The sequence below is a fragment of the Clavelina lepadiformis genome, chromosome 2 (assembly GCF_947623445.1).
Source record: "Clavelina lepadiformis chromosome 2, kaClaLepa1.1, whole genome shotgun sequence".
Lineage (NCBI taxonomy): Eukaryota > Metazoa > Chordata > Ascidiacea > Aplousobranchia > Clavelinidae > Clavelina > Clavelina lepadiformis.
In genome coordinates this window covers 15,162,346-15,224,600 of record NC_135241.1, presented here as the reverse complement: position 1 = coordinate 15,224,600, position 62,255 = coordinate 15,162,346, and the positions used below count along the sequence as shown (strand labels likewise).

General features: G+C 35.9%; 8 protein-coding genes across 13 annotated transcripts in view; 6 read left to right on the top strand and 2 right to left on the bottom strand.

Annotated features, from left to right (window-relative positions):
* Window positions 1-9,789: 9,789 nt before the first annotated feature.
* LOC143446408 (uncharacterized) lies at window positions 9,790-13,752 on the bottom strand. Its single transcript, XM_076946027.1, has 10 exons — window positions 13,394-13,752; window positions 13,086-13,244; window positions 12,847-12,962; window positions 12,496-12,710; window positions 12,203-12,342; window positions 11,822-11,958; window positions 11,594-11,683; window positions 11,380-11,512; window positions 11,142-11,248; window positions 9,790-10,739 (listed from the first exon to the last, which is right to left on the bottom strand). Exons 1-10 carry the CDS (start codon window positions 13,596-13,598, stop codon window positions 10,419-10,421), a joined length of 1,623 nt encoding a protein of 540 aa, XP_076802142.1. The 5' UTR covers window positions 13,599-13,752; the 3' UTR covers window positions 9,790-10,418.
* An 8,163-nt stretch (window positions 13,753-21,915) lies between these two features.
* Window positions 21,916-23,842, top strand: LOC143445915 (serine/threonine-protein kinase RIO1-like). Its single transcript, XM_076945313.1, has one exon. It carries the CDS (start codon window positions 22,020-22,022, stop codon window positions 23,538-23,540), a length of 1,521 nt encoding a protein of 506 aa, XP_076801428.1. The 5' UTR covers window positions 21,916-22,019; the 3' UTR covers window positions 23,541-23,842.
* LOC143445916 (transcriptional adapter 3-A-like) lies at window positions 23,839-27,760 on the top strand. Of its 3 annotated transcripts, none has more exons than XM_076945314.1 (9): window positions 23,839-23,978; window positions 24,351-24,514; window positions 24,591-24,737; window positions 24,832-25,020; window positions 25,101-25,249; window positions 25,365-25,480; window positions 25,612-25,743; window positions 26,975-27,165; window positions 27,292-27,760. In XM_076945314.1, exons 1-9 carry the CDS (start codon window positions 23,897-23,899, stop codon window positions 27,427-27,429), a joined length of 1,308 nt encoding a protein of 435 aa, XP_076801429.1. In that variant the 5' UTR covers window positions 23,839-23,896; the 3' UTR covers window positions 27,430-27,760. The 3 variants fall into 3 exon arrangements, with proteins under 3 accessions (XP_076801429.1, XP_076801430.1, XP_076801431.1); XM_076945315.1 differs by having other exon boundaries at window positions 26,975-27,173; XM_076945316.1 differs by lacking the exon at window positions 23,839-23,978 and adding an exon at window positions 23,981-24,119.
* A 52-nt stretch (window positions 27,761-27,812) lies between these two features.
* Window positions 27,813-29,526, top strand: LOC143445918 (small ribosomal subunit protein uS2m-like). The gene is made up of 4 exons (XM_076945317.1): window positions 27,813-28,147; window positions 28,256-28,502; window positions 28,768-28,982; window positions 29,085-29,526. The coding sequence occupies exons 1-4, from the start codon at window positions 27,813-27,815 to the stop codon at window positions 29,176-29,178; spliced, it is 891 nt and encodes a 296-aa protein (XP_076801432.1). The 3' UTR covers window positions 29,179-29,526.
* Window positions 29,527-35,514: 5,988 nt separating this feature from the next.
* Window positions 35,515-40,482, top strand: LOC143446697 (calcium-independent phospholipase A2-gamma-like). Its single transcript, XM_076946453.1, has 10 exons — window positions 35,515-36,650; window positions 36,831-36,995; window positions 37,113-37,267; window positions 37,366-37,527; window positions 37,631-37,746; window positions 37,954-38,065; window positions 38,128-38,257; window positions 38,358-38,556; window positions 38,877-38,945; window positions 39,498-40,482. The coding sequence occupies exons 1-10, from the start codon at window positions 35,619-35,621 to the stop codon at window positions 39,653-39,655; spliced, it is 2,298 nt and encodes a 765-aa protein (XP_076802568.1). The 5' UTR covers window positions 35,515-35,618; the 3' UTR covers window positions 39,656-40,482.
* A 4,091-nt stretch (window positions 40,483-44,573) lies between these two features.
* On the top strand, window positions 44,574-47,489 carry LOC143446690 (uncharacterized). Its single transcript, XM_076946444.1, has 4 exons — window positions 44,574-44,717; window positions 45,021-45,313; window positions 45,395-46,004; window positions 47,370-47,489. Exons 1-4 carry the CDS (start codon window positions 44,574-44,576, stop codon window positions 47,409-47,411), a joined length of 1,089 nt encoding a protein of 362 aa, XP_076802559.1. The 3' UTR covers window positions 47,412-47,489.
* Window positions 47,227-62,255, bottom strand: part of LOC143446686 (NACHT domain- and WD repeat-containing protein 1-like) — a 21,317-nt gene continuing 6,288 nt past the window's right edge. Inside the window, exons 7-25 of one of the 2 annotated variants that reach the window (XM_076946439.1) lie at window positions 62,187-62,255; window positions 61,260-61,514; window positions 60,929-61,122; window positions 60,487-60,695; window positions 60,102-60,363; window positions 59,827-59,990; window positions 58,694-58,897; window positions 58,419-58,593; window positions 58,145-58,298; window positions 57,966-58,070; window positions 57,722-57,886; window positions 57,446-57,634; window positions 57,117-57,283; window positions 56,848-57,001; window positions 56,476-56,744; window positions 56,097-56,324; window positions 55,207-55,989; window positions 54,930-55,074; window positions 47,227-47,971 (exon numbers count right to left, since the gene is read on the bottom strand). The exon at window positions 62,187-62,255 is cut by the window's right edge and continues 28 nt beyond it. In XM_076946439.1, coding sequence (XP_076802554.1) covers window positions 47,724-47,971; window positions 54,930-55,074; window positions 55,207-55,989; window positions 56,097-56,324; window positions 56,476-56,744; window positions 56,848-57,001; window positions 57,117-57,283; window positions 57,446-57,634; window positions 57,722-57,886; window positions 57,966-58,070; window positions 58,145-58,298; window positions 58,419-58,593; window positions 58,694-58,897; window positions 59,827-59,990; window positions 60,102-60,363; window positions 60,487-60,695; window positions 60,929-61,122; window positions 61,260-61,514; window positions 62,187-62,255 — 4,139 coding nt within the window. In that variant the 3' untranslated portion in view covers window positions 47,227-47,723. The remainder of the gene's footprint in view (window positions 47,972-54,929; window positions 55,075-55,206; window positions 55,990-56,096; window positions 56,325-56,475; window positions 56,745-56,847; window positions 57,002-57,116; window positions 57,284-57,445; window positions 57,635-57,721; window positions 57,887-57,965; window positions 58,071-58,144; window positions 58,299-58,418; window positions 58,594-58,693; window positions 58,898-59,826; window positions 59,991-60,101; window positions 60,364-60,486; window positions 60,696-60,928; window positions 61,123-61,259; window positions 61,515-62,186) is intronic. The other variant, XM_076946440.1, reaches the window with a different exon arrangement.
* On the top strand, window positions 49,076-54,935 carry LOC143446687 (uncharacterized). Of its 3 annotated transcripts, XM_076946443.1 has the most exons (12): window positions 49,076-49,294; window positions 51,824-51,978; window positions 52,272-52,483; window positions 52,572-52,705; window positions 52,873-52,933; window positions 53,103-53,209; window positions 53,274-53,543; window positions 53,649-53,702; window positions 53,814-53,867; window positions 53,964-54,026; window positions 54,272-54,320; window positions 54,449-54,572. In XM_076946443.1, exons 1-12 carry the CDS (start codon window positions 49,166-49,168, stop codon window positions 54,454-54,456), a joined length of 1,296 nt encoding a protein of 431 aa, XP_076802558.1. In that variant the 5' UTR covers window positions 49,076-49,165; the 3' UTR covers window positions 54,457-54,572. The 3 variants fall into 3 exon arrangements, with proteins under 3 accessions (XP_076802558.1, XP_076802557.1, XP_076802556.1); XM_076946442.1 differs by having other exon boundaries at window positions 49,086-49,294; window positions 53,124-53,209; window positions 54,272-54,935; XM_076946441.1 differs by having other exon boundaries at window positions 49,087-49,294; window positions 54,272-54,935.

Below are 62,255 nucleotides of genomic sequence, written 5' to 3'. Positions count from 1 at the left end.
ACGTGTGGTAGGGCGGCTAAACTGTTTGGGTGGAAAAAAACTTCACAAGAAGGTTGATATTAATTATGATATTCATGGTGGCAATTAAGAAATCTCAACGTAAAAACTACTACTATGTGCATCACACGTGTTTGGATGAAGTATGAAGGGAATGCTTTGTGTAAGCGACAAGAAATACGCAGACCTATTTTTAAAACATTGTCATTTCGTATCCATGCATTTAGTAATTTCGCATTCACACCAAATATTCATAAAGAATGTTTGGTGTGAATGTTCTTAGCATTCGATCTCATTCTTCGCATTGAACTATAAAGTAAACAACAACAGTGACTGTCAAATGTCAAAAAACAGACCAAACATTTTTGTTTTTTTAAAGAATAGGTTTACAAAATACAATGGTATATATATATGCTAGATTTAAAATTTTTTCAAAATTATTTTATGTATTATTGGCAGAGTTACTGTGTGCATGATAAACACTACACATGTCATTAACTCATTATCCTTTAAGCAGCAAAATTAAGTAAATTCATACATAAACTAATTGTTAACGTCAGTTTGACATGTTGAATGCAGCAGAGCCTATCATTAGTAGCCTACCATATAGGCCTATTATGATGGGAAAGGAGGGCAGTTTTCGACAAAAACATCATGTATGCACTGACACAAAGTTTGGTGTAAAGATGTACACTGAAACCAACCCAGAATATCTTCTTATTGCAATATATTGCATTTTGTTTCACTAACATGACCACTCCGGTACATCCAGACTATGATTGCAATATAACTACCACAAAACAAAGGAACCATGCCTAACGAATAGTATCATAACACAATAAGGCTTACATAGCAATTGTTAAATCATAACAAATTAATTGCAAACGTGCTGTGAGCATGTAGGACCATATTCCAGCAATTGAGTGTGTGCGCGCACGTGCATAGATTAGCGCATGGCATATAGCATAATGTAAATGAAACTACTGTACCAAGTTCTTATTTTTAACACTTCTAGTTGTGGTCCCAAAAGGACAATAATAGAGTCACATAAAACAAAGTTAAAAGAACTTTCAATCAAGGAAAGAATTGTGGTTATTAGACACAGTGAAATGTTAACTTTTGCATTAAAACAAGCACTAATCAAAACCTTGTTTAACCTATGTAGTATGGTAGTAAGTAATTAATCGCATTTTTTCAAGTTGGGAAATAACTTCGGTGATTATTACATATAGTAGGAGTCGGAGTCATGGCACCAAAACAAGAGGAGTCAGAATCAAAGGTTTTTGGAATTAACTCACATCCCTGCTCCCTTCTTTGAATTCAGTAAACTAGCAGTTACCTGGTCGGTATTTCGTGGATGCTGCACACCCGAGATAAATTTCAAACGCACTTTTTGCACAGTTGACCTTTTATAAGCCTTAATTTCAAAGCAAAATAATTAGCCGCTTAATGGTTTAAATTTATCCTCTCAAAGAGATTTTTTCGATTTAATATACACTAATACAGTGGGACCTCGTTAATCCGGACCCCGAACAACCGGAATCCTCGTTATCCGACACAAAACTGCCGGGAACGGATTTCTTCCTATGCATTTTACCCCTTTAATCCGGAAACCCCGCTGTCCGACTCCGACACAAAAGTTTTGGAACAAATGTGCTAAATCAATAGCAATAAAATTCGATAAACCGGATTATTAACAGTTAAGCGAAAATGATTCACGATTGTCCTAATATACTATGTACACTGGGTAGTTAGTTGACGAAACAATAGCCGATTACCTACGCATAATAACGTTGCGGTCTTTATTGATTCAAAAGTACAGTACTGTACAGCATTGCGCTTTGTAAAAAAATTTAGCCGCACATCTTTTTAGTCATAGCATACTATGAAATACTGTAGAGTATTTTAGAAACGAAAAATTAAATTGTTCATCAACCGTAACAAAGAACTCTTCCGCGGTCGCAAAAAAATACGTACATTACATCGGTTGAGTGCGGCAATCTATTGAAGACATACTACTGCAACTCAATCGTGCTATCAGCTTTTGATGTCGCATTGCGCAAAGATTGGAAACAGGTCAAAGAAAGTGCAAGACTGCTGGTCCCGCCGGAATGCTTCGCCATGCAAGAGCGGTTGTCAAACCGATTTGCGGCCGAATGTTCGTCACTTGGAGAGCATTCGTCTTTAATACGGTGGTTCTGGGGTTCGACACTGGGTCGAATCATACAAAAAATATAATTTTATTTTAGTTGCTGTCCAGCCAGAAAGTCTGTACTTAGAATTGGAGTAAGGTGCATACTGCGTTTTGTACACGGTGCTGCATTTGCAAGATTGATTGATTTTTTACTTTCCGATAATCCGGAAACCCCGCTAAACCGACATTTTTTGACGAAACGAAGTGGTCCGGATTAACGAGGTCCCACTGTATATATGTTTGTAAGCTACTTTCATCCTTGCCCACTTCAAAGAGCATGGTTATTGGCGTTTCACTGCATGGGTACCTGACTGGTTGCATCGAGGGTTAGAGCAGAGACCTAGTTTGCTAGAAAACTTTGTAGGGGAAAAACTTGGAGTGTTGTGCGGTAGTTGATCAACTGAGTGACACTTCATTTTAGTGACAGCTCATTTGAGTGACACATTCTTTTAACGTTCATTTGAGTGACAAATAATTCATGCTCAACTGAGTGACAGTTCATTTGAGTGACACATTGGTGAGTACTGTTCAAACTACAGTAATGGTTGAGAAATGCATCAGCATGCAGCATCATAGAGTTTCCCAAGAACTCTTTCGCATTGAATTTGGTGCATCGACACCATTGCGCCGATCGCGTATGACAAGGCAAAAAGAAGCCCAATTTGGAATTTGTTTTCCCAGCAAGAAGACCTTCCACAGGAAGTATTCCTCCGCCGAATAGCGCATAATTTGAAGATCGGACCAACTGCGGAACTATCAGAAGAATTGAACGAGGTGGTTGAGGATTCTTAGTTGTTTTTTTTGTAGATAGTACTCTAAACTTTGTCTTGTGTGTGTTGTCATCTGTGTACTTACTAATTAACAACAACTGCAACTTAAACAACAAATGTCAATCTGTCACTCAAATGAATTACACAGTCCTTATCAATGTCTCACTCAAATGAATTAAACAGCACTTATCAATGTGTCACTCAAATGAACTATAATTATGTCACTCAAATGAACTGTCACTCAAATAAACTGTCACTCAGATGATATATAACCGTGTTGTGCAATGACAGTTATAGAATACAATTTCAATTGTGACAAACTATGATAAATAATTGGTCTCCCTCCCCCCGCTACTGAAACGAATGCCCAGAACGCCTGCAATTTAAAAAAGAATCGAAGTGGGTCGACATTTTCCTTTCTTAAGAATAGCCGATCAAAAAAATCTTCCCACCCAGACAGTTGCTAAGAAAGGGTCTCTGGCGGTTAATACCACACTGTCGTACCACTTTGGGCGTTTCCTTTTAAAAATTCAGCATTCCACACATTTTTATATGTGCAGCGAATTGCCTAGATTAGTGTATATGCTTCTTATGTAAACACGTGTGTCTGTGTTGAGTTTCATTCAGTTTATTTTATTCAGTTCGGTTTGCTTCGTTTCAATTAAAGTTTCAACGTTTCTCATATTGCTGGCCACGTCGATTAACTTGCAGTTCTAGTCGAAAAAAGCATGGAATTGTTATTGGAGTCAGATTATCTCGAAGTCCTGACTAGTTTCAAATTACAGTGTCATTGGAAGGAGACACACTATCCAAATTTGTCACATCTTTTTTTCCAATCAGGCACCGGACATGTATTTCTGCTGCTTGTAGGATTAGCGTCATCAGTAGTGGTATGAGCCTTCAAGTTTTGGGCTAGGAGAAGGAAAACTTCATAGGATGCTTTGACAATCCATGCCATCTTTAGCTATGCTACAGTGGTTACTTTTTGGTTACCTTCTTGCCTCATTAAATGTCCAAAGTAAATAAAAAACAACAGAACAGCTATTTACATTTTCACATCTTTTCAAACAAAGTGGATTACAGTATTTTTCGTTCTACATTAAAACCTTTCATTTCTCCAATTTCTGTATATTAGGCTACTGAAGTAATTTACTTTCATATCTCACCAGCTTAAACTTCTACTGTCATAAGCATGATATTGTAGGTGTCTTTTTCAACTTTGCGAGATACTGGTAGTCAAGTTTTGTGTTTCTTTGTTGTTTTGGTATGATGTCATAAGAGCAATTTGAATACAATCCAAAAAGATAATAATTCCAATCATTGATGACGCATAAAATATTTAACTATGCATTATGATGAAGACATTTATTACGTTAGTAAAAATTAGCTTAACGTTTTCTTAAAACTGTAACTTGACTTAAAAATAAATGCATTTACTGCATACCACCTGAAATGACTTCGCGTACCACTCGTGGTACACGTCCTACAGGTTGAGAACCACTGGGTTAGATGGTTTCATGTAGGCTAAGCTAGTGATGTCATCATCAACACGTCATGAAGATGATGGGATTAACCTGGGCTTGTACCCGTACACTATGAAATACATTGTATATAGGGTTTAGCTGCCGGTACGTACAGGTAGCTTATGTAAATACAAGGCAGCCGGTGCTAGCTTTGCAGCAGTATAAGGTGCTCTTCAAAAGTAGCCGAGGTCAGGCAGTTCATAGTTAAAGATATAGGCGGTTAGGTTAGAAGAACTGGTTGGCTAAACCTTCATTTTAGTTATTAAGGGTTTAATTGAGGCTAGCCCTTCGGACTGCAAAGTATGGCAATTTTTGCCAAGATCTCCGGTGTGCAAGGAAGCAGCCGGTGTGCACTGCGACTTGTGTGCCTGTCCGGCGTTTGTAGTAAGCAAGGTGCAGTCTTTTGCAATATTGGCTAGTAGGGATGCGCCGCAAGGAAGATTATTCGGGTTCATGCGAACCCGAATATCATGTAGGTCGACACGAACGAATCCCGAATCTATTCGTATTAGAACCGAACAATAAAATTTCCTCCAAAAGTTGTCAAATCTGGCTTCTAAAATGACGTAATCGACAAACAAATCGCTTTCTTTCGAAAAATAGTGTTCAAAAAACGATCGAAAAAGCAAAATCGTTAGGAAAACGACCTTCATTGTAAGAACTGCTGACTCTAGTTTAGCATTGTCGGGAAACTAGATCATCATTTCTTACGAAAGTCAGTAAATTTATCAGTAATATTGTATTCGGTTTCGCCATTGTTGGTATTCGTGTTCGCCCGAATCTTCCATAAAGGCGATATTCGGCGAATCTATTCGGGTTTGGGTTCGTATCGGCCCATCCCTATTGGCAGGGTTGCCATACCGTCCTTTTTTTCTAAGAAATGTCCTTATTTTCACTTGCGTCCTTATTTTCGTCCTTATTTTTAGGGCAGAGGTTTGTATTTTGGGCATTTTGACACCTTTAGTATACCATTTTGTACCAAAGAGATACCAAAATTAAGAGCATGCAGAGAGTGTCTTGTTTTTTTTTTTAGGAACATTGGTTGCTTTCTCCTGTTGTGCACTGTTTAAGGTAGTATTCGTCTTTCGTTTCCAAGTCGTCCTTATTTTTGATTTGCGCCTGATGGCAACCTATTAGCTAGTAATCGGAGAAAGGTCTAGTGTTTCCTTTTTGGAGACATCATGTTTTTCTTCTGGTGTGCAATAATTTTTCTACCAAAATATCTCGCATGTGCTCTTGCTATACTCTGCAGTCTGCGTCTAGCCTATAGACTGCCACTGGAAGAAAATTTCGGTTAGGTTTAAGTTACTAGGCCTATTTTATATTAACGTTACATAATGAAAAACTATAAAAAGAGCTTTAAACGCACAATTTTTTTCCGTAAAATAGTGGCCGCCTTAATATTTTCAGAATGTTCTTCTACTAATCTACTTGATTGAAAGAAAAGTTGAATTTGGCCGGTTTGGTTCAATGACTTCCCGGTATACAATAACGTTATTGCTAAATCTTAATCTAAACGGAAGGTTACTTTTAACTGATATATTGTTGTTATTTTTGCAGGTAGGCCTACTCTAAACTGGCCTGATTTATTAAGACTTTGTTTCCGTAATAATTGTCGAGTAGACCTGGTAACAGTACCGGAATGTTGTAGTAACTGCTATAGGACAAGGACTATGTTTTAATCATCGTTGTACCGGTGCCTATAAACTGAAAACCGTAGGCCTACTTGTATTGTAATGTAATGTAGGCCTATATGGCGATTGTAATAATTTATGTAATTGGCATTTTAATAATGATCTGTGTTCTCCAGCTGGATAAAATGTATTATTAAGAAAGCTGTACTGTCCTTGGTTAATCATGTCATTCAAACATTTAACTCCTAAACCGACATAGGTAGACCCAGTATATAAATGTTTTTAAGTGCCGTCGTATCTTCAGAGTGTACGAAGGTAGATGGTACTTGTGGAAAAGAATCTCGGTGACGTAGAATATGTTAGATTTTTAGTTATTACTAGGGCCCGCAAAAGTCAATAAAGTCAAAAATTTTTAAGGACCTCGTCTGACCATGAATCAAAGAATAAAGTTGTTTTCAGCACCTAGGGGATTGTTTCTAAGAAGTTTATAGGTCAAAATAAAGTCAAAATTTACAATAAAGTCAAAATTTTCAATAAAGTCAAAATTTGTCAAAATATGGCTTTTTACAAAGTTTTTGTGTTTCTTGAGAGTAATTCTTGTAAAAATCCTCGTGGAAGCATTGTAAATCAGGAACTGCGACACAATTAAACCATATTAACCCATAAAAGCAGGAAATAAGTCACAATGCCCACTTGGATCAGCAGTAACTTTTATCGCAAATTGTCCATTGTTTATTCATTGTTACGTATTTAAATAATTCTTATAAAACACTTCCTCTTCATAAACGTGGTATTTTCGAAGATCAACAGTTTGGATTTTAGGAATAGCCTACTGACATTCTGTAATACAAAAATGCCTAAGCAAGCTAAATCGTCTTCAGCAAAAGTTAGACAGATTTGTCGAGATTTTTCTGATGAATTTAATGCAACTCTCGGGGGTGATTTAAGGTGCAATTTTTGCGAGGTTATAGTGAAGTGCGATAAAAAGTATTTTGTTGAAAGCCACAGGAAAAGTAAACGCCATCAAGCTGGATTGGAGCAACAACAAGCATTCCCTGTTTAATTTGCTGTTTATTAGAATTTACCATGCGGAGAAAATCGAGGCAAAGTGCCCTTTTCACAAGGACAAAATAACACAAGCTACCTAAATCTATCGCCAAAAAACACGACGCACTTTTTATAATCCATAAAACACCTTGACTTTTCGACAAAATATTACGTTTGGGTCTGAAATCGACAAAATATTATGTTTGGGTAACTGGAGGAAGAACTGTGGCCTCTACAAATAAGCAATTTCGTTAGGTCAAAATAAAGTCAAAATTTGATAAAAATAAAGTCAAAAAATTTTTTTTTTAGGTCAAAATAAAAATGGCCCTAGTTATTACTATGGAATACTGTACTTTGTACATGTAGCTTGATATAAATAACGATGTCTTTCCCTGATTGGATGGCATAGCGATATAAAACTGAGGCTTTTTTCAAAGCGACCCTTTTTTTCCCTGCTCTCTTATGCATCATTCAATTCGAGTGATTAGCTATATTCGGATTTTGATATGGATATGAAATTGCTTCTGATTTGATTACTTCATATTTTGGGAATATAAGAATTCGCACTTTAAATCGCCGTGTGTATAGGCCTACATATTTACAGCCTACTTGCAAAAATTTGCCACGTGATCTTCTGTGCTTTTTCAACTTCGTATCGTTAAATAAACTTAGCTGGTGAAAGGTATCATCTTTGTTAATTAGGCTATATCAGTTCTGTACAGCCGAGTGGTAAGTGGTTGACACCTAATATAGTAGCTGATATAGGCTACACCAGTTATTAGAGCTGGTATACCAGCTACTAGAGAGAGAGAATTTATTTCGTCAAATAAATAAATAACATAGTTTAACAAAATTACAGTTGCTTGGCGAGAGGTGGCGAATGACCTTGCAGTCATCAAAGTCTGCCGCCCCAGATTCTATAGCAAATCAGATGAAGAGTAAGGCTGGCCTCATGTCAAGTGCAAAAAATAAATGTTACAGGAATAAATGAAATGAAATAAATAATACATAAAAGAAATCTTACAACAACATATAGAATTATATACTGTACTTCCACCTCAACAACAATTTCCCTGCAGCACTTCAGATCTCGATTTTATAAAGAAGCATTTGTGTAATTTACTACTTTGTGATTTTTCAATTTATTTCATAATTTATTCCAAAAATTGGCACCTTTAGATATTAAGCTCTTTTGGCCTTTTTTGTTTTGATTAAAAAGGCTTCATAAACAAGTCGTGAAACGACACTCCTTGAAAAACCGTATGTTGGTCACATAAAAAAATAATTTGGAAATGTCTTCTCGGATGTAAGGAAAGCAATAGGCCTGGGTTCAAAACACGGTGGCACTATGCTGTTAAGGTAACGCACCTTTGTAACATTTCGTAGTACAAAGCAAAAAAAATCGTAATACACCTGAAGAAACAAGCTTATGTTTGCGAAAGCTCGTGTAGAAAAATCAAAAATAAAGAGTACCAATTTATATCTTGTTTTTATTTTGCTATAAACTTGGGTTAACACGGTACAGCCACCATCACTTTTGTAAGGGTTAGACAAGACATTTAGAAATTTAAATTGATAGATAGTCGTGGAAATGCTTGAAGGGGAAACCAAGTTTTTGCAGCAAGAGATTATTAACGCGTTATTTAAACATGGTTGTGACTGTGAAGTAAATGTTTATTGCTTGGTTGATGTTGATGTCACATTTGCTTGTGCCTCGCCAATGTCTAATTTGTGCAATGAAAACCAACTTAGGGACAGCCTTGGGTTGTCAGTGGGTTTTAATGTTTATTTCGCTTACACAAACCTAATGACTTCTGAAACAAAAGAACACGACCAGCAGCATATGTACAAATTATATTTTTCGACCCTCACACAATCGCCTCCGAAAGTTTGTATTCGTAAATAATGATCACAATTAATGTTTCAGTCGTACTATTAATGTTCGCTCATAAACATAGTCATTTCTTAGAGCATTACGACCAAAAATACTTTTCGAACGAATAAACTTCACCCAAGTCTGTTCCACACGTTCGTTTCCTAAGTCAGTCTTAAAAATCCATCTGAGTTGCCGTGTATGCGTCTTCATTGTACTGTTCTCTATATAGGCTACTCGCCATTATGCCTGAATTAGTTGGTAAGGCGTGGTCAGCTTGTCGAAACGAGTTCGACCACAAAGTCTGTTGGACAATAGCACAACACGTAACTTCTTCGGTTGATGACTAAGATTCGCCCATGGCATAATACTAGTCCACGAGAATTTCCAGGTACAGAATTTTTGCTATAATTATCTGGCCGGTCGGCGTCAGGTAAGCTAAACTTCCATGGCTAAGGATTTAAAACTAAAAAGGCTAAAAACTTCGATCTTGCAAGCGTGCCTCATCATGCTGGAGGATGTCGTTTTCTTGAACTTGGTTTCCAGATCGCGTGAGAGCTAGATAATTGGTGTGTTGTTTGCTCGATTATTTCTGCGATCGATCGATTATTTCTGGACATCATCGATATTGGATTGTCCGAAATCTTCTGCTAACGTAATTTATTGGTCACGTGATGAATTGGGTGACTTATCACTGTCACTAGTGCCAAACAAGCTTTTTTGAAAAGTTAGATTTTATTTATGAGTAATCTTTGACGTAAAATGCGCAAAATTACAAAGAGTTGAACTTAAAATAATTTCATTTTAAGCCCATCTGTTCGACTGTTCTGTAGACGTAGATTAATGAATGGCGAAAAAACACGCAAACAAAGCATAAACCCAATTTGTACTATCTGCATGCAGGAGTTATTTTGAAATCATGGTTACCCCAAGGAAAACACCCCGATTGTGTAACCGGCTAGCAGTTTACTAAAGTCGATTTTTCCAAAGTCGGTAACCGGTGGCGTGCCAAATTTGTTTTAGGCATTGTGACGTAGAGGTTTGGCATGACTCGGCATAATTATTCCGCTCAAAAACCTTGAAGATTGCTTTCTCGGGGTGAGGGAAACTTATAAAGTTACCAACTTAACTTACAAACAAGAAAAACATAAATAAAAACTCCAAATTCAAGGCTTAGATCGAAAATTTTGCGCTGAGTCAAGCAACATTTTTACGTCAGAATGTCCAGAACAAAACAGCTACTTCTGGAAGAGGTCATAGCTAAAATCGGGTTGTTCAAAAGGGTTGCGGTGCGGAAAGTGTTTAAAGATCTTGACATCATAAGCGAATTATGAAAGTTTAAAGACAGGAAATAAGGTTATCTTCGATAAGGTATCGGTTCTACAACAATGTAAATTTTAACTTTGGATTATTCAGAACTTGCTCTTTTGCGGTTCGTAAAATCTGTTTCTTCCGTGACGATGTCCTGGATATGTGGTGGTCATTTTTATGATACAGTGAATGATGATCAAGAATTAAACGCGAATAACCTCGTGTAGCCTCATCTAATTGCCACCTGACGCCATTTATTTTCTTTTCCGTTGGTGTTCTTCCAACAGAGCCTTTGTTTTTCAGATCATTTGCATTCGTGATGAAACGTCGATTTCTGCCATCAGATGATGTTTTTGCTTCGCTTTGACTTAGTATTGGTCTGTAGCTCTTCTAAGTGAATTAAAGAAATAAAATATTAAATTCGATGTAACGGAATTGTTATATTAGCTTAATCAAAAGTATGAAAACAATAAGATGATATATAGTATATGGTTCAATTGTGAACCTGTATTAGACTAAAAGTACTATGGTTGCCACCAGGCATAACAATATCAAATACAAGGCACATCTCGTGAGATACAGAAATTTATTTCTACTAACGTTTTGTTAACCTGATGAAACTAACTCGAACGTTGGAAGAAAAATTTTAAATCTCACCAGTTGTGCCTTGTATGTATTTGATGTTATTAGGCTAAATTTCGTATTTTCCTTCTGTTGACTTTGTAATCAATAACGTCAACCAAGTTCCTAAATTCTTAGTATGGAAGCATTTTGTATAACAATATAACCTACTTTGTATATGCTTCCTGTGCTTCTGCTCCTCAAAGCTTTTTCATCTTTGTCTTGAACCTTCAACTTACTCCGTGCAGCATTGAGAGCAGAATGAGAAATTGACTTCACTGATTTTCATTTGGAAAAGTGAAACAATTAGCGATAAATAAAAACTAAAGAGAGTTTCTTCGAGAACAATCCCTAAATTTTCCACTATAGGGCTATTATCATGTTTATAATAAATTCAAAGTATACTTACAAGTTTGTGTTTCTTTAGATGAAGTTTTTTTGAGTTGGTGCTCTAATTCTGAACAATTATGTATATAGTTATCATTCGTGTCATCCCTTCTAGTTTTCTCAGCTTGATTGAAATAACTTTCTTCTTTGCGAAACTAAAAATTTCACATTGTTTAAAGTCAAAACATTTCTTTGAAGTTATCTCTTTGATGGCGAACCATTTATTGTTTGTATACCCCGTTTATCAAAGGGGACGTTCCATTTAATTCTTGAAGAAAAGATGGTCCACGTAAAACTTGTTTTCCTTGTCCAGTTATTCCTTGCACCTATATGTATATAAGCATATATGGTAGAAATCGTTTAATGATTTCCCATGTTCGCCTATTAACATTAAAAGTTGAACTAAATCTTAAAACTTTAATTTGAATTAATTCATAGAAATTAAACTGTAATAACGGTGAGACCTTGACAGGATCACTGACAATGAAAAATTCTCCCAACTCTTCATCCGTTTCCCCAATACTAATTACATCTTCCTCCAGAAAAGATATGTTGTGTTCCGTTTTATTCATACAATTCGCTGGTGCCGTTTTTGGATTTCCTGTATTTTTAGGTATACGTTGAAACCTACAATTTATCTATAGCAATAACCAGATACACGAATGAGGTTAAAAGATACTTTTGGTAACTTAAACACAACTTTCAGTCTGCTTTATCAGTTGTAAATATATAAGGGACCTTTATTAACCATTTTATTTAGTACGCTATATAAACGTATAGTGGCTGACTATTTAGCCTGTTGTACTCGAAGTAATACGGAAAGTAATAATCAGTCATATACTTACCATTTAAGCGGACTTTTCTTTCCTTGAATCTGAGCAACGTTTGACACATTTCGTCAATTTTGTTCTCCGGTAATTTTAAAATTTTGAGAGGTTTTATATCATCATCTGGGTTTGAAGCAGTCAGGAAACTCAAATCAAGTCTAAAATATTATAAAATTACTTGCATGCCGCAAGGTCTCCAGATTTGTCTGCTGCTTTACGAATCGTGGTAATTGTGAAAACTTGGAGGTGTTTCTATAATGTTGAAACATTGCATATCTCAATAAATGTTAGGCTATAACCTATTTGGTCACCTGTTCATAGCGGAGAGATTGAAAAATAGATCTTTTTCTGTGGGTATGGTTTTGGATTCTTTCATTTTAGTCACAACTTGTTTTGCTTTTTTAAAAAGATCAAGGAAACTTTGAATGTTTTCAATTGTTTTTTTCGTTGTTTTGAGTTGGCTTTGGAAGGCAGAAAAATACCGATTACGAAGAAATTTCTCACGCTTTTGAATCGCCATAGCAACCTGCACAAAAATAGTTTCGTGATATTCGATAAATCTTAGTTTAAAAGTAGATACAAGTTAATAACATATCTACATGAAGCTTACATATTTTATACATTTGACCTTCAAAATAAGTTTTCCGGTATAGGCTACTCACTTTGAACAACATCTCCTGTGACGAAAACCTGATGGCTTCTTCAGCTTTCCTTATTTGTAACGATTTTTCTGCTTCTTTTTGTTTCAAATTCTTGATCGCACGTTCGAGGTTACTTTCTGCATATGAGAAAAAGATATGCCAGCGGAAAAGATATAAATATCCGTTGTATAACTAACTATAAAGAGTTTGAAAATTTTTGATCTCCTTTTAATGTTTTAAACTCTATATGATTGTTTTACCTTTCGATAAGATCATGGTTTCGCATCCTGTGAGAGCATTTTGAATTTGATCGGAATATTTTTGCAGCCTTTTTTTCTTTGAATGTTGATGATAAAAGGTAAGGCACGAATGACAGATGAATTCTTGGCAAATCTCACAAAAGTAATCCGCACTTTTATCTAAATCGAGGAATTTATTTTTGAAATAATATGAAACAGGAATTTTTTAAGCAGGTGCATGACTCAGGTCAGGTTTTGTACAAAATTACAATCATTTTACATATTTCAGGACCTTATACTGAATGTATAAGTAGCCTATATACTTATACCGTGTTTATTTCTGCACAAACTTGTACATTCGGTTGCCTCAACCTGAAAAAAGCTTGTCAGTTGGCCGACGTCGATCACGTCGTCTTTCTGAAGCTCGGCGTGTTTATGATCGTTTTGACAAATGTGACAGAGTAGTTGAGAACATTTGGAGCAAAAGATAAAGCTCGAACGGTTAAAACGCAATCCACATGAAGTGCAATACATTATGGACAAATTAAAAAGTCTGCGGTTCTAAAAATCAAAACCAGGACCCAGGGTATCAGTTAACGACCAAGCATTCTTCGGGATTTATCGTAAACATCTATCATAATCACATTTAACCTATTTATAAGGTATAGCACAAATCTGTACGGTCTACTTTCCGATTAAACCTCGATTCTCTCTGCTTAATTTTATTCTGGAACTGTGTTCGATTAGCAAAGCTTAATCACGGAAATAAAACACTCGCCAAGAAAGCTCAAATTTTCTCATATAAGCCACTGGTTGTTTGTCAACAGTAGCTACTAAACTTAAGAATCCTACTCAAACATAGTTAACGCGTCGTCATTACAGAGCTTAAAGCTTCCGAAAAAATTATGTTGAACGTCTATTGTAATCTCGATTTACATTATGACGTATTGTCGAACATGCCCAGCTGTTGAAAGACCACCTTTATGTTTCTTGTTTACCAAGATTAAGGAAATGCATAGAACCTTAAGTTGAAAAATATAATCGTTTTATATTTAGCTGTCCATATCTTTTCATGTGTTTATTGGAGTCGAAATTATGTCTTTTGTGGTTTAAGACTTTTTATAATTGAGTCATTTGTGCTGATCTGATCTGGTCATTTAATGCTGACATCATTTTGCAAATTTATTTTATTCAATTTGTCAACATTTGGCAGAAGGGTTGTGTATGTTAAAAGCAAATATTGTTAAATAAAAGTATCGGATAATTAATATATGTGCAATAATATAATTTATAGCGTACGATATAATATGCCTACAGCATATATGTGGTAAAACAGTTCAAGGTAAACAGGTGAATAAGTTTATTATAGTATTTGCTTACTTAAAGATATTTCGTAAAAGTCATAACGCTGGTTATGACTACGCCTTCGATAATTGCTTTTCATTTGTTAAATTTGTGATAGTATAAGCTACTTAGTTGATTATTAGTTACCCATGCATTCATCAACAACGTCTCTTTAACACCTACACCCATGACCTATATACCGAGCACAATGTCATCTAAGTATGCTTACGCGGAAGACCTGGCGATCGAACTTTCGACAAGGAAATGGGAAAGAGTGGAGGGTACTCCTTGCCGGGACATGACTACTCTATCGGCTGGCTTACCTCCGGAAATGGAGGTTGAAGCTCGATAAAACCAAAATGGTGTCGGAATCCTTCCAAGGAAGCAAAATTTCAGCTTAAAATTTATCATTAACGGCAAGCGTGTGACCTTCTGTACCGCCCCAAAATATCTTGTGGTAACCTTGGACAGATCACTCAGGTATCACGTAGATGATAAATGTATAAATGTGACAGAGTGTGAGTATAAATTCGGGCCCGAATCTGGCTCGAAGTTTTTTTAAACTTAAACCCGAACCCGACCCGAAAAGCCCTACACGACTTACAACTCTGTCACTGACACGTTTAGAGCCAATATGCAAGAAGTGTTATTCATGATTATTGTCACAGTTTCCAGGTGCCTACACAATACAAGATCATAAATGTAAAATTTTAGATTGCTTTTTATTATGGCGTCATTATGATTTGCCTTTGTTATTTCGGTTAACATCTGTCATCTGTTAGTCAGCAAAATCCGTCAGACCATGTAATGCTGCTCACGCAAGCGTAAAGGATGTTGGGTCTTGCCCCTTCACAAACAAAATTTCGGGGGGCATTGGCGTTTCGGTATCTTTCTTTTTTTCGTTGATGGCACATTTTTTGTTCGATTACTTATCACTGATAATTAATTAATGAGTTATCAGTATGGCCATTTTTTATGACATATGACTTTATTTTTTGAAATGTATGACAATACATGACTTTATTTTTAAAGCATCAAATTCATGCTAATCTCCGTAATTAACAACTCATATGTAAGTTTTTACATGTATTTAGAACCTTGACATACTCCAACAACGAATAAAAGACTTTTCTGTTTCACTTGAAAATTACTGTAAAAATTCAAATGTCCAATGCATCTTATCAATAACCATTCAAATACAATTTTATGTAGTGTAGGCTACAATGTTTGCATCTGCAAAATTTCTGTTTGGACGAATCATTCATTTCAAAACGGAAAATGATCGCTCCACAGACGCTGAAGTCGACTGGCATTTTAACAATTTTGCATACAATGCTGGAGAAATATCTGGTCTACTCTACTCTACTTGACCTGTATCTCTACTCTACTATGGTTTAATGTTTGTATTTTAAAGTAAAAACGAAAAGTCACATTTTATGATCTAAAACAGAAAATATGACTTTATAACTTCTTAAACCGTAGCACTATAACGTAGTTTTTTCACTTTTATCTGTTTGACAACTTTCTGTACCACCAACATAGTATGACTTTAATGACTTTTACCAGCCTTACTCATAACATGCTTTGAGCCATAACTCCTGTGCGCGTGTTTAAATCAAGTTGTCCTTTTACACTTGAGGGGATCTTTGCCACCAAGATATGAAATTACATGACAATATCTTAAATTATAAGGCAGTTATTAAACGTTGAAAACAGCATATTTTCAGAAGTTTTTTGCGATTTCTGGGTGAAATAGTGAGGTGATCAATCTGAAAACTGGTGGTTATGTTATTATTACTAAGTAGCTTGCATTTTAAAATTGTCAAAAATTTATTTAGAACAACTTTTTCAATTTTTAACAAAAAACAGTTGAAAATATCGGTTGAAAATATAAAATCGAAGAAGGTTTTTAGATTTGTCTCTAAGCATGCTAAGCCCACCGATTGTGGAGAATCTCCTTTAGACATAAGATAAAAGTAAAAGTAAGACTTGTATATTTTTCAAGCCTTTACGAACGTCTGTTAGAATTGATTTTAATCAGACTTAAAATATTAGTTGAAAAAAGTTACCTTAAATTTTTAAAGTTTTCTGAGTAAGACTTATTTTGGGCTATTACTCTCAGATTGCGAAATTAATTTGGTTGTTGAACAATGGTTAGATGGAGGGTAAAAAGATAAACAATCGACTACAGTTTCATTGTGTTAAAATACAGTAAGTACTTTAAGAATTATATTACTTAGGACATCGGGAATTTACGGACGTTTTGCAGTAGTTGTGGTAACGTGACCAATTCCGATTTCATGTCAGGTCATCCATTTACCACAGTACTTGTTTCCAAAAACTTTGAAGAAAATATGACAACGAAAAGAGTAGTAACGCAAGATCACGAGATTTTTGAAGATATCCCAAGTACCCTTAACAAAATGCCCTATATTTCCTTAACGCGTTACCGGATATAAATGTAATTGAAGTATTACGTAAAGGGGTTTACAATCTCTGAAAGTGTCTATTTTTGATGGTTTTCGGGGGATTTCTAAGCAAATTACTCTCATGATCACGCTCATATACGATTTTGTTTACGCGAGTTAGGCAGGCCGAAAGAAAATGTTGAGGAGAAGAAAAAAAAGAAGAATTATTTATTATTCTTAAGTTATTATAACAATAATAATGCGAAAGCAATACGTATCGAAATCATCTATTTCAATACGTTATAATAGTCCCCAACGACTACGCCATACGTGAAAATAGAACGCTGATTTTTTAGGCTTTAATGCTGAGTTTTCTATCACTCAAGAATAAACAGCGTGTCATGTTTTAATTGTGCAAGCTTGCTTTAAAAATGCCAAAAGATTCTACTTAAGTAGAATAGCAGTTTCCATAGAAGCAAAAGTCATTAATCATCATGCGGTTAGGTGATGATATAAAATAATTTAGGTTACTACATAGAAAAGTAGGCTAACTAAAATATATCAAAAGGTTCTATTTTGATTAAGAACATGTTAGTTTGCTTCCGTACTTGTGTGGAAAGACGAGTGGAGTCAGCTGTGGAGTGATATTTATTTATTTCTCTTTTCGAAATTCACTTCTTCCTTTTGGAAGGTCGTGGGTGCAGCAGCTCTAGAAGCTTCCGGAACCGTTTCGTCACGTCTGCCAGTTCGGTTTTTGGGATACCTAGTCGTGACCGTTCGCGTATAAATTTGATAAATCGTCTTGCAGTAAGAACAATGACCTGAGCAATGCTTATTCATAGATATTACATTACACTTGTAACGTAATACTGTATCTATGGTTTATCGAACATATTGAATTTGGGGGAGGACTTAAAAGCCGGAAATCGAACGGATTTTTACGGATTCCGAAAAATAGGTAAAAGACGGACTTACCAATTTGGTCAACTAACTATGAATTGAAGTTTTTTTAGCTGTCGACCATCGGCAATCACGTTCGCTATCAAGTCCAACACTTTTCATATCAAAGAAATTACGAACTTTTCGAACTTTTTTTATACAGTGACAAACAAGCCTGATTTAGTTTAGCTATAGACTTTTCATATTGAGACGTTCACTTTGAAGTTGCACATTTACCAGCAATTCATTCTCACTTTGCACATTTGTCAGCCTGTGTTATATCTAAAATCATACCGCAACAAACAACCAGACAACATTATATTTGACAATTCAGTTTTATCATTTAAATTCTAAATTTTAGTAGGCCTATCTAAATGATAAAACTAAATCTAAATCTAAATTATACATGGTGACAAAACAAGGCCTTTTCATCGGAATAAGTTGTTTTCGCAAATGTCTGTTGTGGTGACATTCCTTTTGCTGTTTGTTTTCCTTTTCTGCCTCGCGCATAATCAATAATCACGCTGCCAGGAGGCGTCAAGCACCTAAAACTAAGATCTTTATGAATTTGTTGGAGATCCTACGTAGGGCTTTAAAAAACATGTTTAGACCAATGGTTAGCGTGCACGCATGCAGCGGGCACGCATGCTGCGGGCAGTCCATGCAGCATGGTTGGAGTTGTTTTTTAGCCTGGGAATTACCCTAGCAGTTGGCGTGTTTCAATGTCCCAGGTCGCGTGCAGAATTATGCTAAAAATTAGCATGAAAGTAGCTAAAATTGTTTATTCCAAAAATTCAAGTGTTTATTTTAACCCTCTGTAAAAAAAATTGAATCATGTTTTTTTGATGGCATTTTATGGAATGGTAGTTCAAAGCATACTAAATTAACATGCAAAATTTCAGAGAGCCCCACGGAGGATTTTTCGAGTAACCAGTCTTTTGGTAAATTCACTGTATAATAAAACAAACAAAGATTTTATAGCATTTTTTGGTGTTTGTCGCCGCCTTAATTGGTTCTTGCGTTTGGTGTTGGTTTTCATCTGCACGACACTATTGAGTAGTAAGCGTAGTGTCGCATGGTCGGCTGCTTAATGCTAAGAGTTTATTTATATAAGTGTTATATAGTTTACAGTCACGTCTTACGTAACTAATTATATTTTATTTTAGGACCAGAATAATTCTGGATAATAAAACCTTAATTGCTCTTTGGCTTTATACCTAAGTTCCAAGGTCATGACATCTGTGGGATGGGGACGTGTCAAATTTTAAAGATTCGGATTCGTGAGAATATGATTATAGACAAGGTTGCCATCGGTCTGGATTCAAAAATAACAACGACTAGGAAACGAAAGAAGAATACTACCTTAAACAGTGCACAAAAGGAGAAGGCAATCAATGTTCCAAAAAAAACGAGACACTATTTGCATTTTCTTAATTCTGGTAGGTCTATCTCTTTGGTACAAAATGGTATACCAAAGGTGTCGAAATGCCCAAAATAGGAAACTCTGCCCTAAAAGTAAGATAAAAATAAGAACGCAAGTGAAAATTAGGACAATTCTTAGAAAAAAAGAACAAAAATATTTTCTAAGGCACAGACCTTCAAAATAAGGACAACGCTTAGAAATAAGGACGGTATGGTAACCCTGATTATAGATGTTAATATTTATGGATCGTGCGAATAGAATCTGATAACTTTGCCCAAACCGCTTTTAGTTATTGATTGAAGTTTATGAACTCGTTATTTGATAATACTTCAACTGTCGTTTGATATTTGGAAACTTGCTCCGAATAACTTCGTGTGAACATTCTCTTTAGTACTTTCCCAGGTTGTTTCCAGCACCTGTGTTGATAAGAAATGTTTGTTGGAAATGCCCGCTATTTTGTTGACATCGTAATACATTCCAATTCCACTAAAGACAATAATGACATCACGAGACTCAGGCTTGAGTACTAGACAGATAAAAGTTCAAATTAGACTGGAAGGGATGAACGCTTACACTTATTTCATGAAAATGGTGCACGTGATTGCATAAGGCAGGAAATTGTATAGGCCTGCAGTTTATTATTGTCGATACGTTTAGTTAAACTTGGACCTTGTGATTATAACAAAAACACAATTTTGCAGGTTACATAATTTTAATTAAATGTTTCCTTAACTTCTACGTCATAGATTTCATAGTGAACGTGATTACCGATAGCTAGAAAAAGTTCATTTGAATATTTAGCCAACCAAACTTGTCCGTAGAAGTCCATCTTTTATCCTATTTTCCAGAATCCGCAAAAGTCCATACGTATTCCGTCTTTTACCTAACCCTGAATTTGTGTTACTTCAGGACAAGCTCGCATGTGACATCATTTCAGACAGTTTCGTGTGCTTCATGGATTGAAATTCTACAGAAGTCCTGAGAAATTTTCTAAAAACAATAGTAAATCTTTATGTTTGCTCTTTTTGCATGTGAAAGTCACTGCTGTTATTTACTAAAATTATTTACGCCAATTTATAGTACGAAGTGACTAGGCCTATTTCACGGCATGTAGGCCACGATGCATTTTGTTAAAGATAGGCGGTTAGTTTCGACTTTAGGAGAATGGATACATGCCAAGTTGGTTTTGGCTAGGGTCCGGTAGCCAGTCTATGAAAGTACCCAGTGTGCGAATTTAACCAAAAAATAGCTATTTTATTTTAAGTTTTGGTGCAATTTAATGGAGTTTTTGCAAGTAGTATAGGCAAGATTCCTTTTAACTGTATACAAAATTTCAACTCTCTACTTACACTACTTTTTAATTTCCATCATATCAAACTCACCCACCCCAGAAAAACCTGATTTTCAAGCCTTAAACGAAATTCCGATGTCCAGCACAAAACCTGTAATATCTCACAAAAGAAACAAGTTAGAGAGCCCTTTTTCGCACACTTGCGTATTAATTCCTCTCTGTTTCTTCAAATTTTAGCGGAACTATTTCTGTAGGCTTCTTTAACTACTTTTCTCTGCTTATGAATGAGTTTTGTAATGGAGTCAGTATGCGAAAAAGATTCACTATGGCAAAATGCTTTGTTTTCAATAGCAGATTAATGTTTTTCGATGTTTGTGGATGAGTAGGCTCTGATACTGGGTACGTTAAAAAGATATTTATCATCTATAATGATTTAAATCACATATATATATATATTTTATTAAAATAAATATTTAGAAATCACGTTTACCTCCCTACTCTTAGTTACCTTTGCATTTAAAAATAATTGAGACGATATGCCAGTGTTGTGACAACAATCTTTTCCATGTGAAATAAATCTTAGTTGTTGGCACGGAAACAGGCAGAGACAGGTTGCATGTACTGTTGGTTTTTAATTATTTCCAATCGAATTTAGCATAGATGTGATTATTTTGCTTGGCTTATTTAAATTATCCCGCAACTTCCGGTCATACCAATTATTTTCACATTTTCTACGCATCGTAGACCGAGTCTACAACCACTGCATGACCGAAACAATTTTTTTCATTTTTCTGAGATTTTCCAGTCATATTTGAAGAAAGGTTTTGCAGATTAAAGCTGAATTTACTAATAAAAAATCGTCCAAAAATTCTGAAAACATCTGATGTTTATGTTTAAAAAACCCACTAATCAGAAAACAGCAAACTCAGCACCAGTACATGTGAAATTGAAAAATTTTGTTTTCGTACACTGGTGAAAATTTAGTTGGCTGGCTCCATTCCAGAAAAAAATTGAGCATACTGCAAAAAAGTTACAATTAATTGAAAATGTTTTGGCTAAACGACACAGTTTATGTATGCAAAAGTATGTTATGCAGGAAGAAATTCTGCATGTGATGGTATAAATTTTGTTGTTGTACGTTGAGTATAATTTGTTTTTGATTTTTCGTAGTATTGCCTAAATTTAGACATGTCCACCAGGTCCACTGAACAGAAGCAAGTGTCGTTGATATCTTGCCCAAGGGCGTTACAAAGTCATAGCACCACTGGGTATCGAACACGAAACACCCATAAAAGTGCTGGTAGTGATAAACCTAAACACAAAATTTGTGACAAACTTTTGCATACTTAGACTACCTGCATGTGAACATACTTATGCTGCGGAGATTACTGTGTAAGTAGCCTAGCTATATGCTGTATAGTAGACTGTAGAATGTGACTATGTGCATTTTCTGTCTATGTTGCAGATACCTAACAGGTCCAAACGTTGTCTGTTTAAGTAAATATTTTTATCTTTATATTATATATAATAATTTTTGCCATTGATTTGAAATGGAGGTGGTGCTTGGTCAGTTTGATGATGCAGATGAAGATAAAAATATGGAAGAGTCTCTATTTGCTAACGACCAAGAGGATGATTTTATGGAAAATGAATATGATGTTTTGGAGGACCACTTACTTTCTTCTGCCCCAGTTGATGGCGCCATGCAACCAAGTGCAACGCATTTTCAACCAGTTGACAAAGTGTTATCAAAGTATGTTGATAAAATCCGACTTGATGCTTACGAATATGGTGAATTCGGTGTTCAACAAAAAGTTTCACTTTCAAAAAGGATCAAAGACAAATCAGATAGAGCAACGATTGAACAAGTGTTGGATCCACGTACTCGGATTATTTTGTTTAAAATGCTTAGTCGAAATGTTGTAGCAGAAGTAAATGGGGTTATCAGCACTGGGAAAGAGGCCAATGTATACCATGCAACAACGGTTTGTGGAGAACACAGAGCAATCAAAATCTACAAGACCAGCATTTTGACTTTTAAAGATCGTGATAGATATGTCACCGGTGAATTTAGGTTTCGGAGGGGTTATTGCAAAGGTAATCCGCGCAAAATGGTAGCTACCTGGGCAGAAAAAGAAACTAGAAACTTAACAAGGTTGTCAAATGCCGGTATCAGTTGTCCTAAACCACACCTCCTCCGAGGACATGTGTTGGTAATGGAATTCATTGGAAATGATGGATGGCCTGCTCCTCTTTTGAAAGATTCCAAAGATCTAACAAATTCCAAATATCGTGAATTATATTTGGAGTGCATTCTGATGATTCGAAGAATGTTTCATGATTGTAAATTAGTTCATGCTGATTTAAGTGAATACAATTTGCTCTACCACAAAGAACATCTTGTGGTAATTGATGTCTCGCAATCTGTTGAACATGATCATCCTCGTGCTCTAGATTTTCTTCGTAAAGATTGCACTAATGTAAATGATTTCTTTCGTCGAAAAGGTGTCCCATCTATGAATGTCAGAGAGTTGTTTGATTTTGTGACTGATGTTACTATAAATGATTCAAACATAGACAAGTATTTGGAAAAAATCATGAGCATTGCAGCTAATCGCTCAATAAAAGAAGCTGATCTAAATGTGTTATTACAGAGCAATGACGATGAAGTTTTTAAGCAGTCATATATTCCACGCACTTTGGACGAAGTAAAAAGTTTCGAAAGAGACTATGACAATGCAAAGAAAGGCAGTACTGAAGGTGTTTTGTATCAGACAATCACTGGTATTAACACTGACTTGTCTGGTGTTAGAAAAGTACCTGATATTTTACAACTGGATGATTCAAACTCCAGTAACGATGATGATATGGACTACAGTTCAGACGGTGGTGATGAAAATCACATGGCTGAGAAACCTCGAGTTATTTCAAGGCGTAATATGACAAAAGAAGAAAAAAAGATTCACAAGAAGATGGTAAAGGAGCAAAATCGAGACCGAAGGACTGAAAAGACACCCAAACACATCAAAAAAAGGCGAGAAAAACTGGCTCGTAACAAGCATTCTAAATAAAAAATTTTGTTACCAGATAATTTGTACCAAACTAATTCATTCTTTAAGCTCGATTCTTGTAGCTGTTTAATGCTTTAATTTCATGTTATTACGGAATGCTGTTGTTATGGACTTGTGGTAGCATAGAAAGATCATTCGTATTGTTACTTGTCATGTGAAATGTTGCCATTGTCTTATAAAAACATTTATGCTGAACTTCAATGCCTTGTCCAAAGCAATGAACACTTCACTTGATTAAGATAAAATTTTCGACAAAAGTATTAGGAATGGTATATAATAATACATGGTGTATTGTAATATAGCTCTTAGGAAATTATTTTTGTTAAGTTAATACATATCCTGTACATATATGCAATATGGGAGATAGAAAGGATGTGCTAAAGTTTCCTGCACTTAATTTGGTTGATCATCCTCGCCATTGCCAACAATACACAAATGGTAAGCAGATTTCAGAGACTGTTACTTAAATTGTGCTGTTTGCATCAAGGGTGTCCAACCTTTTGGGCTCTCGAGCTACCTTTACAATGGTCAGGTCAACATGATCAACCAACAAAGAAGCTCTTATATCAATTGCTAAATGTAGGGTATTTAATCACTTTACTTATAAAATATTCAATTGTTTTGATTCATAAAATATTCAAGGCCCAGTGGAACGGCTTCCTTGTATGTATATTTTAACAAAAAACTGATAGTAGGTAAAATTCTAGTAAATTTGTATCGGCGTGCTATTGATGTCATGGGCACCTCTGGACTACTTTGTATTATTTTTTGACTGCATAATGAAGAAGCCTAATATATCGTTATGTTTAGTCCTTAGTCGCCAAGTTGATGATTCTGTCTCAGTTGAGGAAATAGACGTTCTACAGATGGACTTGGAAACTCTTTTAGCTGCAGCTACTAGCAGAATGCGACAACTTCAAACAGAAATACAGATCTTAAGTGACATGGGTGAAAGTACTAAAAAAGAGAAAAAAGTACAGTGTTTTACAAATGCTTTCAATTTCGATAGTCATTATTATCCATGCATTTATTCTTATATCTTCACTTCAGAAAGATTCTGATAAGCGCACAAAACCTATGGATGATAGACCAACTAAGAAGCTGAAAGCTTCAGATTCTCCTGCTCACACAAAATATGTGTCTGCAAATCAAGGATCTGGCAGTATTTTTGGAAGACAAAAAGCTAAAGGAAATCTTGTATGTTTGTTTTTGAAAATTATTACTGCTATTGGTGGCAAATGTAACATTGTCATTTTATGTCTGATCAGCTGATTTTTTTGTTCCTGCTCAGGCAAGATTTGCAGAAGGTGACATTCTTGATGATCCACAGAGCAACCAAACCACTCGTATCCCTGTAAATGATGCCCCAAGCAAGTTCTGGCAAACTGTAGACACATATTGTGTGCCCATGCAACATGAAACTATAAGAATGCTCGAACAAATGGTTCAAGGTAGAGAAGATATTGAAGAAAATATGAAGGTAAGTTAACACTATTTTGGTTGCTGATATAATGTCTGGTTTTTTTTTTTATCAATGCTTGTGTGTGAAATCATTTGCAGATTCCCGATTTGGGTGTTCATTTTAGTGAGAGATGGGCGTTAGAAGATATGCGAGAAGAACAGAGTGAGGGAAATCGTGCAAATGTTAAAAATTTTGAAAAGTCAGATGGCAGCGTTCATTCTCTTATGAAAAAAGCATCTAGTGCCATGTTAGTATTTTTATGATCAACTATTCTTAGCTTACCGTCACATGCAATACAGTTAAACAACATATCAAATCATAATTTCATCCTAATCCTATTTTTTTGCATGAATTTGTTGAAGTACTGAACAAGAACATGCATGTCCTTTGGGTTTCTTAACTCAGCGACTTATTTCTGCATTTGTTGAAGAAAATATTATGGTCCCCCCTGATCAGGCTACATCTATGCTCGATTCAGGTGATCATTAAATAAAAAGGATCTGCTTTTTAATTACAATGCTTAAAAGGTGCAATCGACAAGCAGTTTCTCATCTTTTGTTTGCTCTTGGAATATTTGGTTTAGAATGTTTCACTTTTTGCACTGTTAAGGTAAGTATGGTGACAATTTGTCATCTGCACTTGGAGAAGCTGATGGTGTGATTTTAAAGCCATCAAAATCTACCTCTGCTCCCCATGTACAAAAGTTAGAAGCAAGAATAAGAATGGAGTTAATTGAACAAGGTATGCTTATGTGAACAATTTATGACAGATTAATATAAGAAAATTCATTGTGTATTGTTTTAGCTTTGAAATAGGATTTGAAAAAATAGAGATAGCTTTCCTTATTGAGCTCAGTAACTTTATGCTGAAACTAAACATGAACTGCAACTAATTGTATACCTGCAGAGTCGTTTTCCAACCAAAAGTCTCGGCCACCCTTTTTATAATTACTGTACTAAATTCACATGCCAGCAATAAAAGATGTTGCTTTAACATTGTGACATTTTAATCACCGCCAATTTTGTCTTAAATAACATCAAATTTGCCATACAATTTTTGCAATAGCTGTCTAAGTTTAACCACTATGGTATAATTAATGGCACTTTTTTAAATTTAAAGTCAATTTGCTTTTAACTTGCCCCTCATTTCCACATTATAGTACAAAATTCCACATGATCAATTGACCATAAATTTTTCGGATTTAAGCATGGTAATTTCTACTAATTAATACTTCTAAATTTGTTGTCAGAATTGCCCATTTTTTTTATAACTGGAAGATGCACAAAATATAAAAGTGCACTAACTGCTTGTGTTACATTTTTTTGTAACATACTTGTTAATGAATATTCTCCATTTCTTAAAGTTTTAAACCTTAACATTTTGGCATAACCGTAATATTTTAACATAATTTTTCATGCAGTGTGATAACCTTGTAGAAGGTATGAGAGAAATTGTGGAGGTTTGTTTTCATTTCAAAGTTTGTAAATGCAAATCATTTTTTTGTGTCGTTTTGTAGGTAGGTAGGGTGCAACAAACGAAGTTATTTCCATATTTACAATAGCTATCTGAATATGTCACCAGTAAATCCCCCCTCAAAAAAAGACAATTTTGCTGTTTTGAAAAGCTTTTCGTTCATCCAAATTTGAAGCCTGAACAAATCGCGCTTCATTATTATGTCACATTACTATCTAGTTCATGTTACTGTTTTATGTTTGGGAGGACTGGAAAACATTTGAGATTTGTAAGGGAAGAAATGCACAAAAGACGTTGAGAACCAAACCACTGATTTGAACTACTGGTATACAACTATTTTAAAAAGGCTTGTCGCTGACCACATTGCCAACAAATTGAGAAAAACTTACGTACTCATAAATCTAGAATCTGGTTAAGGATATATTTTTGGAGTTGGTCTATTAATTACTAGTTATTGCATAGTAATTGCTATGTAAATAATTTCTTTTTTGTCACTTAGGTATTTTGGAGCCTGAAACAACAGAATCAAAGAAAGAAGATGAAATTTTAAATGAGATTATAAATTGTCAACAAGAGCTAAAAGCAGTTTCCGCTAGAAATCGTGATGTTTTGCAACAGTTGTTGCAAATATCTAAAGGGGAGCTAAAAAAACAAGAAGTTCGAAGAAAAGTTGAAAGTGCCAATACTGAAGTAAGACAGTTAAGTAACTACATTAAAATAGGTTATGTATTGACGTAATTGTACACTGCAACTGTCATGTTCCATAATAAAATTTGAGACCAATTTACTACCATGCAACTAAATTAAAATTTTTAGGTCATGGAACATTATCGTCGGGTGATGGCTGCAAAGCAAAAGAAAAGAACTTTAGTGAAAAAAGAGAAGGATGCAGCATGGAAAGCATTGCGTGATAGAGAAATGCTAATTAAACAAATTGATAACATTAGCAGTTAAATCAATTTCCACACACTGCTGCAGCTTGTGTGTTTATTGTGGCATTTGCATTGCTTTCGTGAAATTGTTTTCAATTACTTTTAAATATGATGAATTGCCAGTTGTAACCACTGCACTTGTGGTACAGATAATTATGCACTGCTAAATGCTCAATGTGATTTTTTCGTGTTTATTTTTGATACATGATGTTAGTCTGCTATTTAGTTGTTACTGCTGATTGATTAGCAGGTTATATTTACAATTAGGTTAGTTTATAATTAGAATGTTATACTTTAGACACTTTGTTATACTTTAACTACTGTACTACTTTGTTGCTTTTTTCTGTTTGCAGTAGACATATACGTTACTCATTTATAGTTGTATATGACCCTGCTTCGCCGGATATGAAGAGAATATCTACATTATGTAGCTGCTCAGCATATGCTTCTGCATTTATTCAATCAACAAACAGTTTCTCACTTAGAACATTAACCAGTCATCAAATGTTTTACTTCAAAAGTTCAATGAAGCCATTATTTCCATCAAGTAAAACGCAACAAAGTTTTTTAAGAACCGTTCAATCTGAACCAAAAATTCAAGTTGCCACTTTGCAGAAGAATACTGAAAGAGAGAACCCGCTTTTACATTCAGACTTTTTTGGTGTCAAAAGTTTAGTAACTATTGAAGATTTATATAAGGCAAGAGTGCATTTTGGACATACAAAGGGTTGCAGAAACGAGTGAGTAAAACATCAGAACTAAATTTCTTTAACTGTAGAAGTTTATTTGGTTACACTTTCACATGTACTATTTTTAGATTTAAGTGTTATCTAAGTTTTGCCTTGCAGATTAATGAAGCCCTACTTATTTGGATGTCGATTGGGCACTGATATATTTGACCTCGACGTAACGTTGCAACATTTACATCGAGCATTAAACTTTTTGGCTCACATGGCATTTCGCAAAGCAATTATTCTTTTTATTATGAAGTCACATCAACATGGCCATGCTGTTGAAAAGCTAGCACAAGAATGTGGGGAATTTGCTCATACCCGAGCTTGGGGACATGGAACATTTACTAACAATAAAATAAATGTAAGTAAATTTTGCATTACAGCAAATTTTCAATAGACATTCACGGTATACATTTGAAAGCATTTTGCATCGTAAGTGTCAATTCAGCTCCGATCTATTCAAGTTTTTTTTGTCAAATTTACTAATTATTTTTTTTTGTTCAATCTGATAAGAAGCGTTGAGTTGACCGAAGATGAATCGATTAATTGATCTGCCTTCGTAAGACTAGCTCTACTTACTGTACAAGATTGGTATTATTTCACAACTGATATTTTCCAAACTTCAGCCTCGAGAATTAAAAGGAGGAATAAAGTTGCCAGACCTGTGTGTCTTCCTCTCTCTTCAAGATACTGTTCAAGATCGTCATCTGGCGATTGATGAATGTGCCAAAGTAGGAATTGCCACCATTGGTATCTGTGATAGCAATGTCAACCCTTCTATTATTACATATCCAGTACCAGCAAATGATGATAGCTTACAATCAATTGAATTATTCTGCAGGTAGCATCAATCTCTTATTCTTTTGATCGGTTAATATCTTAATAGTATTTCCTGCATGGTAAAAAAGCATTATGTGAAATAGGAATACTTTGTTCATTTCAGCTTATTCAAAAAAGCTGTCTTACTTGGAAAGGAGAAAAGATTGGAAATTGAAAACTCCAGCCAGTCAGTGAAGACAGCCGATTCCACAGAATGAAATTTTCTAACAGATTAATTCACATTTCCAAACGTAAAGCTGCAGGAACATATCGCTGTACAATGTACATTGATTAACAATCAAATTGTCGGATATTGCCTCCAAAAAACATTAAGCAAGTAGATTTTAATGTTCCCATATTTCCGTTGAGCTAAATAAAGCAAAAATTGAATTTTATTGTGTAAAGGAACCATTTCAACACAATTTTGCGTCAAACTGTGCACCGCGCACACACAAAAAATGGCTGAAGGACATTTCTACGTCACTCTGCTGTAGCTAACTAATTTTGATTTAACTGTAGCCAGTTGTGCCAATTTTAATGTAAAAATAAACTAACGGTCGTGTTAAGCGTGGTTCCACTAATAGTGTGGTATCGTATTAGAACTTTAGTGTAGTTTCGTTTGGATGCTGGTGTGATCGGGTTAGTGAAACAAAACGCTATACCTTGTAGGTTTTTTTCTGATTATTTTAGGGGCAGTGGTGGGATCCAATCCAGTTAGCAACCGGTTCGCCTACTTACCAATTGATAAAGGTCAACTTTTGTATGGGTATTAAAAATAACAAATATTTAGGTAATAATTTTATTTACCATAATAATCCATATACTTCCATATAGACAGTTCATTGCTATTATGTGAAGCTGCAGTTGAATGTTTAACTCTGGTATCATCGGCTGAGTGGTTTTTTCTTAGCCACATTTTAACCGAATCTTTTGTGTTCCACAAATTAAGGGAAAACCCAATCAATTTTATTATCAAAAGATTTGATACGTTATAAGCGACGAGGCGTTTTCTTTTGCCGCTATATATGAGATTCATTGTCAAAAATCCTCCGCACATGCACAAACAACATGGTTTCGAGCAAGGGAAACAAAAAAGCCGTCAAGAAGTGAAGATTTAGATCTCTGGAAAGCATAGGTGAAGAATGGCCGAAACCTTCACTTACGCAGACAGAGTTAAAAGACAACGGAATAATGATGTGGCTGAAGAATACAGCAACCATTGCGAGGTGACCATCCAATTGACCAATGATAACAAGAGGGAAGACATCTACAAGATGCTAAAAGAAATCAAGATACCGCTTGAGTACATCGAAGGAATAATACAGAAACCGGGAAACATGGTAAATATTACGTTAGACCGAAAAAACAATGCTATAAGACTTGCAGAATTACTTCGAAAGAGGCCGGAAGTAAAGTATGCCATAGCCCACGGAGACGAAAGAATAGACCTCACGGTCAGATGGGTACCCATCCACTACCCACAGAAACACATCGATGCAATCCTTGCAGAATTTGAGATTCAAGGCCCAGCACATTTGGGCGTCGATAAATACGGCATCAAAGATGGAAGGAGGATCTATAAAGTGAACAAGGAAACGTTGGAACGACACCAACTCCCATCGTACCTGTACCTGAGCAAAATCAGATGTGCGGTAAGTTATAACGGACAAATTCAAACATGCTCCTTCTGCACAGAACAAGGACACAAATTCAAGGAGTGCCCCAAGAGAAAAGAGATATCGGAGATGGTCGAGAAAAAGAGTGCCCACAACGCAGAGACCAGCCGGCCAACAGAGGAGAATCCACCAAAGGAGAGCTCCAGCCATGACTCAAACGAACCAACCCCAGAACAGCAGAAAACACGAAAAAACAAAAGAAACGACAGGAATGTGGACTCAACAGAAAACCAGAAGAAACAGGAAACACAACGAAAAGTAGATGAGCCGCGACGTGGAGCAAAGGAAAAGAGCGCCTGGGGTAGGAACCGAGCAAAAACAAGGACTCCACGGGAAGAGAGCCCGGAGCTCAACTCTAATGCGAACCGAGGGAACAAGAGAAAGGATATCAGCGGGGACTCAACAGAAAATCAAGAAAAACAGGAAACACAAAGAAGTAAGATAGATCATATGGCATATGACTTTGCCGAGTTGCCAATAGACGAATTTACAGACTTCCGATGTGCGTGCAAGAATTATGTTCAAGTCCGGAGAAGCAACGACCCAGCGAAAGAAACACCACAACTCGAAGAACCGGTATACTGCGAGGAATGTAATGGAGCTTTAATACGATGCAATTGTACCGATTTCTCGTTCCAATTCGTAAACAATAGATACCGCCAATGTTATTTTAAATGTTGTGACATGACGTATAAACCGAACCCAAGCGAACTCAATTACACAATTTTCTAATCTAGAATGTGTTTTTCTCCTTCCGATAAAAACCCGTGTTTTTTACGAGCATTTTTTTTAATTTCATTATTAAGCGTGTCTTAATTGTTTGAGAAACGTTTAATAAACAAAAAAAAAAAAAAAAAAAAAATCCTCCGCCAGAACACAAGACTATTAAATTGCGTTTCAAATATTGGTTGTCAAATCCTACGTTGTTCAAACTTTTAAGCAAATTTACATATATTGTTTCGGCATCTTGTGCTTCCAACTCTAATAAATCTAATAAAATTGTTGGCGAAAATCATCATCTTCAACTTTAACGAAAATGATCAAAACTGCTTTACTAGATATTGTTGAAGTATCATCAACAATAACGAAGAGTTTCAAATTCTATGGAATTATTTTGACAAATACCGTTTGTTTAATATGTCCAGCATTATTCTCAACTATTTTGACAGCAGTTTTCCACTCCCATATCTAATCCATTTTTATCTGCAGTTCAACAATTTCATCTTCTATGGATGAAAACGGTAGGTTGCGTTTTGCAATACTGTAAACTGCATTGAAAACCTTTTCTGTAGAGCTTATATATCTATCATTTATTTTGTCAATAACTTCGACAATTCCCAGTTTCTCACGTTGTTTCAGTTCGGCAACGCACAAATTGTGTGCTTTGGATGTGAATTGTTCGTGCATTTTCCCTGTAGAGACGCCTGTCTAACAGTTCTATCTTTCCCTTGTCCTTTAACATTATGACTCACCCATGATTTGGATATATGTATAGACTTTATATTTAGAGTTAACCCTGCGTACGGTGATTAGCCTATATATTAGGTTCACTGGAGGAAGTTAGCCAGGAACCGGTTCTGCGTACTTTTTTATTTTTATGAAGCGGTTCGCGCGAACGAAGTTTATAAAGTTAAACTTGACGAATATGCGCTTAAATTAGGCTATAATTGTGATCAATGAAAGGGCCCTCATCAAAGCTGGGCCTCAGGCCACTCCACCATGCAAACCCGGGGCTGATGTCTCCTTGACCACACACTTCCCCTAATGAGATTATAGCTCCGCCATCATAAGTAGTCTACATTTATACACACATCGACATTATAGCATATTAGGATTGCTTTGTTGAAATCATGTAACTCCAATGGAGGTGTTTATACTTCGCAAAAGCATCTAAAACCGTGTCGAGAATTCTAAGTAACCTTGCATACACTTTCCTTTAGAAGAGCCACATGAGTTAAATTTACACTGTGCAGTGTACAAAAACGACATCTTTTGATCACGTTTTTGGCGTAGTCAACGCATTTTTTGGTAAGTTAACTGAAAAAAATATGTATGGCATATCAAATAGAGTACATAACACATATGTTGCAACTAATCGGTAGAAATTGCTACTGGTTGTCATAAAAGCGTTCGGTAGTTTTTACACACTGACCAGTAATCTAGTAATAAAACTAACACTGCTATGTTGGAATGGAACAAATGGCTTATCATGTCTACTGAGACTTTGAATATTTATAAAGTCACTTGTCGCCAAATCAAACGTTGCACCAACAATTTATTGTTACAAGATCATCAGGATTTTTAACGCAGTTGTCTGTCTGAAACGGAATCGGTTGCAAGATGTCTTTTGCAGAACGGCAAAATCACTTATATGACGATTAGGGTTAGTTCGGATATCAATAATTTTTACTATCCGGATAACGGATATATCCGTATATTTGGAATTTATCTAACCGGTTAACCGGATAATAACTGCTAAGTGAGACAATCGATTTCACGAGGTTTGCATGAAAAATGGATTGTAAAATCATTACACAGTTTTATTGCAGATCTACGCACACGCGCAGTACGAGCGAATACGAGAAAAATCACGCAAATTTAATGTTCACTGCTTCTGCAACGCCCTCCTTATAAAGCACAATGCATCATTCAATCATTCATTATGCTTTCTTTGTGACGTGATACTAAATTTCACTCGTGCATTTTACGAGTACCGTAGTTGAAAGTATAAGACAGGGATGGACAAACTGCGGCTCTCCGGCATGTTATTTGTGGCTCTTCTAGTCGAATCGTAAAATTTCAAAGAAATTGTATAGGCTACCAAGACTACCGTTTATGAACGTTTCTCTCTTTTTCTTTTCCTTATTTAGGCCAGCATTCATGACAAGTTGTTAATTATTCAAATTTAATGATATTTTTCGATTGAGGAATGCAGATATGGAAAAATTAAACGATATAACTATTTATGACGTCATAAGTTCTTATGACTTGGCTCGTCAGTAAAAATTTAACAACCAAAGCGGCTCTCGGGTTCAAAAAGGTTGCCCACCCCTGGTATAAGACAATAGAAGTGTGAAAAAAGGTTTAATTGCGCTCAGCGGGAGTCAGCCTCTACGTAACAAAGAATGTTCAAACTTATTAAAAAGTGTAAAACGCATTAGCAACGATATTCTTTTAACCGGTTAACCGGCAGATTTATATCCGGATATCAGATAGAAAAAAACCCTGCGGTTAACCGGTTAACCGCTATCCGGATAATCCAACCCTAATGACGATCCACTTGATTTTTTTCATTGTCAAATAAAACTCAAGACTTAACTCATTTGTCCGATAGTAACCTATCAGCAGCAAATCAGCTGACTTCACTGCACGCTTGATTGGAGAAGTTGTCCCCATACAATAGCTAAAAGATAGTTATTGGTTAGATGTGAGGGTGTAGCCTAGTGGCTTGAGTAAGTGGCGATCTTTTCAGTTGGAAAAGTTTGTTGTATTAGTCAAAAACACAACAATCATTTGAGTATAAGCTACGTAAATTTACTAGTTGCTATGTATCATACCAGAATCTTTTGTAAAAGGCGCAAGCATGGAAATAGGCTAGCCTTTAAAAGCTATAAGCAGTTGAGTAGGGCTGATCCAATTTACAGAAAGGTCTCATACCTAATGAAAGAAGGATGTAGCTAAATTGCAACTGTTACAAGAAATGATTGGTGGAAATCCTTTACTTACGTTGGTGTTTGGTTGTATTGTTATTAGTTTAGTAGTACCAGCCTAAATCCAGTCATTCGGCTAATCAATCTGTCAGTTGATAGTTTGTTAGGTGTAATTAGTAACCAGCATAGGCTAAATAGCCTAGCCTAGGGTTACCATAACTGAAATAGTCAAATTCCTGACGGTCTCAATGACCTACTTTCACGACACCAAACAGGCGCTATGTGGCGATTTTTCAGTATGTTCTTACATTCTACCAATCCAAACGCTTATTTTGTCCGCAAGACAGCATCACTGTCACAGGGAGAAAAAGCACAGAATGCCTGCATGAGGGCCTGCTCCTAGAAGGAGCTTGCCTGCATCTCATCAGTAAATTTACATTTTCGCTTAGCATTTTCAACAGTAAAACAATAACAACGTTTAATCTTTAGCACTAAACAAATTATTACCGTGAAAATATTGCCAGATAGGTTTCAAAAAATGCTTTATTCAAAAATCCCGGACATTTAAGCACTTTTTACATTTCTCCCTGAAACAGATTTGAACACTAAAATCCTGGACATGTCCAGGAACATCCCGATTTATGGTTACCCCAGCCTAGCCTGGTAAGACAACGCAAGGCACTCAGCGCTTTCTGTATAACTTTGTTTCTGATGTTAAACTCCATTAACTGCTATAATACTGTAGATTGTATAATGAGACTGTTTAAATGTACTGGTAATAACCTAAAACATTCAAGACTCCGTACTTGTAACTTAGATACATCTATAAAACTCTATGCAAAAATGAAAAACTCCACTATCTGTGGGTTAAGTTAGTTGGGATAGACATAGTCTTGTTAATTAAAGTGTATCACATAAACTTATATAATATAATACTCTATCTTGCACGTTTTAATCCTTTCAGGTTTTGTAACTTTTCTCATGCATTTGCACAGATTGTTGTTTTTGTAGTTAGCTAAAGTGCAGCATGGTAGCCTACTATTTTCATACTCACCAACTGCCCTAGTTTGAAACTTCTGAGCTTTGTAGCGAAGCAGAAATGAAAATAATACTATTTTAAGAAAGAATGTACGTTGCCTATCAGATGCTTTACAGTATATGAATTTTTCTGTTGTTTTATATTCCTCTTTATACATTTAATATAAGGTAGCATACTTTCTCTTTTTAGAAAAAAGAGTCGCTTGCTTTACATTCTGTTGTTTGTTGTTTATAAAATTGATTTGGATCACACAGTACAAGTTTGTTCTATCGTGACAGTATGCTTCTACAACAATGGCTTTTGCAACAATGATGTCTGAAGCGGCTTCGCACATTTCCAGGAATGTGGTAATTTCATGGAAAAAAACTCGGAATACATTTCATGGTTGCAGTGGAAATTCACAGCGGAAGTCCAGTAGAATGTCTGGAAAAAGGTCTAAAAGTGTTTTGAAAATTTGTATACGTCGCAAATTGGTTGCAAGTCTACAAAGAAGAGACTTGTCGTATTCTGCCCAACATAGATGCTTGCTACTAAGAGATAAATGTTTTTATGGCCTTCGGTTTGTGGTGAGAATGTCAGTGAGAGGTGTAAGCAATAAACGAGCATGGAGCCATTCCATTGGTGAAACACTCAGACATGCAAGGAATTCCATACCAATCCCATTTAAACTAGCTTTTGCAAATACTGCAATTAAAGTGAGTGAGGCTAAGCAAAAATCATTACAGAATCAAAGGCTTGTATATTATTCTTTTTCTGACGTGAAGGGTTCTTCTGCTTCCCCAGAATACGATTATGAAGGTTCAAGAAATACATATCAAAAAGCAGGTGAAGATGGCTTTATTGCTGTAGCTGGGCTTGGCAGTTTTCAAAAGGGAAAGAAAGTGACAACTTCCAGTCAAAAAGCACCTCCTACTAGTAAGACTGATACTGTTTCAAAATCTATTGAAGTTGCACGTTCTCAATATGAACATCTTGCTACTTCATTGACACCACAAGCAGAGGCTGAAAAGCTTGATGAAAATGCTTTGTTTTCTTCAGTGAGATGGATTGTAGAAACTCCAGTTAATAGTTTTTTCAGCTTCTTGTCACGTACAACAGCACGTCAGAAATCATCCCTTTCAAATAATAAACACGGAGTTACACAAGCAGCAGACGGTGAAGATAAAAGTGACTTGTCAAAAAAAAATGTTGATGCTGAAAAGGTGAAACCACCTCCATCATTGTTGGAAATGCTCTACCAGTACATACCATACGTAGGTAGCAAAGAAGATACAACAAAACTTAAACAGGCAGAACTAGAACAAAAGGAAGAACTCAGAATTCAGGTGAAATTTATTTTTATATGATATATATACATATAGCTATAAAGGGTATATGCATGTAATTTGTCTAATTTGCCTGTGATCAGTCCTATAATGAAGAAATTTGTAGCTATTGAAAAAACTCTTTGCATGCAGTTGAATATTAATATATGTATTTGTTTGTATCATATATTTTATTTGTAGGCTGAAAAATATGAACTTTCACAAAAAGTTAGCATAAACAATCGCACTCGATATTTGTTGCAAGCAATTCGTGAGGCCAACAACTTGTCATCAATCACCCGTCAGGTTGAGGATCTTGCTGAACACTTACTGCGATTTCCTAATACAAGAATAACTGCAGTGAAGGTTTAACAAAGCTACACAACTTCTACTACTGTAGTTGTATATTGAGCTGTATTTACTTATATTACTTGTGGGAACATGCAATGCGCATTCTGTGAAAAGCATGCTGTTGTTTTATAGGAAGATGCAATCAAAGAGATCATGTATCTCTACCGAACAACTTACAACCAAAATTTGATTCCTATTCTAAGGATGACATTGGCAATGCTTGGAGCAGTGGATCCTCCCAAACAAAATGGTATCAGAGTACTTGCCATTGATGGTGGTGGAAGCAGGTTCGTTTGATTAGAATTCGAATTTATGTTTCTAAATTAAGTGTGAAATAAATGTTAATGAACATATGAACTTTTTTATGCATTTCCAATGGTTTTAGAGGTCTGGCTGCGGTTGAAATTCTACGTCGAATTACAGAGCTCAGTGGGCAACCTATCCATAAAATGTTTGATTACATCTGTGGCGTTAGCACTGGTGCCATATTGGGTTTCTTAGTTGGTATTAAAAAAGTCCCTATATGTGAGCTTGGGCAGCTGTACAGGTGAGTTCAATTCCAGTACTAATCGTTATGTTATTGCTTCGAAATAGTTGTGTTAATGTCATGTATATATTATGGCAGCGTTTTAGTCTATCCTTTCCTCCAGATCATTGAGTTCAGAAATCTTCAAACAAAATAGGTTACTTGGTACAGGAACTTTGGTATTTTCACATGCCTACTACAATACCGAAACCTATCAGAAGCTCTTGAAAGATGTATTTGGTTGGTACACTATTGAAAAGTTTTTTTTGTTTATTTCTGATGATTTGTACATTACATAAAATCAAAATACCAATGAATATAGTAACATACATATAAATAAATAATATATAGATATGTATACAGTGCATTTAAATAGGTTTTACAATTCATACGATTATATTTATTTTTATAATAAATGTGTTTTATGTATTTCTGCATAAAATTTAGGAAATGAATTACTAATTGAAACTGCTGCTCAGGAAGAAGTTCCAAAATGCAGCGCAGTGTCAACATTAGTCAACAGATTGGTTTTAAAACCCTATATGTGGAGAAACTACAGGTAATATTATGCCTTATGTAAAACAAGCTCCATTTTGCACAACTTGTCATTGCAATTTGTAGTATTGTTCCTGGAACGCGCATTACTCAGTGGAATGGAACCTGCCGGGCAACAATGTGGGAAGCAATCCGTGCATCCTCCGCTGCACCTGGGTATTTTGAGGAATATAAACGAGACCGTAACATACATCAGGTTGGTTTGGTCATTAGTTTAAAATAAAACATGGACTTTGCTGTAAACATTACATTAATTTGTAATAGTATCAAGACTACTGCATGTTTTCTTTTTGTAGGATGGTGGAGTGCTAACTAATAACCCAACTGGAGTTGCTTTGCATGAATGCAGGCTGCTATGGCCGAATTCTCCAATACAATGTGTAGTTTCAGTCGGGACAGGAAGATATGAACCTACAGTTGGCCCGATGGGAGAAGATTTTCTTAGCCTTAAAGACAAGCTTTTAAAGTTTGTTGACAGTGCCACAAGCGTTTCAGGTAAATTTATTATGAATAGTTGAATACACTGCTAGTCTGCTGTCAGCCACTTCCCAATATTATAGTTACAAATAGTGCACAAAACACGTATCATGTAGGTGTATTCATAGTACACAATCTTTTTTACCCATTTTAAAAGTACTCCGGAAAGTATTAGGCGCTGTAGAAATTTACTATCATAATATTACAGTATTACCCAATATTGTTACTGCATTTACTGCACAACAATGCGCATGGTATGGGAAATTGTGTATAGTGCACAAAGTTGATCTGTGGAAGTACGTGTGATGCTTGCATACGATAAAAAAATTGTTTTATAGAGGTTCATACAGTCATACATGATTTGCTGCCTCCAAGGACCTACTTTCGATTTAATCCGTTTATTCAAGGTATGTTTTTTGTTTATATTGCAGTACGTACGTAAAGGTTAGGTTGACAACAATCTGATTTTAAATCAAAGACGAGATGTCAGTAAAAATATCGGACAAAGATCCTTTCAATAATATTTCATAAGCAATTAAAAAATGTATCCCGTAAAACGTAAATTTGCCGCTCGTTTTGAACTATTGGGTGGCAGACAATTATGACGTTAAAACATGAAATCTATGTGCCTGAAGCTTGTGCTAAGATGACGTATGAATAAGACATCTTCATAACCTCAAGGAAGAAAAAAAAATAGACGTTTATTTCATTCATAACAGGAATATCTTGCGTTAGTTAAGCCTCGTATAATTTAGTAATTTACAATTTGTTCATTAATACTACTTAAGGTTAAGCTTTGTCTGTCTGTCTGTCTTTGTCATTTTGAACGTTTACGCCATTTAATAACCTAATGCCAGATGTCGTTACAAACATTATAGCTGGGTAATGGGTACTAGTAAGCGATGCACGATGCGATGTCTTTTTTACCCTCAATAATACGAACGACTTATGCTTTGCAGAGCCTCTTCTACTGGACGAGTGTCGCTCGGAAAAACTTGACCTGCTTGTGGGAAATGCATGCGAGTACATTGAGAAAAACGATTACAAATTTAAAACTTGCGTCGATACTTTGCTCGACAGAAAGATCCTTGGAATGCGTAATATCGGCTTGACATAATGGGCATTTTTCTTTAACTCTCTTTTCATACTATGCATATTATCCTAGACAATGTTACTTTCGAGTATACTGAAGTATTAACTTTTACAGGTAATTTTCGATTTTTTTGTAGCCCAAGTCCCTTGCACATTATCTTTTGCTTTTTAGATATGTGTGTACTCGATTGCAATGTTCGTTAAATGAAAATCCACAATGGTGCTCCAAACTGAGCTATTATTGTAATATGGAAACGAACTGCAGTATATGTATTTTTGTATGAATTACTTCTGGCCTTTTCCTCCTAGATAATGATCATTGTGTTTGATCACCGATTGGGGTTATGTTGGTTAAGACTTTCTATGAGTTTAAGGGTTTTAGAATCTATTTTATTCCGATAAGAAAATAACGAACATACACACAAGCAACTTGGGATAATTTGGTTTCAGTCGCGAAACAATCCATTGAAACTACACGCATTGTGTTTCCTGCATGCAGTTTTTCCACTCTTATTCTACTATCTTTAGGCAGGCGTTTTTCTGTCATCACAGGAAAAAGTCTTTATTTGTGTATTGTAAATATTTGTGTTGTCTCCAGAGCTATATGACGTGTTTTATGAAAATATGCCTTTGTGATAAAATTACCTGCGCGGTCAAATAGGAGCTGGTTGTACGGAATTTATTGATGTGGCTTGAAGCTGTCAAAAATGTGATCATCACGCTGTCGTTTTCCTGCTTCGACTTTCTATAACAAGCACATGGTTAAAAGGTGTAATTTTCCGACATGTATTTACATTAGAATTTGTTGCAACCTACACCATCTCTTGCAATAAATATAATAAAGATAAGATACGAGCAAAGAAAAATCATATTATTGTATAGTCCAAGCTTTAGAAACATTGTGGTGATCGTTATTGGACAACAGTGTCTGACTGTGCCTCAGTAGTCGTGTATGAAACTGGCCGACATAATATCTTACACCGACAGGCGTCGATTTTTCGAAAGAAAATTAAAAATATTGGCCGGGGGAGACAATTCAAATTTGCTAATCAAATCAAAGAATTTTACGACCTATCTGAGAACATGGCAACTTACTTCGCAAAAATCTTAAAAGTAAATTATTCCTGCGTTTTGTTTTGTTAAATTAATTTGGCCTGTGTATAGCTTTAATTACGTATGGGGAAATAAACGTTAGGCTTCATCAAATAATTCATATCTTTGGAGTAATTTTTAAGAGCAGCTTTTTTGCTTTGGTCTCCTGCTAAACTGATTTCCCATCGTTAAAAACGTACGAATTACGTATTGTTATTCATCACAAATTTGAATTGGTAAAACGAAGTTTATTTAGAGAAGTAGAAGTTGCTTATAGTTGAATCCGTTCTTTGGACTCACTTAAAAAGTTTTGCATTTTGATACCATTAACTGACTGGACACATCACCAGTGATCACATTAAACGGAAAAAATATATTATTATGTCATAGTTGAGGCGTTTTCAGAAATCCGCCCGGTGTTACGCTTTCTACTTTCTTGTATTATCTCATTTCACACATTGGGCTTTCTTGTCCCACTTCTGCTTGTCTGTCACATGTTGCGCTATTTACTCTTGCAGCTTTTATCTATTTATTGGTTTGGTGACACTTACTCACGCGACACTTAATCACGCGACGCTTAATCACCGACACATAATCACTAGGACATTTAATCACGCGACACTTAATCACGCGACACATAATCACTAGGACATTTAATCACACATTTACAATGTTTATTTACATTTACAATTTACAGCAATGTTATGCATGGGAAATGTAAGCAACTGCACGAAGATAGACTAAAATCTCGCTTGACAGATAACGGTCAACTGTGTTTTGCACGCGCAGTTTCAGTGCCTTGTACCGCATTGGAATAGAAGGTTGAGTATCAGCAATTCCTTGCAGAAACGTTGCACGTTGCATTTGAATGTCTTTTTCAATTCCCTGTATGAAATTCCACAATGTCGGGTGGTGGCATTGAAAACGCACTTGGAGACCAAAATGCCAACCTTCGACTGCATTTGTGGTTCTTGCAATGCAACCTGCCCCTGCTTCGTAATGATTCCAACTTTCGATTGGAAAGATGGCTGAGCCGTAATTTTCACCACGTCCCGGACGTCGTCTGCCTCTGATATATGTGTGTTCGAAATACGAAAGCAGCTCAGGCATCTTCTCGTGATCGGGCATGCTATCAGCTAAGATCAGAAATGACTTGACTACGTCAGAGGAAGGGACCATGGCTAAGGCTGGTAAACACCGAACAGCTGTTCTTAATTCGTCATTAGACTCCACAGAGAGATGCACACGAGCTTGAATTACTGAATTTTCCTCACGCTTTTCCGACATCTAAGTGATTATGTGTCGCGTGATTAAATGTCGCGTGATTAAGTATCCAAGTCGCGTGATTAAATGTCCTAGTGATTATGTGTCACGTGATTAAATGTCCTAGTGATTATGTGTCGCGTGTGTGTCGTATTATGTTTTCCTTTGCTGCGATCCATTAATCGCAATCACGGCTAAACGTTTTTAATTTTGTAATGATTTAAGCGCTTGTGTCGAGCAGTCGCGTTCAGCAACACGGTATATAATAATCGTCTTCGAAACGGTTATACGAGGTAAATTGAAACCTTTGTGGGCAATGATCGTAGTCTGAATAATATCGATTCCAAAAATAAGAAAAAGTTCGATTAAAAAAATTGTATATCGGATCGGTGAAGAAAAAAACTGAGGGTGCGATCGTATATTCTGCCCCCTCAAAATTCCCAGGCGGGGAGCGCCTGGAAATAGTTGTAGCATTTACATTAACCTGTGCTTTTTATTAATTTGAAGATAATTAAGATATCTTTTTAGCAATCACAATTATATATTTGTGCAAGTTAAGTTATTTTGGAACCGAGTGGTACGTAGTAACAACAAACCACGTAGGTGGGACACCATCAGAAGAATGCTGAGAACCACTGACCTAAAAGGTCTGACGTAAGCGAATTAGATCCAAGATCGTCCATTGAGAACATTAATCAAACCTTCCGGCGAACCCGGATTTCGTTTTATGTTGTCGTCCGGAACGCACTAAATTCAATAACCTAAAAGCAAAAACTAGGGTGATCAAGTGTTCTAACAAAGGAAAATATGATAATAGGCAATCTCCACTTTCAAGTGGTTTTGATAATCTTGTTTACGAATCAATAAGTTGTATCTCGTTAATGAACGCTGTGAAAGAGTGTTTAATGCTACGCTGTTTAAAACTTTTGTTATGGAATTATACCATACATATACTATACTATAGATTAGAACGTGGTTTATGCCGATGGCAGAACAACAGAACAGTAACAATCTCTGATGATTCTGAAGCAGTATACCAATTGCAGTTTTTGAATAAGTTAAGTTTTCTGTAAAAAAGTGGCTTATTCACGCTTGTCGGAGCAAGACAAAGCTATAGCGGAAGCTTGTGTGTTGACAGCAAAAACTTAAATATGTGAACACAGTTTTTGAATTTATACAGTATATTAAGCTACAGTATAACTTGGGTTCAGTTTTATGAATAAATTACGTATGATCTAGATATTTAAGTGTGTATAAGTAACGACGCCAGACAGCTGCTAGAGAAAATAAAACAGCCTATTACAATCGATTACAAAATTTACCGCTGCCGCCTTTCCAAGGTATCAGTGAATACGGACAAGGTTTATCGCCTTCACATAGGATATTTAGTGGAGGAATTATCATTTGCCCCTTTTTACTAAAAAAGAAAATTTTACGATTCGAGATTTATTTGCAGCTTGTCTTTGATTGAACTTTAAACTTCAAACATGTTAGTACTGTTACCGGGACTTTCGTTTCATATTATCATTAAAGCTAAAATAATGTCATCAAACCCTTTAGTGTTGAAACATTGAAAAAGTTTCTACATTTCGTATTTTCGCATGTGTGAATTAAACATATTGTGCAGCAGTGAGGTGTTTGGGCAAGATGTTTAACCACGCGAAAGGATTAGTGGAGGAGCTCATCACTTAGCTCATGAATAGAGGAAGTGTTTTTTTTGTAAGCGACTGGTAATTTGGCTATGACTGCCTTTACATTTACAAGAATGGAGCGACTTGTGCGATTGTTTTGCTAACAGTGCTCCGATGGCCGGAATATAATTTGTAAACCAAATTTGCTTAACCTGGGACAAATCTACCCCTGGGTGTAAATGCCGTTTAGTCAAGGAGGAAATTTCTAATTTTCTACATATATCAATAACACCTCTAGAACGACAGAAAATGAGCTGAAAGTGTTCCATTTTATTTGTTCTATTTTGTTATTAGTGCTGTCATGTAGACGACACGAAAGGGTAAGCAGAAGAACTTATCACTACTTCACACTCGAGTGGCGGAAGTGTCAAATCACGATTTTCTTCATAGGTTAATGATTATTTGGTTATGAACTTATGACTGCCACTGATGTTCATGCATGTCTTTATGATTGCATTACTAGTCATGAGTGCGATTGTTTTGCTAACGGTGCTCTGTTGACCAGCATGTAATTTGCCAACAAAAATGGTTTATTGGAAATGACTGAGAAAAGTCTTTCCACATTTTAAATTAGGCGATAATTCCTCACCGCCCAAGCCTGTTTACCGAACTTCTGTTTGTAAAACGTCCGATACCGAAACATACATTTTGCTTAATTGATATGTCCGTCGTAACACTCATTTGTCTCAATTAGAAACCAGGACGACTAACCGATTTGTTTTAAACCACCTATAAACTTATTGGAATTTTATACAAATTATCGTGACTGTTTTTTGGAGTTTTACATTTGTAAGAAACTACTAACTACGTAAGGATTTATATTATATAGGTTATATCAACCTATACATTATTTTCCATGATTTCCATTATTCAAGTAAAATAAGACCTACCATTAAAATGGCTGACCAAGTAGATAGCTCATCAACTTCAAGCAATGATACAACATCAGCTACAGAAAGAGTAACACCGAATAGTGAGAAAAATATCGGAACAATTAATCGCACTTTCCGCATCCCATCTCATGGTGAAAGTGTTTTGCAGGTCAAGCGCATTTTTTGTTTCATAAAAGTTTTTAAACATATAATTTTAAAAGCTTCGTTGTATAGCTACATCCTACACGAAAGCTAAAATATTTCTACAATTTCTATACTAAAGGTATTCTATAGTCTTATATTAACAGTATTTAGCTTTCGACGTACACTTTGGCTATACGTGTATCGTATTTTTAGATAAACTCAGTGGATTTCAACCCAACTTGTACAATATCTATCTAAATTCTAAGTTTACATTTGTGGCTCAGTGCTGAAATGTGATGAGCCTAATCTACTCCTTTCAAATTAACAGGCACTCAACAAGCAGCGAAGCGGTGGGGAGTTTTGTGACGTAACCGTTCTAGTTGAACACAAAAGATTCTCAGCTCATAAATGCGTACTATCAGCAAACAGTGAATACTTCAGGTCTTTACTTTGTACTGACAATGATGGTGTATTTCTTCGCCATGTCACCGCAAGCAGTTTTCAAGCAATTTTGGATTTTATGTACACGTCGAGATTGCAGTTGGAACCGAACTCTGTTCAGAACATTTTAACTACAGCAAAATTTTTGCAAGTTAAAGGAGTAATCTCAATTTGCTGCAGGTTGGCCATTACTTTCACTTTCGCCATTCCAACTAATCTTGCTCATTTGGTTACGTTGCTAAAAAGGTATTTTTGTTTCAGGTACCTTGAGTCTCAGATTCGATCATTAGCAAAAGATTTAGATGGTCGCAAGAAAAAGCTAAAAAATCCAGCAGTCATATCTGTTGATGCTGAAGTCTTTAAAGAAAAAGAATTACCAATGTTATCGACATTACAACAACAGCCGCAAATAAACTATAACTCAGTCACTGGTACTTTTGGACCTGCTGCTCCAACTGCGCAAAACCTCATAAGAGGTCCGCATCCACAATTATTCCCATTTCAAAAGCCTCCAATAAATTCACAGTCCAATGGTTTAAATGGCCCTGCTTACCAGAGAACAACTTTACCATTGGTCGTACATGGTCAAACATCTGAAATGGTTCACCATGATCAAAGGCATCACATGCTTCCATGGAAAAATGTGCATGACCCCCAGCAGACTCAAAATCCTTACGGAAATAACATTCATACGAATCCCACCAGTTACCAAATACCATTTAGTATTGCCCACAACCAAGCTAGACAAGCGCCGATGATGTATTCCCATGGCAAGTATAATCCCAACCATCCTTTATACACTGCGCAGTCGACTGGTGGGAAAGGAAGAAGACAACATCCACAAAATCGTAGGAAACCAAATTATGGTGCAGTAAGTGAAACTAATTCTCTAAAGTGTGCTATGGTATCTCCTCAATCTATCGTCGATCCATCATTAAGAGCTTCTCGAATTCCCAAGGACAAAAACAACACACAAAATAAGACAAACAACCCGGTATACCCGGATATCTTGTTGTCAAGTTCCCGACGAAAAATAGGCAGTTCTGATAAAAGAATTTCTACACCTGATTCAGTTGCGTTTACTGTAGAAGCAGAGGATAGGTATTGGAAATCACTATCTGGTGGGGGTAGCAATTCTTCATTACATCAACTAGGCGATTACATCAATTAGGCGATTACATCAAATAGGCGTGGGCGATTTACCCACAGCGACCCAGCGTAAGCGTATACATTTATTTGCTTTGAGTGACAGAAAACGTAATATAATAATAATCTTATAAAATCGATTGTGGCATGTTCGCGCTAGCTTTAAACACTTTTTGTGAAATAGTATGTATTTGTGGATGACTATCCAAAGTGGAGCATTGTATGTTGCACGGTGGCGGAGCAGTAAAAACGTACGTAAAAGCTACCTTTGTATAAGGTCCGTTGCATGTGCCCTAAGCAAGGTATAAACAACACTTGTTTCCGTTCAGTGGTCCTGGTAAGCAGTCCCAATTTCGAGTAACATAAAAAAAAACTGTTAAAAATATGTACCAATCGAAATTTGCACAAAGACTAGCTCGGTAACTGGGGCTCGAGTGGTGCGCAATCGTCGCTTGTGTTAAGTCGTGCAGAGACAGGCCTTAGTCCCTTGTTAGAGACTGTGATACCACACTGTATCATTTCCATACAGGAAACATAGCGTGAAAGTGAAGGAAGCGCCCACATGTCAAAATAAGTTTTGAAGATTGTATAAGAACTAATTTGTACAACGTTTTTGGTCGCTTGCAGCGATATTTCATGCGGATGTATTTTCTATGTTCATGTTTGTAATAAGTACAGTTTTTCATATTGTAATATAAATTGGAAATATCTTTCAACTGCCATCAATCCGATATTCGCCTCAATTTATATTGATAAATAAGTTTTGATGCCTGCTGATGTTGTATTTGTTCTGTCATTGACATAATATCTGGACAGAAGAAATTTCGTCTGTAATTTTGCTTTTTTGTTATAAAAACTTATTATCTTTCAGGGAGATCCAAAATGTACGTCTAATCATCAAAATATCATTTACCTCAACAGCAGTATCTCTCAATATATATACCCAATAAAGATTAATTATTTTGTATTATTCGTATATATCATATTTAAATGTAAACACGGTAGTACTACTCTACAAAATCGTTCTGTTTCACCGAATGGTTTCTCTTTATACAATTATCTAACATAGGGCTATTATATTTATTTAAAGGGTTCAACTGGTTATCTGCCAACACGCTACCGACATCGCTGAAGTAATAAACGAAGAACGAAGAGATAAATGTAAAATTGTAAACAACATTTTCGTTCCTTTCATTTCAGTGTATCTTAATTGGGTAGATACAGTTTTCTTCTATGGCTTCGTTAAAGAGAAATCATGCTGTGAACATGGACTATATTTAACATCAAACCAGGAAATATGGAACACATTCATTCTTGGAAAATAACTTTTGCTTGACATGAAATTGAGCTAAACTAACTTTATGTTTTTACTGACATAAGATAGATAAAATACAACAAGGCGTCAGTATTCTGACGTTGTATGGTGTACATTCTTACACAAGCATCATATTATATTACAAACAGAGGATGCATGGGATGTATCTTGAGAACGACTTGAAGATAATCTCTTGATAAGAGACTTGCTTGGTCGTTGAGGTGCTGATTTCTTGGCCTTAACTCCAGCAGTTATTCCAATTGATACTGAATCGATTACGATGTAGCCCATTTTGGTTGTTGCCACTATTTTGGTGTCATCAATAACAGTAAGTCCGGTCACACTGGAGTAAACGTACTGGGCAGCAGAGATTTCTCCTACAAAGTAAAACGCTTTATGAGCTGGTGGAATCAAAGGGATTAACATATCTATTTTAAAAACGTATTTTACTGCGTTAACAGTAACATATTGATAAAAGAAGCTTGCAGTATGGTGATGAAGGGGTATGGTTACATAAGGGGTTGTAATCCAGAAAAACAGCGACTGTAATGTCATAACTCATAATGCATTTGAACTTTAAAGCGCATAATCGCATGCAAATACAGCAGGTGTATTAATTTGCACTCCAAACGTGTTCGATATATTTGGCAAGCACTTGGCATGTATGAGTTAAGACAAGGCTAAATAATCACTGGAGTGAAGTTGAGCATCTTAGTGCACTACCCACTACAGTACCACTGCATAGTCATTGCATGCAACCAGCGCAAAATTTGTTAGTAATAGTATTGATAAACCAAAATACGGTACAAAGTTTTACATATTGTAGTCTGCCGTAGAGGACTACGGCCGTTACCTGCGATATTGGTTATTTTAGTCGTTTAAAGTGGTATATTTTATATGATTATGTCCCTATATTCCGGTTGTCAGGTTTAGAAGTCTAGCGACGCAAGCTCTTCGCCTTGAAAGATTTTTGATGACTGACTCCGTGATTTTCAGTGACAGTAGTTAAAGTTTAGATAGAAGTATTAACAGTTTTTTCTCAGTTTTAGGAAGCAATGACGATAACTTGCCAAGTACGAATAAATAAAATGCAGAGATTAATATGCCGCCTTTGAGCTTAGAAAAAAAATTTGAGTAGCAAAAGAATTGAAACAAGACAGCCATGATGGAAACTGAGAAATTGCTAAGAAAATTTTACAAAACAGAGATATTCATTAATTGTCAACTTTTTCCTAGTCGGATGCCAAGATGTGGTTGTTTAGCCAAATGCCTATTTTCGTTGCAAAATTAGTTCGCGTTTGGCCACTAATTTTGTTAAATGGCATGAGTGCAAACCTAGGTAAAGTACCTACTGAAATTCTTCTCCAAAAGGACATGGTTCACGTCATAAACCAATATTAAATAATGTGATGTCACTGAAGAAATTGTAGTGCACAATTACAAGTGTGATGAAAACGATACAAACTCGTGTTCATATTTGGCCCTAGAGCTGTAAGTGTAAACATCATTAGCCGCAAGTGACATTTCATCATCATTGAAGCGTGTTTAGATCGATTGCAAGCGGCATCATTATGGAAACATCTCCTGTAAACTCCATATCAGATACCTTTCTGCAAGAATTTGTCGATATAGAAAGCAATGAATATGAAACTTCACCAGCAAAACCCGACTGTAGAGAAACACCAACGGGAAATGTAGTGGTAAGCGTGTTTGTTAGTTTAAAATATTCATTACAGTACTTTTGTATTCTTCATGCATAATAATATTCAAAATACATGTGGATTTTACATTGTTCAACCCATAACTTCCACATTGGGCCAATGATTTTCTGTTAATAAATGTAGTAACGTATCTATACGGTAAGATATATTTGGAAATGCAAGCAAATTTGGCTAAATTTAACACTTTACTTTAAAGTCAATGGTATTTTGTTATACTGTATTGTGTACCTAAATTTCAAGGTTTCCTGAAGTTCTAAAAACAGTTATAGGTTAGAAAATATATAGACGGTTATAGGTTAGCCGTTAGAAGAATAGATAGGCAAAAAGTTGATTTCAGCTATTATTGGAGTTAATTAGAATTAGATTAGAAGGTAGATTTGGTTAGGGTTTACGTTACTAAGTTATAACATTTAAGTTAAGTTAACATAGAACTGTGAAAATAGTTTCGAACGCACCATTTTTTTCCAAAAAATTGTGGGTAAATCGGACTCTGCCGGAATTTTCAAAGAAGAGTGACTTTTTTACCATAAGTAGGTCACACAGTTCATAGTTAGATAGGCCATTAGGTTGGGAGAATGGGTATGGAAAAAGTCAATTTTAGTAATTTAAAGTATGATCACAGTTAGATTCAGATTAGTCGGTATAGAAAGGTTAAGGCGGTTAAGGCGCTATGTTATAACTATAACATATAAGTTATGGCAACAAGAACCTGTGAAAACTAGCTTTGAACACACCATTTTTTGGCTGAAAGAGTGGCAGATCTTTAGAATCATGAGTCAGCAACGAAAACACAAGTTGAACAGCAAACACAGTATCATTTTCACCAAAACGGACTGTAATAAAACATTTTAAACAGTGTGCAGCATCATGCCAACCATTAATTTCCGGATTCACATGAAGCAGACATTGACAGGGAAAAAGGCAAGATATCCATACCGTCCTTATTTCTAATTGTGTCATTAGTTTTGACTTGTGTCTTTATTTTGGCATATTTGTAACAATGGTGTACAACAATTTTAAAAGTAATAAATCCAGCGTTTTGCCACCAACATTTTGTGATATCATAAAAAGAACGATATCGCAAAAACGATACAAAAGAGCAAAGCGTTGAGCATTGCTACCCAGACATGGACGGCTAGTTATTTTTTTTAATTGATGATATAGTACTTTCTCGGTTAACAATTTACTATAGCCCAAGTCAATTTGACATCGGTGAAAACATTGGTTTCCCATTATGTTTTTTCTTGGTAGATAAATCGTAGCTTGTTTTCTGTCGTCCTTATTTTGGAAATGGATTGCAGCCCTGAATATAGGTCACTCTTTAATAAATCCAAAACGCAAAAGGAAAAAAAAAACGATCTTCAACATTTTCCTGTGTTAGCTTCCTGAAGTGCGGACACAAAGATGGTTCAAACACAGTACAAGTTGAGTTATACGGGAAGCCAGATCGAAATGTTGGCAGTTAACTTTTCGTTAATGACACGCCGCAGTCACAAGCGCATTTCAGTTCTGCAAATAGTTTGTGATTTGACAATGACGAAAATTGATGTGAGTGGTTTGTGGCATGGCAAAAAAGAATACTATAGTCTACAATCTACATGATGGCTAATGTCTGGTGTGTTCGGTATAAGTGAAAGAAATTTTAATGCGTCTTATCACAACATCACAACATATGGTTACATCATTTCAGAAACTTCGGACTAATTTTATTCCTTTTGTCAATTTTGATACTGATATTTCTTTTGAGCTTGCTTCCATAGTTGACAGATTGACAAGTTTGCTCTCCTCACAACTGCTTATGGCGTTGTTTCAGAAACAGAAATGTTACAAATGAACCAGTGTCGTCGTATATTGTTACTCTGTTACGGTTGAAGAAGGCATTGCCACGGGCAAAAAATGATGATGTTATAGCTCCGATCTGACTTAGCCTATGTTGCAGGTGAAGTTGTTTTTGATACACACACAAAGATATTGGACGTACGCCGCAGACGGTTCATTTGCAAAAAGCAGAAGCTATTTTTTTACCACAAGAATACGCCTATGAAAATTTTATTCACACACTATCAAAAATATTCATATTTTATAAGAAAATCCGCCAGTCAGAAAAAATTATTTTTTCATCAAATATTTGAATCCATTGTGAAAGCAGACGCCGAGGGAAAAGATTTGTAAACATTTTGGAATTCGCATCACACCAAAAGTAGAAAATATTGTTGCAGCAGGGAAACGACGTGACTGATAAGTCGAAATATGATAATTGTACTTCGCTTGAGGGAACAAGTATATATTGTAGAGGCAACAAACTAGATTCGAGCAAAAAAGGATGAAATTTACTAAGCAAGTTTAACGTGGTCCGCAAAGTGAATAACATAAATAGGTTGTACTATGGAATAAAAGTAATAATTAATAGTTTGCTAAAGTTTGTTTAAAATGTAGAATGGTGATAAATTTAATTTGTGTGGGAATGTATCTATAGGCCTATATCATATTTAAACACAATGTATAAAGAGTCGCGATGGTAGTGATCAAGACCATCAATCTATGGAGAATCTTCATAACCACAGAGAAATACAAAAGATCGACAAAGTTGTTCGCAGCAGAACTCTTGTCACAACAAGCTCGAGAAGTCTTAGGCCCCAAGAAGCTGTTCGCATATACAATACGTAAGCCTAAAAGCGTATATCTTCGAAGTATTTTGTATATAAGATAACTCGGAACGACTGTGGTTGAAACTTTTTTATGTACAATGATAATAATGCACCTGAAATGTTTGGGCATTCGTATGATTGTTGCAAATTTCATAGATTTGAAACTTGCCACGTCCATGGGCAGTAATTAAAAGTAGGGTTTCTTTAAGTATTATGCTGTCTTAATTCTCTTATTTCTGTTAAAGAAATGCAAATAACACATAATTAATAACTAAACGAAGTAACAATTAACTGCTTACTTTCTCCAGGAAAAGAGAGGGCGTAGATAAAACACCAAGCTTAGTTTTCGTAAAGGATGCGAATAATGAAAGCCTGCCTATCTCCAAACAGAATTATAAGCTGAATATAGTCGAAACCCCGAACCCTCAGACAAAACAGCCCGATGTAGTCAACCCAGCTGTGAGGAACAGAACTGGAAAACCAATGACAAAAGCTGGAGCTCTGGCAGATGCAGTTATGAGTGCGTAAAGGCTGAATGTTGGTTTCAACATATTTCTTCTATTCTTTTAACGGTGATGCATCTAAAATACCTGATGTTACACATCAAGGTGTGCCTCAAGGAGACACTGCATACTGTCAACTGGTTTCAGGATCCCAGACGAACTTCTACAGATATTCAATAACTAAGCCGATTTTTGCCAATAATTCTAAAAGCAAAGATGACACCAATCGTCATTCTAGTGTAATCCATCTAATCCAATTGTTTCAGTCTAAGTATAGTACATAATTATGGATTAGGTTTGCATGGGATAACTTGTTATACACTGTCTACGTATCTCAATAGTCCTAGACATGTCATATGCTTTGCATATACAAGCTTTCAATTACATTACAATTATTACATCTCAGCAAGCATTTCTGCAGTCTCAAACTCAAGTAGATAAACGGGCATCAATGAGCAATAGCATAGGTAAGTGTAGTCTTCATACGTAGTAACGTAGGAGAACGTGCAACTTCATCTATATTTGGCAAGCGACATACTCCACAAATAAATTTTGTCTGTACATGTTATTACCATGTCGATGTCATTTCATAAATTTCCTATAACATAGACTTCCATATCTGTTTATGTCTTAAAGGAACTTCTTCTGCATCTCCAGAGAATAACAAAACAGACGCTCAAGGAAAATATCCGTATGGAGCGCATCACATTACAGGCTCTGGAGCTAGTTTAGATCAAGATCAAGTGGGTATTTTTGTAAGGTTTGTAAAATACTTTGTTGTAAACCAATTGAACACTGTGTTTACAGATACCTCTCGGTGGCACAAAAACTAGCAGAAGTGCGTTTAGTTCCCAGCAGACAGCACGCAGATACTTGCCAGGCCAAGAGAGCAGGTCAGACATTCAACGCGTGCCACGCCTGAGACAGACTACGAGAAGTCAACAGGTTCTTCAAAATAAAGTTTCATCCTCAAACAACTTAAAACAAACTTTCTCGGCTAAATTCAAAAGAAATCTTCAAGAAATCGACAATCCATTCAACGAATACCAGACCACGAATCAAAAGTTGGATAACAAAGTCAGATAAATTTGCAATATCTTGCGTCTCGATTTACTACTATTTTATACATATGCCTTTGTGTTGGTTTACATTTTACAACTTTACATATTTCTATCTTTAAAGTTTCAACAAACCATGGAACAAAAATCAAAAAGCCAGACCACGAATCAAAATTTGGTTAGATATATTTGCAAATTGCATGTCATACATCTCGATTCCTGGCAATTTTATTCACAGGCCTATGCTTTGTTATGGGTTTACTTATTTCTGTTTCCGAACTTTCGACAGATCACAGAAAAACAATCAAAAAAGCAGACCTCAAATCAAAATTTGGACAACAAGGTTAGAGATATCTGCGAATTGCATATCTTGCATCTCAATTGCTGACTATTTTATGCATATACCTTTTTACGGATTTATTTATTTCTGTTTCCAAAGTTTCGGCAACTCACGGAACAAAAATCAAAGAGCCAGACTACAAATCAAAATTTGGACAAAAAGGTTAGATATATCGATCTCTGACGTAAAGTTTAGTTTTTAAGTATTTTTTTCTCAAAAAAATATTTTGAAAATACCTGGACACAGCTTCGTCGCCAAAAACAACTTAATGACTGCGGTGGTAGTTTTCTTCATATACAATAATAATGCGGCTGAAATGTTTTTTGGGTTAACTTGGTAAAAAAGTTAATAGATTTGAAAATCTTACATACACCATTTTATGGGTTTATATATTTGTATTTCCAAAGTTTCGACAAATCACGGGAAAATTGAATCCTGACACTCTCCTAGGGGATGGTAAGAAAAAAAACTTTGAATCATACTCCAAAAGGAGTGCTTCTTTTCCATTTCTTGATGGCTTTTCCATTCTAAACTTCACTGAAAACTTCCGTTTTTCATATTTTGCCGTTCCCGGTTATGTCAAGGAGCATAATCAACAAATGAAACGAGGTCTGCTTAAGCTTCCGCTTATTGACAGCTCTTTTAAAGACAATGAAATCATGAAAGGTGGAGCAGAAGGTGTAACGGAAAAGAAGCCTATAAAAAGGGGAAGCAAGGGCAAAGGAAGCTTACAAAGACGGATCAAGAAACTCAATCAGATGGAGGTTTAGTTAATGATGCTGTCGCCAAAGGAAAACCTTCAAACATCTTGTCAAAACCAAATTTGCGTAGTAGTATTCTCATCCCTGTTAATTTCCCCTGTATCTGTTCATTATACGTACAGAAGACCATAATACTGTTTGTGAGCGTCTGGTATAAGTTCATTGATTTGCAGGCTTCCGTTTTAATCTGCTCGGTTTATAGTGTACTTATAATATCGAAATTGTATATTGCGTATTATTGCTGTGTATTATGGCTATATCTTATATGTAAGCTAATTTACAAAAAATAAGTTATTCCACGCACCTGTAGAAATATTCCATAGTTTCAAAGACCTCTCTGTTGAACCGCTTAAGACGTATTTGTCATCTTTGGTGAAAGCAGCACAAGTAACACTGCTACTGAGCAACGAATCGAAAAACAATTGTCTTTTCAGTTTCCATTTACCATCCTTAGAACAAAAATTTAAATTTTTGTCTTCCTATCATACTGTATATGCTTTGCAATACACACAAATTTTTTTTAAAAAAGAATGGAGTATAATGCATTTATTCAAGGATCTTAGTAAATTTTAGCAATCCACCTGTAAATGCCAAAGTCGTCTCGTTCTTCCCAGCGACCCAGAAAACAAATATTGTTGACCATGACTTAGTGAAAGCGCTGTCAATGGGCTCTCATGCTCTGTCAAAATGGCTTCTAATGTGCATTTATACAGATTAGGTCCTGTAGAAGGATTTTTGGTTTGGACTAATTGCAAAACATATATAATATTTCGATCTGTTCCAAGAAAACATTGTAGTTTGCCCATAGAAAAGTTACCCACGCAAGTGGTTGTAACGTGGCCGTCCAAGTCCAATGCTTTTGAGGACAACGATTTCTCTACAGTCATCTCGAAACAAAGGACAAGATGTAGCCAATCTATTGATTCACAATGCACCACAGCTAAAGCTCGTTTTCCATCGTGACTTACAGATATATTTGTGATTGACCCAGAAGACTTAGCAGAGCCCAAATGAACATGCTCGTACGGAATGGCTTGCTTATGTTTTTCTTTGCTGCAAGGATTTAAAACTTTAAATAAAACCCCAGTGGTGGTTCCAGTTAGCACTAAATCTGAAGAAGTCGAAAAGATAACCAAATTTGGCGTCATTTCTTCATTTTGAAGATTTTTAAGAGCAACTGACGTGGATTTTTCGAATCTGGGCGAAGTAAGATCATGAAAAACAATTTCTGACGTAACGGTATCCAAATAAGCAAGATATCGACCGCAAGGGCTGATGGTGTTATTTCCGACTTCAAAAGGAAAAGTTATTGGTTCTTTGACAAGTTTGTTCTTCTGTAAATTCCAGAGTTTAACATAAAACACCTATCAAAAGCGTAAAACAATAGAAAATGAAAACAATTTTTGCTTATTGACAACATTTGATCATAAAGTGGGAATTTAAAACTATCTGCATGCGCAGCCTTAAAAACCTCTTTTGATGCGGAAGCAATGATCCCATTATGCACAGATAGGTAAGTAACCGGAGCTCCCATTCCTTTTATTATATGAACAGGGCGGTTGAAATCATTAAACGCCTTATTGGAAATATCCCATATTGTTATTTCTTCATCTTTGCTCCCGACCACAAGTGCATTGTTCCTATCAAATTCCATACTGGAAATTACACCATGATGATAGCGCAAATGTCCGAGATACTGCTGATACAATTAAACTGGTTGATCAAATTAAACTGCTGAAGTAAGATATAATTTTGATTTGATTGCAAGCATTCAATGTCTGAGCAACAACGTTGCTGGGCAAGTCATACTAGAATAAACTTAATCAACGCAACCTCGAATCAAGCTATACCTTCATCTCCTCCAGAAATAAACTCCAGATTGCAATCTCCGTCCCTTGAGCAAAAGCAATATACTGACCATCTAAAGAAAGACTGCTAACATCATAAGGTTGCTTGACTTTAAACTTTTTTGAAATTGACCCATCTTCTGCATATATCCTGATGTCTCCACTTTGCCAGCACGTAATTACATTGTTATTACGTACGTAGTTGGCAATCACGGGATTTACTCTTGCCTCATCTGCACCAGCACCTGCTTTATCTTCATGCAGCTTTTGGCCTAAGAAAGACATTTCGATTGGATTAAGAAATTTCTAAACAATAGTCAAGCAGCCAACTCATTAATTGCTATTGCTAATTTTTTCCATTGCATATGAGCTTACATGTAGTTATTGACCACCACTTCATCGCACCACTTTCATAACCAGCAATTACGTTTTCATTATTCAACAAGCAAATATCACAAGACAAAGGGCCAGAGTGATCCTCCATAATGCTTACAGTGCATTGCAGATTTGATATATTCCACACATTTATCTACACAGTTGCAGGAGAAAGATGAATTTCGAAACAGCCAAATGAAAAAGGATTCGTAATACAAACGATGTCAAAACAGGCCTATTGTAAACATTTTAATATAAGTGTACTTTACCTGTACACCACATCCTGAAACCAATGTTGTACCATCTTGAGCTAGATTCAAACTTGCATGTACATTGTAACCGCTATGATCTTCTTCAATAACGGCAACCTTGCTTCCCGTATCAAGATTCATGATGTACAAGGTATTGTCAAGAGATCCAGATGCTAATCGATAGTCTGTTTTCAACCAAAGAGTTTGACTTTAGTTCGTGTCATTGGCATTTATAACAAAAGCTACTATTATGTCTTAATGATGTTTATGAAACGACTATAACCCAAATGTTCAATATTGTTCAGTGGGCATCTAAGAGTCGATATTATTCTTTTAAACAAACGAACCAGAAACGGTAATGCAGGAAACTTTCTGCCCATGTGCTCTAATGTTGTGAATAATCTCATCACTTCCCACTTCCCATACAACCAAGAGTCCTTCCAGCGATCCGGCTGCCATGATGGAATTGCTGTTCGCTCTGGACAAACATGTCACCGCGCTGCGAAATCCGGTAAGGGTAGTTCTAAGCGGTCCTCCTGCAAGAGTTTGCAAACCCCATGCGTTAACCGAAATAGTTGTGGGAGTTTGATCGGTATAAAAGTAAGCACTAGCACTCCATGCACCTGGAGGGGGAAAACAGCCTGATAAGGGAATAACAGTTCTTTCAGGCGTTCTACGTAAAATGGAAGAGCAACTTTGAACCAATTTTCCTATCAGGGAAGGGTAGCTGTCTTTGAAATAAGCCAGTCTGCCAAAAAGTTCAGAAAACAAATGATTCCGTATACCTCCTGAAAAAATTATGCTTAAAACATAAGTTGAAGTGATCTCTTATAATAATTACATCACAGGATTAAAATTAAAACCCACCAGGAAATTCCAATGTTGGTTTGGCAAGTTTCAAAGCATCACGAATGAGAACAATATCTATCTCATTTTTTCTTTCTAATACCATGTTGTAATCTTCCAATACATCTATTTGCACAAACAGGTTTAAACGTGAAAGTTGTAAATGATAAACCAATTTTTTCAATCTTATCAGCTCCTACCTCTGATTGAAAATGCATTTATCTTGTTCAAAATCCAAGTGGCATCTGACATCACAAAATCTCTTAGTTGTTGCCACATTTCGGCATGTAACAAATGATAGGGAAGACAATCAAGTTTGCGAAAGTTATAAACTTTTTCTTCGAATTTTAGAGGCTGTGTACAAACCAATTAGTTATTTTGATTATGCTGAAAAAAATTAAAGTATGTATGTATGCTGTTACACTTGAAGCACTGTATTGGATCGCTGTAGTTGTATAAAATTTATAAGCAAACCTGAGAAGCTACTTTTCGATCAGCTTCATGCACTTCATTTTGCCATATTTTTAACTTCAATTTTTTCTTTTTGCCATCAGACCAGGTTCCCAAAAAGTAATCAGCAATAGCTGCATGTATAAATTTACGCACATTTTCCCCAAGATAACGATCTTCCGCTTCTTCCACGAATTGCCTGTTAAATGCGCCATGAGCTCAGCAACAGGCTTATACAGTAGCCTATGGTTAATAATAAAGTTGGATGATTTGGTTAAATGCAATAATTTGCTATTCACCTGTGATATAGTGCTAATACGGTGTGGCCCACAGCCTGTCTTTCAACAAGGTAATCCCCAAGATCATACTTTAACCTGGTCCATAGCAAAGATGGCACTCGTACAACCGCGTTTGTATGAGGAGACCAATACCTGTATGAAGCGTCTAATACAACATCATCCAAAGACAACAAATCATCCAATTCGCTCTCTGTGATACCATTTCTGAGAAACATATAACATGGCTTTGGTCGAAATAACAGTCATTTTTGTCGCGTGCTCATCGGTAAATAACTGTGTACCGACACTTAATCACGCGACACTTAATCACGCGACCCTTAATCACCGACACATAATCACTAGGACACTTAATCACGCGACACATAATCACTAGGACATTTAATCACGCGACTTGGATACTTAATCACGCGACATTTAATTACGCGACACATAATCACTTGGATGTCGGAAAAGCTTGAGGAAAATTCAGTAATTCAAGCTCGAGCGCATCTCTCTGTGGGGATGGCGATGTGGATTGCTTTTAAGGTTGGCCTAAAGCCAAAGGCTATTAGTCTTTCTTTTAGAACTCCCCGACAATTGTCTTTGACTCCGTTGCGCCGGCTTTCTCTATAATGTTTCTTTAAATCAACACCAGCTTCATAAAGTCTAATTGTTATATTGTCCGAAGTAAGTTGTATCACAATAGAAACATTTTCATCATCTTTTCACATTTAAACAAAACTATAACTCCAATTTAGTAATGAACAGTCCAGAAGGTAAAACTGATATTATGTGTAGAGACAAGAAGGGGAGATTTTAACCAAACCTTAGTTTTTATACAAACACATTAGCCTATCAGGAAATAACATGTCATTTTGCATTGCTACGTATAACCTATGTAATATCTAACATTATTCTATTGTCACCGAAGCTCTTGACCAAAGTACCATCAAAACGTTACACCGTAAAATACAATGTTAGTTGCATGTAAATATGCATGTACTTGTTACAATGTAAATTGTAAATGTAAATAAACATTGTAAATGTGTGATTAAATGTTGCGTGATTAAATGTCCTAGTGATTATGTGTCGCGTGATTAAGTGTCGCGTGATTAAGTGTCACCAAACCGTAAACAACCATATAAATCACTAACTTGGTTGCCACAAGATAGGCAATAGCTCGGCTTACAAAGACTTCACCATGCTTTTTTTCAAGACGATCGAACAAGAGTGATATTGCACCTCGAACGGATGTTGCCATTTGCAAGTTAGTCGTATCTGTGTAGGAATTCCAGCGACGGGCTTCGTCGAAAGCAAGCTGCAAAATATAGGACACTTTTGTTTTACACCTTTTGCACAAATAGTGTTCACTTTAGGTTTAGGTTTTTTTATATGTTTAAAAATACATATTATTTCTTTTGAGTTATACCTTTAAAAATAAAGGTTGCGGAGCAGACAAAAATGCGTTCATCACAAAATTATGCTGTTCGTTTGTAAGAGAACGTTTAGCATTTCGCAGCCACGTGTCGAGTATCTCTTGTCCTGTGGATTTATCTAAATCTTGCACTTCAATGAAGTTTGAACTGGGAAGTGATCTTTTTAATACGTCCAGTATACCAAATTCTTGGCCTGGCAGGGTGGACAGAAGAATTCGAACATGGGGAGGGAGATGCTTTGGCAACCAGTTCAATCTATAAGTATGTAGTGATTCTTAACTAGTTTTCCCAATCAGCCAGTTGATAGTAAAACATAATTTAAATGCAACTGTTATGCAGCTTGTGATAATAGTGCTTGAAATATTACAGGCTACTAACTTGTGTGCACCCTCGAGAGGAGATAACTGATCCAAGGAATCGAGTACAATTACAAGATTTCTCTTTTCATTGGGATCGACATTCTGCACTTTGTTCGATATCTGATCTAGAAGTTCTATGAACCGCTGAACTAAAGTATTGAAGTTTTGTAGAGTGTGGAAGGCCGGTATTGTAAGTTTGTAAGCTTCGCAGATTTGGATAATGACTGTCTGCCATTTAGAAGTAATCAAAGTATTATGCAATGCGGCAAATTTAAAACATTTGCCTATATGTTACAAATAATTAATAAATACTTCAGATACGATCTTTCAATGATCGGACACATTTTTTTTGTTTGCGGGGAGAAACGCTCATCCAAATGCATCTTTTCATAAACTATTTTTTGTTATTAGAAAGTATAGTTGTTTATATTGACTGACATTTTTATACCGTTCGCACTTACTTGGAGGACATTGTGGATGTGAGAAGAATTCGGCGAAGTACCTAGAAACCTATAAATCAAATAATCATTGGGCGACCTCTTCCGGCAGTATTTCAAAATCATTGCCATTAATGCTGTTTTGCCTTTTCCAGATGAACCAAATATAACAACTGGCTGTCGGCATGTTTCATGATACAATTTTTCCATAATTTTATCTGAAGAATAAAGATTGTTGTTATTATTAGAAGAAAAACAATCATCATTCGACACGCAACTTATTATTTCCATTTTACCCGTTATATAGGTGACAAACTGACGATTCCACAAGAATTTATTATTTACTGTTTCTTACCGATAAGAGCTTCCCTTCCACAAAATGACTGGCACTTTGCATGAGCAAATGATGCTTGATGCGCAACTTCTTCAAATAGCCAATCAGTGTCATCGTTGGAAACGGGTTCTAATTTATTCTTGTTGTGAGCAGTTTCTTGGACGTGTTTTTCGGATACGTCGAGTAACTGACTAATAGCACTTTTCATATCATTCACAAAGTCGTTGCAGAAAGTTTGAAGGTAATTTGCGTGACTCTCGCATTCTGTGCTAATGCCTATAAGGTAACAAAAGTATTACAGTTCTTGTGAAATTACGCCCCACGCAATTTCGCCACTGCCCACACGCATAACTATACTCCCTTAAGCTGTCCTTGTATGCCTATATACTGCATTTTATTAGATTCATTATGGCCAAATCAAATTACCAGAATTTCCTAATTAATTCAAATAAAAAAAGCTAACAATTTTCCACTTCCAGACATCTTTTTTTTTGACTCTGGTGTTTGTTTGGAGCGACCTTGGTTTGATTTCTCTAAGTGCTATATAGAATATGGGCATAGGCGTAACGTTGCAGTCACCGAGTGTTTTACTGTAAGTCAAGTGCAGTTACAGCCAATTAAGTGTGAATAATGAACGTATAGACCTATAGCCTGAATAGGATACCTACAAGCAGTATTACCATACCTTGCTTGTTTTTAGTGTCCCGTGTTCACTGTTTAAACGAAAAAATAACTCTGAGGAAATTTTATGTTTAGGACCACGAAACTGATGCAAGCATCGTTCCCATTTTTATTCAAAGGTACTGCAGTTAGCGCTAACCGAGCCGATACATGCCAAGTTTTAGACATACAAAACATATTTTCCAATTGTGTTTTTGTCTTGGTGTAAATAGATGATAAACCTGCTTACAAACAATTATGCTATATGGTGAAAGTTACTAAACCAACCTTGATGTGACAGCCAGTTGATTCGGTATATCTTGATGTTGTTTGCAGCAAATCCTGATAGTTTTTCAA

What these genes read in the sequence shown, in the direction of transcription:
- LOC143446408 (XM_076946027.1), bottom strand. Translation starts at nt 13,598, where the DNA reads ATGTATTGCACTTCATGTGGATTGCGTTTTAACCGTTCGAGCTTTATC. An exon ending in CGTCCCCTTTGATAAACGGG is followed by an intron (nt 11,513 to 11,593) that starts GTATACAAACAA and finishes TGAAATTTTTAG; the next exon opens with TTTCGCAAAGAAGAAAGTTA. An exon ending in ATCTAAAGAAACACAAACTT is followed by an intron (nt 11,249 to 11,379) that starts GTAAGTATACTT and finishes AATGAAAATCAG; the next exon opens with TGAAGTCAATTTCTCATTCT.
- LOC143445915 (XM_076945313.1), top strand. Translation starts at nt 22,020, where the DNA reads ATGGAGGTGGTGCTTGGTCAGTTTGATGATGCAGATGAAGATAAAAAT.
- LOC143445916 (XM_076945314.1), top strand. Translation starts at nt 23,897, where the DNA reads ATGGGAGATAGAAAGGATGTGCTAAAGTTTCCTGCACTTAATTTGGTT. An exon ending in GTACTAAAAAAGAGAAAAAA is followed by an intron (nt 24,515 to 24,590) that starts GTACAGTGTTTT and finishes TCTTCACTTCAG; the next exon opens with AAAGATTCTGATAAGCGCAC. An exon ending in TTGAAAGTGCCAATACTGAA is followed by an intron (nt 27,166 to 27,291) that starts GTAAGACAGTTA and finishes TAAAATTTTTAG; the next exon opens with GTCATGGAACATTATCGTCG.
- LOC143445918 (XM_076945317.1), top strand. Translation starts at nt 27,813, where the DNA reads ATGAAGAGAATATCTACATTATGTAGCTGCTCAGCATATGCTTCTGCA. An exon ending in TTACTAACAATAAAATAAAT is followed by an intron (nt 28,503 to 28,767) that starts GTAAGTAAATTT and finishes TCCAAACTTCAG; the next exon opens with CCTCGAGAATTAAAAGGAGG. An exon ending in TCAATTGAATTATTCTGCAG is followed by an intron (nt 28,983 to 29,084) that starts GTAGCATCAATC and finishes TGTTCATTTCAG; the next exon opens with CTTATTCAAAAAAGCTGTCT.
- LOC143446697 (XM_076946453.1), top strand. Translation starts at nt 35,619, where the DNA reads ATGGCTTTTGCAACAATGATGTCTGAAGCGGCTTCGCACATTTCCAGG. An exon ending in CAGTGCCACAAGCGTTTCAG is followed by an intron (nt 38,557 to 38,876) that starts GTAAATTTATTA and finishes ATTGTTTTATAG; the next exon opens with AGGTTCATACAGTCATACAT. An exon ending in ATTTAATCCGTTTATTCAAG is followed by an intron (nt 38,946 to 39,497) that starts GTATGTTTTTTG and finishes TATGCTTTGCAG; the next exon opens with AGCCTCTTCTACTGGACGAG.
- LOC143446690 (XM_076946444.1), top strand. Translation starts at nt 44,574, where the DNA reads ATGGCTGACCAAGTAGATAGCTCATCAACTTCAAGCAATGATACAACA. An exon ending in ATGGTGAAAGTGTTTTGCAG is followed by an intron (nt 44,718 to 45,020) that starts GTCAAGCGCATT and finishes TCAAATTAACAG; the next exon opens with GCACTCAACAAGCAGCGAAG. An exon ending in GGAAACCAAATTATGGTGCA is followed by an intron (nt 46,005 to 47,369) that starts GTAAGTGAAACT and finishes ATTTATTTAAAG; the next exon opens with GGTTCAACTGGTTATCTGCC.
- LOC143446687 (XM_076946441.1), top strand. Translation starts at nt 49,166, where the DNA reads ATGGAAACATCTCCTGTAAACTCCATATCAGATACCTTTCTGCAAGAA. An exon ending in TCTGGCAGATGCAGTTATGA is followed by an intron (nt 52,484 to 52,571) that starts GTGCGTAAAGGC and finishes TTACACATCAAG; the next exon opens with GTGTGCCTCAAGGAGACACT. An exon ending in ACACCAATCGTCATTCTAGT is followed by an intron (nt 52,706 to 52,872) that starts GTAATCCATCTA and finishes ATTACATCTCAG; the next exon opens with CAAGCATTTCTGCAGTCTCA.